At 34.2% G+C, this 52120-nt stretch overlaps 1 long non-coding RNA gene and 1 other non-coding gene across 2 annotated transcripts; both read right to left on the bottom strand.

The window, feature by feature from the left end:
• Window positions 1-269: 269 nt before the first annotated feature.
• On the bottom strand, window positions 270-343 carry TRNAI-GAU. The gene has a single exon. It is a non-coding gene; the product is annotated as a tRNA-Ile (tRNA).
• A 6653-nt stretch (window positions 344-6996) lies between these two features.
• On the bottom strand, window positions 6997-37546 carry LOC103609288. Its single transcript, XR_552117.1, has 3 exons — window positions 37472-37546; window positions 25372-25433; window positions 6997-7081 (listed from the first exon to the last, which is right to left on the bottom strand). It is a non-coding gene; the product is annotated as an uncharacterized LOC103609288 (long non-coding RNA).
• Window positions 37547-52120: the final 14574 nt, after the last annotated feature.

Below are 52120 nucleotides of genomic sequence, written 5' to 3'. Positions count from 1 at the left end.
TTCTCTGGCGAACTGTTAGCCCGGGTCTTGCGTGATTCCTTCGTCCGTGCACCCCTTCAATTATAATAATTTGATTTTATTACTGTCACACTAAAGCAATAATATATTTTGGTTGTATTTTTGCTTTAGGACAATTAAGAAGTCTTCCATTCACATTAGAGAACCAAAATTATAATCACTGTATTTCTTTTTCATTAAAAGTTTAGTAGTATATATTGATACTTTTCCTAAATATTTGTTTTTGTTTGTTTGTTTTAGTTTTTGGCAGCTGGCCGGTACAGGGATTGAACCCTGGACCTTGGTGTTATCAGCACCATGCTCTAACCAACTGAGCTACCTGGCCAGCCCCTGAATATTTTAGAGATATATTAAATAAGAAATTAATTGTTAAATAAAACAATTCTATGTTAAGCCATATCAGAAAAAAACAAATAGTAAAAATTAACTCCAGATTATAATATTACTGTGATTTCAGAGTAAAATAAAAAAATACACTAATGGGGAGAAAATGAAATCTAGTCCAATAAACTTTACAAGTCAGTAGGTATTATTTTTAACCACTTTATATGATGGTTTGGTTTTTAATAGTAATAATATATAATAATAATTTTATAATTCAAATGAACCTGGTTTTAACGCAGGATAAAAATAACAGGGCCAAGCTAGAGCTCTCCCAGCCATGTGGCAATATAACTATTCTACAGTAAAATCTCTATATTTTCTTAAAAAATAAATTCCTAATTATTAAATTTTTCTCCAACATTTCTGATCTTATTCTTCATTCTCCTTTAGAAAACCAACAGGAAGACATATTTCTTAATATTTGTCATAGCTGAAAGAAAAAAAACACAGATTTGTTTGGAGATTATCCCTAAATTTTCTACCAGTTCTCAAAGATGAACTACCATAGGGGCCGGCCCGGTGGCGCACTGCTACAGTGCGCCGCTTGCGAGCGCAGCGGCGCTCCTGCCGAGGGTTCATATCCCACATACAGACCGGTTCCCGCTCACTGGCTGAGCGAGGTGCGGGCGCAGCACCAAGGGTTGCGATCCCGTTGCCGGTCCCGGTCCGGTACGGGCATGACACTGAGGGTTGTGATCCGTTGCCGGACACAAAAAAAGACAAAAAGGAAAAAAAAAAAAAAAAAGAAGATGAACTACCATAATGCCTGGAAACACATTAAAAACTACTGCATATATTATTTTTCTAAAACTAATTACCTTAGTCATGTTTTTAAAATCTTCTCATTTTAAAATAAAAAACAAACACAGAAAGCTACACAAAGTAAACTTATGACATTATGAAATATTATAAAGCAAACACACTTGTAACTCTGAGTACTACCCTGGTCAAGAAAAATAGAACTTTGCTACCCATCTCAGAAGTCCCTTCCATGAGGTCATCCCAATCATAATTTCTTCCTACCTGCCAAAGTAACCATTATCCCGACTTCTACAGTAATCATTTCCTTGTGTATTCTATAGCTTTGCTACTCAAAGGACATCCCTACATATTATTAACTATTGATTTCTAAATGTATTCTTATTTTACGTTTAGTATTGCATACAGATGCTAAATATTAAGTTCCTATATTTTAAAATATAAATGCAAGAATATCAAAGTTGTATTCATCTTAAATGTTTGCTTTTTTCTCCTCCTTTTCTCACAATAAGTGTGGACAAGGTGATTTTTCCAGGAAAAAAATATTAATCAACACTGCACATACAAGTATAACCATTTGGCAAATAAAATAATAAAGTTACAAAAATTCATACTTTATAGTCAGAAAACAGACCAAAAAAATTAAAAAAACAAATGCCAAAAATGTTTCTTGGATAATAATTACCAAAAGAAAAAATATAGGTGATTAAAAATGACAGAATGAAAGACAACACATTTTGGCGAGGATGTAGAGAAAAGGGAACACTTTTACACTGTTGGTGGGAATGTGAATTGGTACAATCACTATAAAAAACAGTACGGAGGTTTCTCAAAACATTAAAAATAGAATTAACATTTGATACAGCAACCCCACTTCTGGGTAGATATCCAAGGAAATTGAATCTCCAAGAAATATCTGCACTCCCATGTTTATTGCAGCATTATTCACAATAGCCAAGATGTGGAATCAATCTAAGAGTCCATCAATGGACAAATGGATAAAGAAAATGTGGTATACATACACTGTGGAATACTATTTAGTCTTATAAAAGGAAGAAATCCTGCCATTTGTGACAACATAGATAAACTAGAGGACATTTTGCTAAGTGAAATAAACCAGTCACAAAGAACAAATACTACATGACCTCACCTATATGGAGAAACTAAAGTAGTCAAACTCATAAAAGTATAAAGTAGGGCCGGTCCTGTGGCGCACTCGGGAGAGTGCAGCACTGGGAGCGCAGCGATGCTCCTGCCATGGGTTCGGATCCTAAATAGGACTGGCTGGTGCGCTCACTGGCTGAGCACGGTGCGGGTGACACCAAGCCAAGAGTTGCGATCCCCTTACCGGTCATGAAAAAGACAACAACAACAAAAAAAAAAAAGTATAAAGTAGAATGGTGTTTGCCAGTGGCTGAGGGGAGAGAGAATGGTAAGCTGTTGGTCAAAGGGTACAAAGTTTCAATCATGCAAGATAAATAAGTTCTGGAGACCTACTGTACAACAGAGGGCATCTGACTAACACTACTGTATTGTATACTTAACATTTTGGTAAAAGGGTATATCTTATGTTAAGTACTCTTACAACAAAAGGAAACAAAATAAAACAAAACAAAGAAAACCAAAAAATAAATAAAAAGGGGGCAGGAAGAAACTTTTGGAAGTGACGGATAAATTTGTGGCATTGATTGTGATCATGGTTTCTTGAGTGTACACTTATTTCCAAAGACACAAGCTGTACACTTTAAATATATACAGCTATTTGTGAATCTTCGTTTTTGGTCCTCTTTGCTAAGAAGAGCTATTGAAAAGGTTATAATACTACAGTTCAGAAGAAAGGAACATAGCTAAGTAATCAAGAAAATGCCTCCTCTTGAAATGGATGTAGCACTGGAAATAGAAGCTATAGAAAGGTTTATATAAGGAATTGTATAATATACAAGGAATTGTATAACACGGGAGTTTAACAAACTATTCACAGTGTTAGAGAAGGGATGGGCAGAGAGCTGGAAACATATCATGGAGTTGAGAGAGTTAACAGTGAGACGATACAAGCTGGACTGTTCACAAAATCAAATTACTGAAGTAAATGCAAAACAAGAGAAAGTCTCACAGAATGCAGAGAAAAAGGGAAAAGAAATCAAGATAAGAAAAGAGGAGAAAAGAGAGACCTAGATGGCATGTCCAGGAGACACAATCTATGCATAATTAGGAATACCTGAAACAGAGGACAGAGCAAATGGAGCTGAAACAGTAATTAAGGACCTAATTGAAGAAAATTTTCCAAAGTTGAACACACTAGATCTACAAATGGAAAAAGTGCACAGGGTACCTTTAAAACTCAATAAAAAGAAAGCAACACCTAGACATATTCTGGAGACATTTTTAAATTTCAAGGATATAGAAAAAATTCTACAAGTATCCAGAGAGAGAATGCACATTACCTTTAAGGGGACAAAAGTCAGGCTGACCTCAGATTTTTCTCTTGCAACTCTAAATGCCAGAAGACAATGGAAAAATATCTACACAATTTTAAGGAAAAATAATTTTGAGCTAAGAATTATATACCCTGCCAAGTTATCACTTCTGTACAAGGGCAACTGGAAGACATTCTCAAATATGCAGAGGTTAAGAGAGTATGTCAATCAAGAACCTTCCCTGAAAAGTTTGCTGAATGGTTTGCTGCAGCAAACAGAATATGAACTGAAGTAACTCAAGAGTAGGGAGGTAATTGTATGAAAGAATTAATGTTGTTTTTCAGTCAGCCTGGAATTATAAACTTGCCACGAGACATATACTATCCAGGTCCCAGGAAACTAAAGAAGATATCAATAAAGCTATACAGATTCCCCCTTGAAGCTCATCAAAATCCGAGAGGACCCTAAGATAACATCAAGAATAGGAAAAGAAACCAGATGGAGCCTTGGTGAGACCTTGCATCTGGCTCCTTGCTCAGAGCCCTCACAGCTCTCATCCCCCTCCTTTTCATTTCCCACATTCCATTCCCTCAATTCCCTCTTTAACAAGCCCTCGGTAAATCTGAATCTTTGAGATGGTTTTAGTCTGGCCATTCTCCTTCAGGTTTACTGGAAAGATGGATTTGCCTAACATCTCTCCTCGGGTTACTGGTATTCCTGAGTAAAAGCTGACTTCCTATTCCACCACCACCAACAACTAAAAAATAAATATCTACACCTATTTGTATGTCAATACTATCTTAGTAAAGTGGTTAAAAGTAAATCGTAGAATGACTCAAAATTACAACTATTGATTTTATAGATGTCTCTCACTATGTGCACATACAAAAAACAGATGTTTTTCATGAGAACTGCTAAACACCTATATACATAACATGGCTTTATGAAAATATATGGCTACCTTCAAACATAAATTTTATTTTACTAAGATTTTTATTTTTCATTTCCAGAAAAGACAGCAGAATTCACTGAAAGGTGAAATTTAATCTGTTTTAAAGTAACTTTCCTGAATATAAATAATCCCAGTATCAAAAGAGAGTCACTTTAACTTTTTAGCTATTTTTGAAATAAAGATTAGATTATTCATTATTTACCTCATTGTGCTTCCATTATTTCTTTTAAAAAGTAGTTTATCTGTTATTACCCATTCAACCTTATAACAAGAGTAATTTTTAAACATATTAACAGAATTTACACATGTATTTTTTTATTCCAAAGATGCAGATATTCAAGAAAACATTTGTCAGAATGCATCCTTGAGAGCTACCTTAAAATTCAGTAAAGAAATTAATTACCATTATAGAAATAATTATGTAATGGACTCTAATGCAAAAATATAATATTGCAAAATTTTACTGGAATCTCATTATTTGTTCCCATGTTTCCTGTTTTCTTTCCCCCCAAAACTTTATATTTGCACATTAGACATAAGTTATGTTGGTCATTTTCAGAAATTGTCTCCTATTAAAAACTCAGGAAATCCTACTCATGAAAAATTACCAGAAAAGTGTGATACAGAAAGCAAATGTATTTCTAAAAATCCAATTATAATATAAAATTATGTAAGTTGAACTCTGTCTTTTCACCAGTCTTCAATGAAAAAATCCCCAACATTTGGAGATGCATTACCACTGAAAAGAAATTGGCTTGAAAATTTGTAAGAAAATATCATCTAAGAATAAATCAAATCTCTCAAAATGAATATTTAAGGTAAAATTAAACATCTTATAAAATGTGATAATATTTATAAATATAAGTGAAATATAAATTTAATTTCATAATTATAAACTGTAAAATTATGAATTATGAAATCCAAATACTGAATTTTTTCTCAACTACAATTTCTTAGGACCAAAATGCATGGTAAGAGGTTGTTCTTCCTTCATAATCTACTCTAATTTCACTCCTATCTCTGGCCAAAGCTCATTTTCAAAAATCTTGAAATATTTAAGTGGATTTCTAAAGTTAATAAGTATGAATACTCCTTGAAATTTTTAAAGTGCGCTATGATTGCAAGAAGAAGAAGATGATGATGATGATGAAAGTGACTATGACGACAATGATAATTTATCCAATGCTTCTAGAAAGAATTGTTAAATTAGTTCAGTATTCCCCATAAGATCTCCCTGGTGAACAGCAGGATGCATCTTTCTATACAATGGAATTTTGAAAAAGTATTTATATGATCAAGTTTTTAAGATGTAGAACACCAAATATCATATCTCCTTTAAGAGTAGAACACTAGCACTATCTAATGTCACACAGTTCTCAAAACTAGTAGGTATGTTAAAAAACTTCTCCCACGACTGACAGGCCAAATCTAGGTATGTCTCTTTTGGTACAAGGGATAAATGCGTTTTTATCCTTACACTCTCAATGGTAGGGTCTCTGCTTTACTTTCTGCCATCACCCAATGGTAAACGAGTAAAAGGAGTAAATACTGTGTCTTGTGCCCTGCCTTACCTCTGCCTTTCTCTACTTTTTCTTTATGTGCAATAGCATCACTGTCACTCGCCTTGTCCCAAGAGCTACTGTTTAGAACATTTCAAACTTTATGAGTACAATGATTACCAGATGAGGTAATCATAAGCAGCCTCACTTTATTCAGGTCAGTACACATTTAAAGAATTACATGGTCCTTGACAGGTACTCAAGATTTTCACTTGTCTTGAGCCTAGCATCATCTTCCCATTCTCATATACTATTTTTCCCTAAAGAAAATCTTCCTTGCTTTTTTTTAATGTATTTTTTCAAAGTTCTACTTTCTGATGCTATCAGCTCTCTAAAATCAGATTTGAAGTTCTTCTATGAAATGCTCAAGTCAAGCATAACCCACTGCCTTTCCTGAAGAATATTTTTTTAAAATTTACATTTTCATTTTTGCACAGAATCTTTTGCTCTCTTGTCCAGTATTTCCTTTAATCCACAATAAATCTTATTTGAGGAACTGAATTTGGTGGAGGGGATACTTATCATTATGATAAATAATCAAAAGTTGTGAAAAGAGAATAGAATATTTCTATATTTAAAAAAATCTTAGGTACAAAAGAGTAGCTTATCAACAGAAATCTTATGATGAATCTTACTGCAGAATAAATAATTACTAGTTAATTTTTATAATTTAAAATGTCGCAAATCAGACATTCTAAAAGATAGGAAATACATTTAATAGCTTGGAGTTAGGCCTATTCTCCATCCTAATCTTCAACAAGACTCAGACACCCCTTTATATTTCACTTCTAAAATATTTTTCAAGAAAAAAAGATCAATTTCTTAACTACCTAACAAAAGAATTAGATGACCCAATGTGTTTTTCAAGAGCAGTAATATAACTTTGTAATATTATATTTTAACTTACATAATCATGGAAGGCTTTTGCTTCACTTGAGTGTTCACATGTTTCTCGTCTTTCTGGAGCTGCACAGTAGAGATCCCAAAATACACTAAAAAAGTAATTATGGTAATATTTAGAAAATCATATAACACCAATATGAGGAATCACAGTTGTAAAAGTAGAAGACATATATTACTCTTTTTACAAAATTTTTCTTCAGAACAGTATTTCTTTGAAAGATTTAAATTCAAACAAGGTTCTTCATGCAACAATAGGGTGTCACCTAGCCATCTTTCAGAAATGCTAAATAAGATTTTTCTAAAAGGATAAAGTTATTTTATTTTTTTCCATAAAAAAAGAGGTAGAGTTTTACTTTATTACATATGGCATAATATTGTATATAAAATATATAAGAAGTTTACTAAAAACCTACTTGAACTAATAAACAAATTCATTGATGCCACACAATACAACATCAACATACAAAATTAAATTGCATTTTTATAAACTATCAATAACATGTTAATTGATGTTAACATTTAATGTTAACATCAATTAACATTAAATTTTTAAATTAAAATTAAATTAAAAAAATTATTTCATTAATAGCATCAAGAAGAAACACCCAGTAATAAACTTAACAAAGTTCAAAGACTTTACACTGAAAAAGAATACTAAAAGAAAAGAAACCAAAAAAAACTCAATATATTAAAGACATTCAATATCCAAAAATAATACATAATACTATTAAGATAAAAATTGACCACAAATTGACCTACAGATTGAATGTAATGTCTTTACACTCCCAAGTATCATTTTCAAAAGAAATTGATAAACTCTGGCCTAAAGTCTATGTGGATTATGCAAAGTAAACTGAATACCCACAACAATAATGAAAAAGAATAAAGATATTCAGTGATTTATGTTTCTCAATATCAATTCTTACTACAATGTTACAGTATTCAAACAGTATGGTACCAAAATAAAAATTGATTCATGTAGACCAACAGAATATAATTGAAGGCTTATTAATTAAACATATTCATCTACTATAAATTGAATTTGTTGAAGTGCCAAAAAATTTCAATAGCCAAAAAAAAAAAAGGTCTTTTCAACAAATCATGCTGGGAAAATTGAACATCCACATCCACTTGCAAACATCCACTTGCAAAAAGATAAAGTTGGACTTCTAACTCAAATTGCACACACAGAAATAGATAAGAAATGTTAAAAGAGAAAACCAAAAAAAATTTAGAAGAGCCATTAGGTTACATTTTTGTGATTTTTGGATTAGACAAAAATTTCTTAGATATTAGACCAAAATCATAATGAGGAAAAGAATAAATGATGATCTACATTTCAAATTTAATAAAAATAGTTTAACAAACTTTTGTTTTTCAAAGAACACTACACAATACAAAAAGATAAGTCACAGAACAAAAACAAATATATTATATTTTATTGGGTTCTAGTATCCAGAGTATATACAAGGAAAATTTAGATGTCAATAATAAAACAACAGCTGACCAATTAAAAAACAAAAAGAACTGAAATAGACATTTTTTTTACAAATTAAATATACATATTAATAATAAACACATAAAATGTGCTCAACATCATTAGAGAAATACAGATCAAACAATGAGATAATAATTAACATCCACTAGAATGGCTATACCAAAGAGGCAATATCAACTGTTAAAAAAAGATGTGAATATAAAACCCACATACATTGCACATGGGAATGTAAAACAGTGCAGCCATTTATTACTTTTTTATTTTTATTTTTTGAGGGTAGAAAAAGATTTTTATTTTTAAATTTTTATTAATCATACATACTCATGAGGCACAGAACTGTCACCACCTGTGCCCAAGATGTGATCATCAGATCAATACTAACAGCATGCCCACCACCTCAAATTGCAATTATTCCCTGTGTCCCCCACCCAACCTCTCCCTAATACCTCCCCTTCACCTCCCCTCCAGCCCCCTAGGCAACCCTAGATCTGTTCTCTCCCTCTGCAAGTCCAGTGACCACTGTGGTCTTTCTTTCTTTCCTTCTTTCTTAGCTCCCACTTATGAGAGAGGACATGTGGTATTTTTCCCTCTGCACCTGGCTTATTTAATTTAACATAATTTTCTCTCAAAGCTCATCCATGTTGCTGTGAATGGCAGAATTTCATTCTTTTTCATGGCTGAGTAGTATTCCATGGTGTATATATACCACATTTTCCTTATTCAGTCATCCGTTGATGGACATTTAGGTTGGTTCCATATCTTGGCTACTGTAAATAGAGCTGCAATGAACATGGGAGTGTATGCATCCCTTCAATATCATGATTTCCATTCCTTTGGGTATATACCCAGAGTGGGATTGCTGGATTGTACGGTAGATCTATCTGTAGTTGTTTGAGAAACCTCCATACTGTTTTCCTTAGTGGAAACTAATTTATAAACCCACCAACAGCATAGAAGAGCTCCCCTTTCTCTACTTCCTCACCAGCATTTGTTATTGTCAAGTCTTTTTTATTATAGCCAGTGTAACTGGGGTGAGATGATATCTCGATGTGGTTTTAATTTGCATTTCCCTGATAATTAGTGATGTGTAATGTTTGAGCATTTTTTCAAGTATCTGTTGGCCATTTGCATGTCTTCCTTCAAAAAATGTCTGTTCAGCTTCTTTGCCCATTTTTTAACTGGGTTTTTTTTTTTACTGGGTTGTTGTTTGAGTTCCTTGTATATTCTGGATATTAATCCCTTGTTGGATGTACAGTTTACAAATACTTTCTCCCATTCTGTAGGTTCTCTTTTCACTCTGTTGACTGTTTTCCTTGCTCTGCAGAAGCTTTTTAGTTTGATATAATCCATTTATTTTTTTCTTTTGTTGCTTGTGCTTTTGGGGTCTTAGTCATAAAGTCTTAGCCCAGTGCTACTTCCTCAGTGTTTCCCCTAGGTTTTCCTTTAGTAGTTTTATAGTTTCAGGTTTTATACTTAAGTCTTCAATCCATTTTGAGTTGGTTTTGGTACATAGCAAGAGGTGCAAATCTAGTTTCATTCTTCTGCATATGGATGTCCAATTTTCCCAGCACCACTTTTTTGAAGTGGCAGTCTTTTCCTCAACGTTATGTTATTGTTGCCTTTGTCAAAGATCAGTTGGCTACAATATGTGAATTGATTTCTGGGTTCTCTATTCTGTTTTTGGTTTAAAGTCTATTGTATCCAAAACAACAATTGCTACTCCTGCTCATTTTTGGTTTCTACCTTGTATATCTTTTTTCCTCACTTCGCTATTAATCTGTGTGTGTCTTTATAAATGAGATAAGTCTCTTGAAGACAGCATACAGTTTGGGTCTAGCTTTTTAATCCAATCAGTCAGTCTGTGTCTTCTGAGTGGGAAGTTTAATCTATTTACATTTAGGGATGTTACTGAAAGATATTCTCTTAATCCTGGCATTTTATCGATTTTCATTTGGATGTTTTAAATGTCTTTTGTTTCTTTCCTCCCCTTTTATTGTCTTCAATGTTTGTTGGTTTTTTGAGGTGGTAAGGTTTAGTTTCCTTCTCTTTCTCATTTGCATTTTTGTTCTACAGAGGGTTCTTTCTTGTGTATTCATGGTGATGATTATCATTTTTTGGAGTCCAGATGCAGGACTCCCTTGAGGATTTCTTGGAGGGCTGGTCGTGAACTCCTGCAGTTTTTATTTGTCTGGGAAATACACTTTTCTCCATCATTTTTGAATGATAATTTTGCTGGGTATAATATCTTGGCTAGTAGTTTCTTCTTTTAGTATTTTGAATACATCATCTCATTTTCTTCTTGTCTGTAGAGTTTCTGTTGAGAAATCTGATTTTAGTCTGATGGAGCTCCCTTATAGGTGGACTTGACACTTTTCTCTTGCTGCTTTTAGGATTCTCTGTCTGTCATTGACCTTTATCAGTTTGACTATAATGTGTCTCAGAAAGGATCATTTTGAATTGAATGTATTTGGGGATCTTTGAGCTTCCTGGATCTGAAGGTCTGCATTTCTCCCTATACCTGGCAGGTTTTCCATTATTATTCCATTGAATAGATTTTCAATGCCTTTACCTTTCTTCCCCCCTTCTGGAACACCCATGATTCGGATGTTTGTGCACTTAAGGTGTCTGCTAGCTCTCTTAGACTTTCTTCATTTTTTAAAATTCCTTTTTCCTTTTTAAAATTTTTTTTGTCTGCCTGGGTTATTTCATAAAGACCATCTTTGAGAGGAGAAATTCTTTGTTCTGTTTGCTCTAATCTGCTGCTTAAGCTCATAGTTGTGTTTTTTGTTTCACTGAATGAATCCTTCAGTTCCAGTAGTTCTGCTACATTCTTATTCTTTGCAAATTTCCTCCTTCATATTCTGTATATTTTTTCTTTCATTGTGTTGCTTAATTGAGTCTTCTCTTATCTCATTGAATTCCATTAAGATTGTTACTCAGAATTCCTTTTCAGTCATTTCAAACGTTTCCTGTTCTGTAGGATCTGGTACTTGAGAAGTACTATATTCCTTTGGTGGTATCACATTATCTGTTTTTTCATGTTTCTAATATCTCTACATTGGTTTCGGGTCATTTGCTAAATCAGTTGCTTCTTCTATGGAGTGGACTTTGAGGAGAAAGACTTCCTCCTCTTTTTCCAGGCTCCTCTGGTGACTCTCCTTGTGTCAATACAGTCAAATATGTGGCAAGCCACTTGCATGGTGGTTGTGGCTCCTACTGTGGAGGCAAGCCATCTTTGCAGGAGTAGAAGCTGTGGTGGTGGCTGTTGTGGACTATCTCTACAGAAGTGGTGGAAGACCTCCCCAGTCGTGGTAGTGCTGGCTACTGCCTTCTGCGTAGGTGGGTGGAGGGCTGCCCAGCACTTTTCCCTGCCTGGGCCTAGTTTTGGTAGTAGGGTAATGTTGATCTCACAGTATGAATTAGAAAGTGTTTACTCTGCTTCTATTTTCTCTAGGTGCTGCCAAGTTTGTCCCATAGCATTTAGCATAGATATACCAAGACTATATGTAAGGACACAGAACAGTTATCCACTGCCACAAATTAGCAACTTATTTTGCCAGTTTCCAGGGTGTCCGCATGTTCTCCCTGTGGATCTCCCAATATCTGCAGGTCACAGCGTGACAGAGGCTGCAGCAGAGCTACCTTCGCCTCTGGAGAAGAGGACACAGAGCTGTGGAGATGGCACCATGCTAGGCCATGACCAAAGACCAGGATAAAATAATTTTAAAACATAATTTAAAAACTATCATTCTTATAATTGGCTGTTTATTCTACATGACTTAAAACACTTAGCTGAAGTAATTATAATACAATATTTTTCACAACTTTCTCATAAGGAATAGAAACAATAAATAATATCCTAATTTAATCATTAAGGAATAAAGTGGTTCATTGATTTTTTTAGAAAATGTTGTTGTCCAACTCTCAGGCCAATACTCTAATCATCAAATTACATTGGTCAAACAAATGTAATTTCTTAACATATCCTCCTGTTTTCCCCTGCAATTACCAAAGTCATTTAGTAATTAACATAAAATAATCTAGTCTACCTCCTTCTTTTTCCCTCCCATTCAAGAACAATGGGAAGCTAAAGCCAAGTAGACTGATCGGTGGGCGGGGGGGAAGTTATGCTTCTTACAAAACATATGGCTCTGGTCATCCATCTATCAAAGTAACAACGAGCATGAGGAAAGGATTCAAAAATCAGGAAAGCAAATGTCTAACAGTATTGGCTATAAATAAAAGCAATTATAATGATTGACTATAAGACATATCTGAGACAGAAGCCAGCCCTGCTGATTACTAGCTATGACAACTGTTGAGCAAGTTGCTTAAACTGATCAGAAACATAACTGATCTGAAACAAAATGAGGTTGTCCAGAAGATTAAATTATATAACGTAAGCAGTGTCTCATATAGTAAACATATTATTAATAATATGATATAATGAACACTATAGTTAGCATGCATAAAAGCTTAAAATGCATATATATTTTAAGGCAGGTCACTGGGGTGAGGGCACAGGTAATGAGAGTACAATAAGATTTCGTAAACTGAATCCAGACTCTTTGTTTTGACCTTCATTGACTCAATTAGTCTGGATCTTTTCTCTCCTCAGCTAGGAAAAAAAATTTTGTAGGCCTTACAAAACAAGATAATTTCGCAATTAATTCAGTGAAATAAGATTACTCTTAGAGGTGAAGAACATGAAAGATTGAGTATTGGTACTATTTCCTTTTCAATTTCAATAATAAACAGGAAATACAAAGAAAATAATAAAGACAAAAATAATTTAAGTAAAGTTCAATATTTTTAGGAGAGTGAAGGCAGCTGAAGTTGTACTTTGCCTCCCCTACAGCTCTACTGGGATAAAAAGTATAAGATTTGTAGACATACAAGGATGCAGCTAAAAGTTTTTTACCTGGAGTAAGTGTGTTATGAATTATAGTATATTGCACTTACTCTGATTTTCATGTTCTTAAGGAACTTCAAAGCTCTTAAAATCTTAAAGATTTAAAAATTTTAAATTTCTTAAAATTTTGTAATATAATCTTCAAATTGTACTTATTTCAGTCATAGAATATTATATACAATATTATAACAAAAACTTAATGTCTCTTCTTGCTCCCTAATTTCTCTAATTTCCTAGCTAGTGCCATTAAGACCTCTCTTGAGAATTATTCCAATATATTACTTACATAATGTACTGGGGGAAAACAACTTATTGTTTGCTTATGTCCTTAAAGTTACCAAATAAATATTAGAATGATTATTTATATATAATTAAATTAAAAAGTTATCTTGGAATATAAATATTGTGCTGCTTCTATTTTTAAGTTTTCTTTTATGGATTTAGTGGGAGGTCAAAAGCTTACAAGATCAAGCTTAAAGATAATAAAACAAGTTACTAAAATAAGATAATTTTATGTGTTATTTCTGAGAATCCTATATTACTTATACATGGTCTCCTTTAATAGAGGTAAAGAAATATAGCCTTATAAAAAGGTTAACCCACGTTTGCCCTAGTAATATGAGCCATACAGAATTGTGACTGCTACAAAACCATCCTAATAAATGAGAACAGTTGGCTATGTCTTAATAAAAACCACCAACAAAAGCTGCAATAAGACCAATATACATTATTTTAGTCCACATTCTGCAATTAATTCATGCTTGGCTTTGTGGGATAGTAAACAAATCACATTTTAGCCTTCTTTTATAACTAGAAAATAATGAGGTTAAAACCAAAAGAACTCAATAAACCCTTCATAAATTAAAAAAATTAAGAGATATTACTTTTTTCTAGTAATATTTTAAATATGCATTAAATGCCTAGTATATGCTTTGTCATATACTTCCCAAGGTAAAAAAGATACATAATCCACGGCATATTATGTGACTGTGGATCCAAAACTAACTATGAGTGGAACTGAAAATTGCTCAATTGTCTAAAGCACCTAAATGCAGAAGTTACATCTTGTACATTATTAAAATTTCACAAACACTCTTGACAAATCTTTCTGGCTAACATTATGACAATGCGACCATATGAAAATGTGGGCTTATCTCCGAGAGGAAGAATTAGGATTTTTGGCAGGTAAGGTTCACAGAAATACTTGATTTGTCCTCAGTTGAAGGCATTTTATTGATGTGCTTTGGTAAGCTATTCTGATGACCCACTGAACTTGTTCCTTGATTCCCAACAGGACCAAGGGCAGAAAATTCCGGACCTCCATAGACAGACTTCTCTCTACAATCTGAGATGCTAGAGGCTAGGGAGCTTCTCAATTCCTCTAATCCCTACGTCTATTAAACTTGAAAGCAAAATATTACCCTTGGATAATCACAAATAATGCTTTAGATTTATAGTCTCTAAGGAGAGATAAGTGGAAAATCTGTATTTTACCAATGAAGAAGGCAGAGACTAAACAAAGAAGCAAAACTTACAGAGTATTAACATCTTTGGTCTTGTATCATTTATTATTATTCAAATCTTCCCTACATAAATCAAGGCAAACCATGGCATTTCAAGCTGAGGATTCTCACCCAAATACTGTTTTCCCTTCTATTCCTGAGGACGTGACTTGAAATGACTTAGTTAGCTGTTAATATCTCAAGGGAACACAAAAAGCAAAATGGTTGTCAGTGAAGTCTATAATGGTGAATAAACACGCCAGATGTGACCGAGATGAGATGCTAACATAATTGTATAACCTTTAAGCCACTAGCCAGATCTAGAACTACCTGAAAATAAAAATTAAAAAACAAAAGGCAAAATAAAACAATAAAACCCTGTGGAAAACAATTTTCTGAGGAGCAAGCCATGTAATTGTAAGTTCAAATCTTTTTTTTTTTTTTTTCAAAAGATGATGGGTAAGGGGATCTTAACCCTTGACTTAGTGTTGTCAGCACCACACTCTCCCAGGTAAGCTAACCGGCCATCCCTATATAGGGATCCGAACCCGTGGCATTGGTGTTAGCAGCACCACACTCTCCCAAGTGAGCCACCGGCTGGCCCCTTATAAGTTCAAATCTTAATAGCTAAGGAAATCATTTCCCTTTGGCCCAAAAATATATCAATGAATGCTAGTTACTTATAATCCCTACTGAAGAAAACTACTCAATCATAAGAACAGAACAGTTTTAAATGAAATGTACATGTACTTAGTCTTCACCTTAGAACTTTCACATAGTGTACTTATATTATTCCTGAGTATTACTTAATTACTTTTCTAAATGCAAGCATTAAATTTTGCCCCACTTTCAGAATATTCTCAAAATACTTCTGGATTAGTAATAAATTCATTTTTTAAAGTATCACTAAAAATAGTTAAAATTTATTAAATACATACTAAATTCAAGCATCATTTACTAAGCATCATACATTTAACATTTAATCTTCCTAATTATTACCTCCATTTTATAGATGAGGAAACTGAGGCTTAGAGAGTTTAAATAATTTGCTTAAAGTCATACAATTAGTGACAGCTGGGTTTAAACTTTTTGATTATTACATTATGTTGCTTCTAATGTGAATATGCTATTAAGAGTTCACATTTCAAGACTTTTTATTCTGATTATGGGCAGATTTATACAGCTCTGGCAGTCTGAGCAGCATCAGCTCTTATAAGAGTGTGTTAGATACCTGTCCCAGATAAGACAGCAAGCACTTTGTTATCCTACCTCTGATCCTCATACTCCCACTTACTCCTGAGTATCCTATGGCAACTACCACCTCCCCTACACACAGCTGCTAGTGATCCATGGATGCTTCAATATAAACAGGACTCCGAAGAGAAAACTTTTCTTTCACACTGCCTGGAATTAGCCACTCATGATGCTCAAAGGGGAAATGTAATTAATGTCTTATTAATGGCAGAACACCGAGTTCAGCTCTGTGACTAAGAAATATTATCCATTACTAAGATGAGCACTGGTTACAATTCAGGAAACTTCAATTCTAATTGTAAATTTGACCTTCAGAAAATAATTTTGTTTCTTAATTTCTTCATGTAAAAAGAGAAAATAACATCTATTTTTTAGGGTTTTATACAGATACAAGGAGATAATATATGCAAAAGTAATTTTAGAGAAGTTTAAATGTACAAAAAAGTATTCTACAAAAGTCTCATACAGCTAGTACAGCCAGGAAAAAAAAAGTTTTCTTATTAACTGAGTAAAATTTGCCTCTTTCCTTTTCAACCCTTCTCGTTTAATGGAAAATTCCATCAGTTTTTTACAAAGTTTTCTCCCCACCAAATTTCCTCTATTCCACATAGCTTTCTTCCTCTCTACCAGACTAAATTTTCTAAATTTTGCTTCTTTTCTATAGCCTAACCATCTCTGTTATTTATTTTCTCTCTTACTAATACTTTTCTTCCCTTCTCACCTTGATTATCTCCTTCTATCCTAGTTGTTGCCTACGTTGTCTTATGTGATGCTTAGTTGAACTCAATGGAAATAAGGAATTAGTTAGACAATACCTATTTCAGGCAAGACATACAAAAAGAGTAAGAACCAATTAGCCTATCACAAACATTCTAGTGAGCAATCTGACTAACTCCAATGCTATTGTTTTCATATGGTATTTGGTTATTTTTAGTTATACCTAATATCATCCATTTGATTCTAAAATCAGTAGAGTGCTAGCACACTGCAAGATTTGACTTCCCACTGTCAGGTGAAAGAAACTGAATTTCCATGATAATCTTACTTATTAGTTTACTTTCTCTGAAATGTTATATATATATATATATATATATATATATATATATATATTACTTTCAGGATATAAACACATTGGCCCGAGGTTATTTTAAAATGTGTTTTATATTTTATATTTTATTCTTTCATTTTATTAAATAAAAATGAGGCATAGTTCCTGCAATAAAAACTTTAAATAGGAAGTTTTTAAAAGCCTATATTTTAAAATTACAAGCTGAAAATTACATTAACCTAAGAGGAAAGAAGTTCCTTGGCATTTTTATTTCTGAAATTAATAGAAGAGTTGAAAACATTTATTAAAGAGTACAAACAGGAAGTTAAGTTTCCAAAGGAGATTTGATCCAGCTAAAGGTAATAAATTGAGGCACAGGAGATTCTATAGCAGTTGATATGGTGCAGCCTGGGAAAGAAAGAAAGAAGCCATTAAGGAAATCACATCAGAAACAAGGGAGAAAATCTCCAGAAAGTAAAATCATACACTTACTTGTACCCTATACTAAGGGCAGAATTCCCCTCCTCCTCTACAGGACCTTTGCCTCTCATCTCTCCTGTACTTTATTCTGCTTATTTGTGCATGTGTATCTTTCTTTCACACATCTTCAATCTCTCCCACTCTTCTCACCAACTTTTCACCTCAGTCTATATACAAGGGGTCTTCAAAAAGTTCATGGAAGGATTCTAATCATCTTAATTCCATTTTCCATGAACTTTTTGAAGTACCCTTGTACATGCTCAAATCTATTCTATTAAAAAAAAAACTGTTTGGTCTTGTTCTGTGTCAATCCTGAAACAACTACATGTGCCAGCACACATGTCAAATACTCTTAGTAACTCTTGAGCTGGAAAAATGAATTATAGTAGCCTTCTAAGTTTCACTTCCACCACTCCACTGAAACTGTTCTCCCCAGTACCACCAAAGTTTGCCTTACTTCCCAATTCAGGAAAATCTTTGGTCTTTTTTTTTTTTTTTTAATTTACACTTGCTGGAGAATTTGAATTTAACTGTTGAATGCTCTCTCCTGTGAATGCCCTTCCTGCTTCCCACACAATTATTCTCTCCTCTCCTGATTACTCTTCTTCCTCTCCATTTACTTTTCTTTAAGGCTCCTGTTTATCCACCCATGCTTAAAGCTGATTTTTCCCAGGGTTCCAACCCCAGTCCCTGCTCTTACTTGTTAAACTGAGCAGTTTTATCTATGGACACTCTTTACCTACATTATGGTCTATGCTAAGTCCCAAACCATTATGTGCTTATCTCAGAGCTACAGATCCAGATCTCTGACTCTCTACAGGGCATCTTTAGGCACCTCAAAATTTAACCTGTTCAATCTAAATCATGGTCTTTTCTCCACAGGCAGCTCCTCACTTACCTCCAAATTACTTGACACATGATCTCTCTCACCTTGTAAACTAGTCTCTGCCTCTATTCTNATATATATATATATATATATATATATATATATATATATATATTACTTTCAGGATATAAACACATTGGCCCGAGGTTATTTTAAAATGTGTTTTATATTTTATATTTTATTCTTTCATTTTATTAAATAAAAATGAGGCATAGTTCCTGCAATAAAAACTTTAAATAGGAAGTTTTTAAAAGCCTATATTTTAAAATTACAAGCTGAAAATTACATTAACCTAAGAGGAAAGAAGTTCCTTGGCATTTTTATTTCTGAAATTAATAGAAGAGTTGAAAACATTTATTAAAGAGTACAAACAGGAAGTTAAGTTTCCAAAGGAGATTTGATCCAGCTAAAGGTAATAAATTGAGGCACAGGAGATTCTATAGCAGTTGATATGGTGCAGCCTGGGAAAGAAAGAAAGAAGCCATTAAGGAAATCACATCAGAAACAAGGGAGAAAATCTCCAGAAAGTAAAATCATACACTTACTTGTACCCTATACTAAGGGCAGAATTCCCCTCCTCCTCTACAGGACCTTTGCCTCTCATCTCTCCTGTACTTTATTCTGCTTATTTGTGCATGTGTATCTTTCTTTCACACATCTTCAATCTCTCCCACTCTTCTCACCAACTTTTCACCTCAGTCTATATACAAGGGGTCTTCAAAAAGTTCATGGAAGGATTCTAATCATCTTAATTCCATTTTCCATGAACTTTTTGAAGTACCCTTGTACATGCTCAAATCTATTCTATTAAAAAAAAAACTGTTTGGTCTTGTTCTGTGTCAATCCTGAAACAACTACATGTGCCAGCACACATGTCAAATACTCTTAGTAACTCTTGAGCTGGAAAAATGAATTATAGTAGCCTTCTAAGTTTCACTTCCACCACTCCACTGAAACTGTTCTCCCCAGTACCACCAAAGTTTGCCTTACTTCCCAATTCAGGAAAATCTTTGGTCTTTTTTTTTTTTTTTTTTAATTTACACTTGCTGGAGAATTTGAATTTAACTGTTGAATGCTCTCTCCTGTGAATGCCCTTCCTGCTTCCCACACAATTATTCTCTCCTCTCCTGATTACTCTTCTTCCTCTCCATTTACTTTTCTTTAAGGCTCCTGTTTATCCACCCATGCTTAAAGCTGATTTTTCCCAGGGTTCCAACCCCAGTCCCTGCTCTTACTTGTTAAACTGAGCAGTTTTATCTATGGACACTCTTTACCTACATTATGGTCTATGCTAAGTCCCAAACCATTATGTGCTTATCTCAGAGCTACAGATCCAGATCTCTGACTCTCTACAGGGCATCTTTAGGCACCTCAAAATTTAACCTGTTCAATCTAAATCATGGTCTTTTCTCCACAGCAAGTTGCTCTCTCTATACTCCTTCACTGAGTCAATGGCATCAGTGTCCACCGCATCACCCAAATCTAAAACTTGGCAGCTCCTCACTCGGCATCTTTAGGCACCTCAAAATTTAACCTGTTCAATCTAAATCATGGTCTTTTCTCCACAGGCAGCTCCTCACTTTATACTCCTTCACTGAGTCAATGGCATCAGTGTCCACCGCATCACCCAAATCTAAAACTTGGCAGCTCCTCACTCACCTCCAAATTACTTGACACATGATCTCTCTCACCTTGTAAACTAGTCTCTGCCTCTATTCTCAATCCTCTTTAATCTATCTCTATGTTGATTCCAACTGAGTGTCTAAAAGTACAAATCTAATCATGTCATGCACTTTGTTTAAAATTTGGGGCCTGCAATACAAAATCCTTGATGTACTTCAGGACTTTATAATCTGGCCCCTACTTTTGTCTGTAGCCTTATATTCTATTACTTCACAGTACCACAACTATAGATCAACTGGTCCAAACTACCTGTTATTCTTTGAGTGCACAATCATTCCCTTAGAGATTATATACTAATTATTTCTTGCCCAAAATACCATTCCCTCACCCAACTTTTAGCTCAGTTCAGATTCATTTTTTTCTGTGAAGCTTTTTTTCTAACTCCCTCAAGCTAAATTGAGTACTGCTCCTGTGTTGCTATTATAACTAATATACATCTCTGTTACAATACTTTCAATTGTTTATCTCTCCTACTACTGATTTTCTTGAGGGCAGCATAGTTTTGCACTTTGTAAACACTTGAAGAGTCTTAAACAACAGTACAATTCCAATTTCAAAAATTCTATCAAAATGATAAGTGACAAGTCATAAAATTACAACTGATACATTCAACAGGGACTTTTGGTTTGACCAAATTAGCAAACAGTAAGTTCATGAAGAATACATGTTATCCTAATCATCTGGACCTCAACAGCAGCAACAGCTTCCCTGGTCAGTGTAAAAAGACAGGCAATTATTGCACTCCTGAATCCCTAACTTAGAGTACAGATTATGAAGCCCAGTTTTAAGGTCAGACATCTGCTGGATTTAAAGCCCATGGTAATGGCTGGCTATACAAATGATAAAGAAAGCTTAGGACCTGGGCATTTTTCTGGAAGAGGGGATCCATAGCTTTTATCAGTTCTCAGAGGGCCGTGTGACTTGAAAACTGCTAAGAATCATCGATTTATATAGATGAAGTAGGCACCTCAAAGAGTATGTTAGTAGTTTTAGGGGAAAAAATTTAAAACATTAAAAATAGTGTACCTATATATTTTCATGTGCTAGATTTAAACTGAACAAACACAGTCTAAATATATTTATGTACCCATTAGTTATAATTTATTTGATATCTCCAACTAAGTACAAATTCAGTTATTTAAAATACCAAAGCCACAGAGGAAGGGCTCTCCTTAATCTAAGAGCCATAGAAAAAGGAAAAGCAATGACAGATTTAAGAGTTTCACCTTCTGATGGCTGAGAGCAAATAAAGCTAAAGTCTAGCAGAAGCAGAGGCCAAAGAATTCAGTAAGTTATTATCAACCATCTACAATATAAAAACTAATTAAATTCATGAGAAAGAGAGTAAAAGAACAGGTGAAAGGAAAAAAATTAATGCCATTATGGAAAACTCTTAAAATCCTCACTTTGTTAACCCACTGATTTAAAAATGATTTCTTATGCCACTTTGTAGACCTAATTGGAAATCTACACAATGTAAGGGTGTCAACAGGTAAGGAGACAATCACATTCAGAAAACAGTTAAGGATTTACAGTCTAGATCTATATATCATAAATACATACTATATAAAATGAGAATTTTAGTTTTATAATATCATACAAGATATCAGTCTTAAACCCCAAGAAAAAAGCATAATGATGGTGCTTAACTGTAATGAACCGTTGTTCCAAATACAGGAACAACTCTAAACCAAAGGAACAACTCTGCATCTGTTTCTGCCATTTATATGTGAGACAAACAAGGGAAACCCACAACCACAACTGACCAAGTGTGGTTCCATTCACCACAAGACTTCTAGGAAAGCATGCTTTCAGGAGAGAGATTAAAAAAGTGACGGCATTACTTAATGTATCAAGCAAACCATGTGCATGACACTAAAAGAGATCTTTTGTTTTTTCTTTTAAAGAAGATGCTGAGAGATGAGTGGATATAGCACTGAACAGGAAATGCTTCTAATAGAAGAAATGAAAAAAAAAAGGCCTAGCTTGGCTTGTCCATGCAAACACTTGGACTAGCAACTGCTGCTGCAGAAAAATAACATACCTAAGCATACTGGTGCCACAATGAATCTATAAACACCAAAATTAACTAGGACTTAAACACTGCCTGGCCATTTTTGTGTGTGTGTTCCTAATCAGTTCTTTCTCTGGATCTATATAGATTTATTTCAAATTTTTTCTTAAGACTATTCTTCACTCTTCTAAAAATTCACCATTATCACCCCCCCACAGCCCCTCAGAACCCTCAGCAGAAGACCACATACACTTTGCAGAGAAAACAAAAGCCATCAGAATAAGAACTGAATTTCTTGCCATAAAACCTATAAACGTCCCTCCATCTCCTCTCACCACAATGGTGGAAATGGTCCTCTCCTCTCTCACTCCTAAAACTTATGCTTTAGATCCTCTTCTTCCTGGCCAACTTGGGGTGAGGGGTTGGGGGGGTGTTACACTGCTAATTATCCCTTCTCCCTGTATCTTTGGTCTCTGTCTCTCTACTGTCTCCTTCTTGTAAACACTAAACATGCTAATGTCTCTCCCATCTAAAATGATAGTGAACAATTCATACTCCTCCAGGTATTACTCCTTTATTCCTCCTCACATCTGAACCTTTTGAAAGAATTAGTTATATCTACTATTTCTTGCTTTCTAACTTCCTAGTCACTTCTGAGTCCAAAACACTCTGGCTTCATAGCCCATAACAGCTCACATAAGTCATCAATGGCCTTTTCACTAAATCCTAAAAGCGTACATTCACTCCTATTATTTTACCTTTCAGCCATAGTTGACACTACTCATCTCTCTTCCTCCTTCTCAAAACCCTCCCTTATTCTTGGTTTCTGTGATGTTATACTTTTCTGTTTTTCCTCCTATCTCTTTACCTAGGCCTTCTGTCTCCTTTGTAGCCTCTTCCTCCTGCTCATCCCTTAAATGTTAATGTTGCAAGGGTTCTATAGGAGGCCCACTTTTTTCCTCACTCACGGGCAATACCATTCATGCTCTTTTGAACATCAGACCCATATAACCAACTGCCTGCTCAACATCTCCATTTGGATGGCTTATATTTCAATTTCAACATGCCTAAAAAGTTAAACTCATTACCAAATCCTGCCAGTTCTACTTCAAGACTTACTTCACTCAAACCCCTCCACCTGTCTTCCTCTCCATTATTATACACTAGTTCAAACAATCATTATCTTCCCCTACTAAAAAGTTAAACTCATTACCAAATCCTGCCAGTTCTACTTCAAGACTTACTTCACTCAAATCCCTCCACCTGTCTTCCTCTCCATTATTATACACTAGTTCAAACAATCATTATCTTCCCCTTATTGCAACAGCCTTCTCTGTTTCTTGACTTATTCCTGTTCCATCCATTATTTACTCTATAGAACCAGACTGATATTGCTAAGGTATGAATTGACATTATTACTTTATTATTCTTCTGCTTAAAAATTTAACTGCATTGTACTGTCTTTATAACTAAATTCAAACTCCCAGTTCACTAATCCATCTTCATCCCTAGTCACTCTATCACCACAATTTCTAACATATTGAAATTCTTTCTATTCTTCCTACATAGTACACTGTCTCTGCCTTTCACCTTTAGATCCTCACACATGGTATGAACTATCCAGAACATTCCATTTCTCTGTCTCTCCATGTCTATCTCTGGCCCACTCTTACACATACTTATAATACCTTGATTTAGATACCAGCTCCTCCAGGTGAAATGTTTTTGGTATGTGCCTACATAGTACTCTGCCTGTCCCCTATAAAACATTTCTTTCTCTCTGCTATTTAGTTGTTTTCCCTAATAGACTGCCATCACAAGAGGGTTGGGATGTGTGCCTGTTTCATTTACTGGTGTGTCCATAATATCTAGAATAGCATCTGGCACATACAAGGCACTCAATAAGTATTTGTTGACAGTATGCAATAAATAGACTTTACTGGATTTGCATGGAGAAATACATTCAAATCTCATGAGCAAATAAAACTTAAAAAGCTACCACCATAATATGGCAGAAATACAAAGAAATATAAAGGTATAAAAGGTACTTCTTAAAGGCAGAAAAAAATCTGATTAGTTAAGTATCTGCTGAGCACCGTATTAGGCAACTGTTTCTCATAAATATGCCTCTCCATCTTAAGAAAATAAAGATAAACCTAGTTCAGTACCTGCCTGTAACTTATTCCCCTCCGGTTCTTGAGAATTTTTTGTTTAATGAATAGCTGTTATTTTGGAACCTGATTGGCCTATTACAGATGACAATCAAATTATTCTCTCTCATTCCCAATCATCCCAAGAGAAGTGAGTGTTAAAAGAAGGAACTGGAATGGCATGCCAAATCTTATAATCACCTATATAGTGGTCTAGCATTGACAACTTGACAGCCCACTTTACAAAAAGCAATCTTATAGCTAGCTCAGCAATCTGAGAACAAAGAAAAAGGGCCATCTTCATTTGCCACTGCAAGATGAGAAAGGAATCTACTATAGACTAAATTGTACCCCTGCCCCAAATATGTTGAAGCCTTAACCCCCAATGTAAGGGTATTTGAAGATGAGGCCTTTGGGACATAATTAAGTTTAGATGAGGTTACGAGGGTGAGGCCTTCATGATGGGATTAATGCCCTTATAAAAAGCGACACAGACAGCTTGCTCTCTTCCTCTCTCCCCCTGCCATGTAAGGACACAGTGAGAAGGTGGCTGTCTACAAGATAGGAAGAGAGCTCTCACCAGAAACCAAACATGCTGGCAACTTGATCTTGGACTTCTAGCTTCCAGAACTGTGAGAAAATAAGTTTCTGTTGTTTAAGTCACCCATTCTATGGTATTTTGTTATGGCAGCGCAAGCTGACTAATGCAGAATCATACTGTTGGAGATTCCACATATCGGTTCCAATTCCAGTTTGATTCAACAGTAGTATCTTTGAGTTAAATAACACTAATGCTGGTTTTAAGTTTTATTTTTTTTAAAGTGCTACCTTTCAGAAAGAAATTTTAGGAAATAAAAAAGAATAAAAGGGAAGCATGAAATTATAAACAGGTTTAGTGTAGGCTTACTGGAATCATCATTGAGCTAGTAAAAATAGAATAAAAGATACTTACCACCACCAAGAATGTAAGAATCCTGGTGGTTCCCCCAATGTGATGTTTTTTTCCCATCTTATCTAAAATGAATAAAAGAGATATTAAATACTTTCCTCATAACACTTTTTAAAAATACATATTACAAAGCAATATTTTTCCTATTTTAAATGCTACAGTAATATTCCAGTTTTCCATCATTTTCATATTACTCTTAAGTTTTACAAGTACTCATTTTACACAGTAATTTGTGGACTGGATTAGTCTATGAAAGAAGATGTTGCCACTACTTTCCTGAATTTGCTTCCCACTGTGCCAGTTATTATACTCTTATCTCTCAGCTCCAAATCTGCCTTTCTATGCTCTTTGAGATGCTAAGGATGGGGATCTGTACACTACCTTTGTCCTTCATTAAATGGCTTCCTGTTAGGTTCCATACACTGAGAGGTGGTTCTAGAAGGAGACTGGAAGTAGGAGTGGAGAAGGGGCTTTCTTCCTGTTAGCTTGTTGTTGCCGTCAGGGTCACCCCAGCAGCAGCAGTTCATACCAGTGATAATAGCTGGTTCCACTCTAGATTTTTCCAGCAAAACCAGAACCAGTCTCTTCATGACCCCTCAGAAGTACCAGCACGGTTGGGCAACACCTCTCTTCTCAGAGGTCTGAAGCCCAGTTCTACAAGGCTCCTCTGAGCCCTTGAAGTACCAGCACCCAGACAGCTCCCTCTCCTTAGAGATGGAGGATTTCTCCTCCAATTTTTTGTTTGTTTGCTTTATTTGTTTTGTTTTGTTTTGGTGGCTGGCTGGTACAGGTATCAAACCCTGGTGTTAACAGCACCAAGCTCTAACCAACTGAGCTAACTGGCCAGCCCTCTCCTCCAATTTTTTGATAACCACAACCTCTTCATTTTGGTACCCTAGCTCTAGTGATTGTTTACTGCAATGATTGGTTTTGTTTAACTTCAGTGTTCCTTTTTTTAAAAAATTCTGTTTAGATATTTCCCTACATTACATTCTTTCTGTTGAAAAACTTTTTTTTTTCCTTTTTGTCTTTTTTCGTGACCGGTAACGGGATCGCAACCCTCAGTGTCGTGCCCGTACCGCGACCGGCAACAGGATCACAACCCTCGGTGTCGCACCCGCACCGCGCTCAACCAGTGAGCGGACCAGTCTCTATATGGGATCCAAACCCTTTGGCAGGAGCGCCGCGGCGCTCCCAAGCGCCACACTCTACCGAGTGCGCCACTGGGCCGGCCCTTTTGTTGAAAAACTTAATGTGCTTTTAATTAGTGCATCTGGATCCTGATTAGTACACCATTCCCCATGTCCCCTCATAAAGTAAGAATATTAAAAATGCATTCCTTTTAAGCAGAATGAGTTATGGGCATAAACTTTAGCTTCACTACATACTACATGAACTTGGGAAAGTTATCTATGCATGTGCATACATGTGCCTTAGTTTCTTCAAAAATGCATTCCTTTTAAGCAGAATGAGTTATGGGCATAAACTTTAGCTTCACTACATACTGCATGAACTTGGGAAAGTTATCTATGCATGTGCATACATGTGCCTTAGTTTCTTTATCAACAAAACGGGGCTAATAACAGTTCCTACCTCATAGGGTTATTGTGAGGAATCAACTGGTTAGTACATTAAAATTACTTAAAAGGGTGACTAGCATACAGTAAGTGCTTGATAATTGTTAGCTGTTGTTACTATTTTTCTTTTATCTAGAAAAACATCCAAAAATGTATCCCATCATCATTGATGATTCCATCAACACCCATGAAATTTCAGTAATGTTCCATATAAAAACATTCAAGTATTTAGGAATGTACCAAACAATTTTAGCTTACTAATCGGAATAGTGTAAAACACCTTTGTAAATACCACGCTCATGCCTAGGAAAAAGAGCAATCCGAATTAAGACTAAGGAAGAAAAATGTCTATGCTCTTGGTATAAAGGGAGAAGTAAAAGTTAATCATTTAAACAGAAAATTAAGCTTCTATTTATTTAAAATAACTAGGGAATTAGTGTTCTGTTTAATTGAGTTATCATGTATCCCAAATTCAGATGACCACTAAAAATCATCCTAAAGAGAACTCAACTTTTGAAGTTTTTCTTTCTTTTTTTTTAATGGTGAATCAGAAGGTATTTCAGGATCTTAAGGCACATCAAAACCACCATTATTAACATCAATATGACCATCAGTTATCAGAAATCTGACCCAGAAATCTGTAAGAGATTGGGCTTAATATGTAGACTCTAAATTATACCTTAAAAATTGAGATTTTTAATAAATTACAATTTGAGGGAGCCCGAATAAAAAGGCATATGTCTTTCATAAAATAAGAGTTAAAAAAGATGGTGATATTAACTTTCCAGTTGTTTATATTTCAGATGAGTTGGAATTCTACTATGATAAAAATTTAAAACAAGGTCAATATCTTTCAAAAGTTAAAAGTTCTAAGTACTTTTTAGAAAGTAAATTTAGAAATTGGAAATATGAACAGGTATTATAAAGTGCCTTTTCTAAGCATTTGATAGCAGTAAACACAAAAGATTAAAAAAAGAAAAAAAAAATCCCTTCCTTTAGGGAGATTACACCTTAGTAGGGAAGGCAGGAAAAAAAATAAATCAAAAAAAAAAAAATAGTGAATTGTGTTTATATTAGAAGGTGATAAATGCAATAGAGGAAAACAAAACAGTGAAAGGGGATAGAGAGAGCAGGAAAACAGTGAGTTACAATTTTAAATAAGGTGATCCAGAAAGACCTCAAAAATGAACAATTCTCTTTATAAGTAAATTAGTTTTTTAGTTTACATAATAAAAATTACTTAACAATGCTCCAATAGGTCCTTAACACTACTAAGTAAGCAACTGTAATTATAGATTTCATAAAAACTCAAGGAGTTCTTTCCATCATCTACTATAAAAGAGGTTAGGAATTTTTATCCAAAAAGGACTTAAAAAAAGTTTTAAAACAGGAACTCACAAAGTGGCCCTAAATGTGAAAATAAACCAACAAGCTAACAAACAGATGGAAAAGCCCTGAAGCTGGTTACATTTTTTACAGTCAAGTACATAAAATGTAAACCAATAAGAATCTTAAAGTACGCAAGTAACTTGCTCTCAAAAGACAAAGAAAAATTTTCTAGATTAGAAATGTGATAGCCATTTTTAAAAACAGCTAAAAGGAGAAATTCTGGGAATTAATGAACTTAAAGTTAGAAAGACTAAATATGAACAATAAACACATTACATAACTGTTAGCCAGATCCTAATTTAGATTCTCCTAAGTAGTAACAAAAATAATTTATATATCTATGCCACCTTTTTCCTAATAATTTCAGTTGATCAATACTATATCATCTTGGGTCATAAAAAATAAGGAACAATACTTTTTTTTTTTCTGAGAACTTGTTATCATTTTTTGGTCTAAGAAATAGTACTTAATGAGACTTATAAGAAATAAAACTCTGATGTTCTGCTAAAATAATAGTTTAGTCAAAAACCTGTGTCTCATCTTCTCTCAATCTTTTCTCTTATCATTTTTTCACTAGCTGGTGCCTTCTTGAAAGGGAGGATCTCACAGATGTGCCCTAGACACACTAATATTCCAAATCACTAGTATCATCTTCATCATATGAAGAGCAAGTTTTTCATAGTTTCTCGTATTTCATCTCAGTTCATCTTGACTTTACACAATATGACTGTGGCATGACTAGGTCTCAATACCAGTGTGCTGAAGATAGGATTAGAATCACAGTCTAATGAGTCCCACTACACCATGTCAGTCACTAAGCAGTCTCCTTCTTACACGCCACAATCACCAGCTATTTCAGGAAACAACGTGCTCTAGGAAGCTCTAGAAAACTACCTATTTGATATGGTCTTTTATGAGGAAGATTGAAGGTAATCCATTTGTATTTTAAATAGTGTTACATCAATTATTCCTCAGAGAAACTCAAAATGCTTCACATACATCATCACTTTCATCTTCATAATATTCTTTTACTATACGGTGAGTAGAGTTCACCTTTCTCACTTTAAATTGCAAGTCTGTGCCAAAACCTTGATCCACCATACTGAAGTTAACACATTAAGTTAACACATAATGAACAACACTTAAAGCTATGCTTTACGTATTTCCAAAGAAGAGACGGTTCTACACAGGAGAATATGTTTTCATAGTGAAGGATATTGCTGCCTCCAAACTAATCACTATTCTAGATACTACTTGTTTACATAAAGCAAAACAGAACCCTGGCCTATAGAAAACTAAACCACATTCATTGCAGCATTATTAGAAAAAATGAATATGTGGCTTAATTTTTTTTTAGGAAATGTGTTAATGATGGGCAGTGTTGAGGAATGGCCAGAAAATACTCCTAAATGTCAACAGTCATTTTAGAAACGACTTTCTGCTATTTATGAGGAGGTATTTTCTGTTGTACTGAGTTGCATGGCCTTCAGTCTTACTTAAGCATTTGGGTGACATCTAAGTCAATAATTTCTTTCTCTTTGTTCTGTTTTTCCTTCTTTCGTTATCCCAGCCCCACTGTGTATTTCTCTAGTGCTAAGGCTTTTTTGCTGTTTAATTATCCACCTCTCTTCCTTCGATCATTTGACCAGCTAAAGACTGTATTCTCCTGTAACTTTTGTGTAAATCTTGAGGCCCATTTTTACTGCCATATTCCACACTTGAGTGTCTCGTCTATCAGTACGCTTTCTCTATCATATGATGTAGGATTTTCAGCATTTCTAAAATTCAGAACCAATCATTGAATCATGAACAAAAGGCATAGAGACAGCAGTAACTTGAGTGTCTCGTCTATCAGTACGCTTTCTCTATCATATGATGTAGGATTTTCAGCATTTCAAAAATTCAGAACCAATCATTGAATCATGAACAAAAGGCATAGAGACAGCAGTATGATATGCCTTGTGGTGTAATTATAAATTACACACAATCTGATGCAGCAACTCTTCTAGAAATTTATCCTATAAATATAATCACATGAGCAAAATTTTATATATATGAGGGTACTTCAAGAAGTTTGTGGAAAAATGAAATTAAAAGATAATATGAATCTTTTCATGAGCATCTTGAAGACTCCTCATGTGTATATGTATATGTGTGTATATAAAATCATTTTTTTTGAAGCATTGTTTGTAATTGCAAAAGACTGAAACAACCTAAATGTCCAGCAGTAGAGGGGCTGGTGAAATATATCATGGCACATCTCATAGGATGAAATATGCCACAACCATAAAAAGGGAATTATGACATTTCATAAACCAATATAACACAATTATTTTCCAAAATCTATCAAGTGAAACAAAAATCAAAGCACAGAGTGTGTAATAAACTAACATTTGTGCAAAAAAAAATGGTACACACATACACATACATGAACATATACAGGTACACACACATGCACACACACATTTGCTTAACTTTTCACTCTTATTTGTCTCTGGAAAGGTATACTGGTTCATTTACCTATTATCTCACAGCCCTACACCCACCATTCTATAGTCCATTCTATACTTGGGGCTGGGATTCTGAAAATTACATTTCCTAGCCTCCTTGCCATCTGGCTTCCTGTCAAGTTCTGCCATCAGGATACACTAGCAGGAGATCAAAAGGTAGGAAGAAGAGAAGAAGCTTCCTACCTCTGGCTCCAAAAGTGAAGTTGCTGGCTGCTGCAGAAGCAGCAACAGCAACAGCAGGCTGGGGCAATTCTGGATATCAGCAGCAACTTTTTGGAGGTTCTAGACTTGTCAATGTGAGACCTCTTCAGCAGATTCAAACCCATTTCAATAGCATCTACAACAGCACAGCAACAGGTTTGAAGCTCATGTGCTCCAAACTTTTCAGGATATTCCTAAATCCTTTCACAGTTTTGAGTTTGAACCAATATTTTTTTAAAAAACTTTTTTAATTCCATAAAAGGATAAAACCATTTCCTGTGTTAAGAAAAGAGCCTGTATACCTATATATAAGTTTGTTCCCTGACAAAATTCCTGAGACTTCTAATTTAGTTAACCTACTACTCCCACTAATATTCTAAAATCTTCCATGTATAGAAGTATGGGTGCATCTATACATTAAATGTACAAAAATAGAAAAATGTTTTACTCTGCATTTTAATTCAAAAAATTAAAGCTAACAGATATTTAACACTAAAAAATCTGACTGCACTTTGAAGCAGATAATCCAAAATTGTGCTGTTCAACATGGCACCCACTAGTCACATGCATCTATTTAAATTTAAAATTAATTGAATGTTCCTCAGTTGCACTAGCCACATTTCAAGTGCTCAGTAGTCACATGTGTCTAGTAGCAATCTTACTAGACAGCACAGATTAGAGATCATTTCCATAATCACAGGAAGTTTTATTAGACAGTGCCATCTTGCTTTTAAGGAAGAAAGAAGTCCTCTTAAAGACGACTACCTTTCGGCCGGCCCGGTGGTGCACTGCTACAGTGCGCCGCTTGGGAAGCGCTTAGCGCTCCCACCGAGGGTTCGGATCCCACATACAGACCGGCCGCTCACTGGCTGAGCGAGGGGCGGGAGCAACACCGAGGATTGCGATCCCGTTGCCGGTCCCGGTCTGGTACGGGCGCGACACTTCGGGTTGCGATCTGTTGCCGGTCACGAAAAAAAAAAAAGAAAAAAAGGAAAAAAAAAAAAAAAAAGACGACTACCTTTTATTGGTTAAAATTCTTAATAATCCTTTCTATTTTTGTTTTTTGTTTTTGTTCTTATTTTTTAACACAGAGGCCCCTGGGAATGGTGTGCAAGGAAAAGATTATATAAAGGAAAACAAATATTTAATATTCTATAAAACAAGAATTCAGGAGATTGCTAATGATCTCTCAGGAAGAAGTTTGGGGAGTTTAGGATTCAGAAAAGAAGAAAATGGGAATGGAGTCAATAAACGAAAGGCAAACGGCATCCTCAAGAAAACAGCTTTGAGAAATTCCCTGTGAAAAGGAGCCCAAAGAACTTAAGGTTAGATTTGTCTAATATTCAAGTTAGTGTTGTTGCCCATACTGTACAATACTCTTTTTAGTTATGCCTCAGACTTCAGTAAGGCTTATACACAAGAGAAATGAGTGAGTACAGCTTTGAAGCTTTGGGAAAAACAGAAAACTTGAGGCACAGAGAAAGGATCAGTCATGAGAGGAAGAAGCAGAGTGGGGCTGTAATACTCAATAGGAGCAAGAAATTACAGAAAGAGAACCATAAGCACCCCAAATAAGGCTCAGAGATACTGGAGAGGACTTGAGACAACCTACAATATCAGGGATTAGAGCTGGAGACATTCTGATAGAAAAGGTAACACCAAAAAGTAGAAGGAATGTGGGCCATACAAGTGACAGACACTTGAAGCATATATGTACACATAGGATATATATTTAAACCCATACTCTAAAAAAAGAAACTACACAAGATAGTAAAATTTGTCAAGAATTTTTAAAATAATATTTCTGAGCATTTACTACATGCCAGGTAATATTGTCAGCAATTTCTGTGTACTAACTCATTTAAACCTTAGCACAACTCTAAGGTATTATTTTGATTATCTTTTTTATAATTAAGAAAACTGAGTAAGTAAATAAGATGTGGAACATAATTCAAACATTATCCAGGGGGTCTGGCCCAAAGCAATTGCTCTTACCTATTATTCTATACTGCCTCCAAATTAAAGTTCAAAAAACTGGTTAGGAAATAATAATCATTTTCTCTCTTCATATAGGTGAAAGACAAACAAAGAGAATAGAATTTTGAAGTCCATGGTGTTCAATAACTCAGCATTCCTAATAAAATCTGAGGAAGCAATCCATTAGATGTTTCTAAGCTTCTAGCTAACTGATAACAAAAAAGGGCTAGTAATACAGCATAAACAATGTAAAAGTTTTAAGAAGGGAAAAAAATCTAGAATCTCTGCAACACTCCAATTCTTAATTTTATTAGTTAAATTTTATTTGCATGAATACCATGCAAAATTTCAGGAATGACTAGGGATTACCTTTGTCTAATGAAACAATATAACCAGGAAAAGGATAGCTTCTAATGAATCCAAAGTAATAAAAATTGATAAGAATTAGAAAGATTTCTTAGCATTCTGTTTGTAATTATTGAATGTTGAAGGATAATAAAGATAAAGCAGAGGAAGGGCTCTATAATGAGAATAATTTCTAAAGAATATTCAATTTTTTCCCCCTTGCAGGTATAAGAAAATGAAAAGTCATACAAACTATATTTAGAATTCATGTAGTGGTTTAAAATCTATCATAAATCAGAGTTGGCATTGAGCTAGTTAGTACAATTTAGTCAGGGAAATGTTTTAATTTCTACTGTCACTCCAATGTTACCTCTTTTAATTAAGAAAAAATAGCTGTGCTAATAATAATTATGTCTCCACTCTTCTGACTGATAACAAAAGCCATCAGGTCCAATTTCTGATGGCCCAGGTCTTCAGGAGCACTTTTAGAAAGGCTAAGCCTAAGTGAGGATTGGGCTGCTGAGATACACATTTTGCTATTCAGATGATGCCTGGAGTTCCAATGTGACCTTCTCACTACTTTGCCCAAAAGAACAAGCTCATACAAATGAAAAAAGTGGCCCAGCACAGTAAATCCTGATTCAGAAGAGCTGATTAACATTACAGTCATTCATATCTTCATTCATCCTGAGGGAGAAAGTCAAAATAGAAAGAAGTATTCTACTTTGCCTTGAACCAGGCTGAGAACACTGGACATCTGAATAATTGGTGCCACTTCAATCATTTCCATTTTATCACAATAACCAACCCAAGTAAGTAGGCCTCGCTATTTTAAGTTCTTTATTTAACAGTTGATTTAGATAAAAGCCTGGGAATAGACTAGGGAAGAATTTAGGTAAGACAGTCCCTTACCACTCATACTAGTTAAGAACTCTTTCTACAACAAGCAGTCTTAAATTTTCCACATGATCCAAGTGAAACTGAGAAAGAAAGCAACCTTACATAGGGTACAGAACTCTAAAATATTACATTCTTTTTTTAACTGTCCATAGTTAGGGGGGTAGGTCACTTAGACACCAGACTACAAACCTCATGATGTTATTCTTGTACTTTAAAACCTTCAAAGGCTCCCTTTTGCCAAACTTGCTGGCATAGTATGCAAAGGTCTTCATGGCCCCTTGCAGAATGTACTATCAGCTTGGAGAGATGAAACCCTCAGAAACCCTTCCTAGGAAAAGCTACTTTTTAAGCTAGTCAGGTAGAGAAGAGGAGTAAAGTTTAGGCAGCAGGAATATACCACTGAGTAAAGCCTAGATAAGAGAAGCCTTATGGTATACATAAGCAAACACAGCAGCTGGATATTGTAGAAACTTAAAATGTAAGAAAGGATATTTCAAGCTATTGAAATTTAACCAATTGAAATTATCAAGAATTCTAGGGTGTACTCAACAATGGCCTATCATAAATCTGCTTCCAGGCTTCCATCTTTAAATTCAGATAATTTAAGAGGATGTATTTTCTATTATTTTTATTTTTAAATAATTATACAAATAACATATGCATTTCTTGTTTAAAAAATCCTACTAAGGATAAAATTACCTTTGATACTTATAACACCCCTACTCCCAGAAACAACCATATATAATTCTTCCAGAAATTTTACTATACTTTGCATTCAAAATATATAGCCAACAAAATATACAGTATTGCTTTATATTCAAGGGTTTCCATATGAATGGCATACTTCAGCTTCCTTCTTTTACTGAACAATGTTATGAAAATCTATCCATGAAAGTCCAAATAGACCTAACTTATTCTTTTACATCACAGAAAACTTACACCTCAATTAATTTAGTCAAGCCCCTATACTGGTTATTTAGGTAACAAGAATGTATTTTTCCCAGTGCCACTCAGAGTCTGGCAATCTAGGAAGTGAAGAATAGTTCTGAGAATCACACTCTCATTTCCAAAATCCAGAAACATTATGTCTTCTTAATGACAATAGTTTGTTTTCAGTTTAATTTGATTCCTCTTGTGAAATTGAGCCAGACTAATAATTCAGAGAAATCCTCAATTTTGTATTCCAAATGCAGCCAGAGGAAATAAAATCATGGTAAATACTTGTCAAAAGGTGTGAAACTCTTCTGAAATTCTAATTTTATTTCTACCAAATAGCCTTAGAAATTTTGTATATCCATTTCCCATTGAGCTTAGGGCCTATGAGTAAAGTATCTAGTTATCTGCTCAATCCACATAACCCGCTTCAGTCCAAATACGTGAACCTCCTTAAATAAGTTAGCAACATTTTTCTTTTTTGATGAATTTTAATAACTACTATATCTGATATGTTATAATGTTAGTAAGAAAATATAGTCTTAGGAACCCCTGAGGATTCAGCAAGTTGAACAAATTCAAAGTGGTCCTTGATAAAAGAAAGGATATCAATAAATCCTTTCATTAAATTTCATCAAGTTCTTAACTGTACTAGAATAAAAATTTTAAATCTCCATAGCTGGCTTTAGTTTCTTTTAAATACACTGTGCGTTGGCAGTGATTAATAATACAAATATTAAGGACATCCTTTTTGCAATCTCAATCACTTCCACTGTAATATCAATCAGTGTTTGTGACTTAAAAAGGTCATAGCCCAAAGTGTTCTAATTACTGACTCAATGAAATATAGATACACCAAACTTCTATTTTGATTTGAATGAACTTTTGAAATCAAATTTTCATTACACTGCATATGTTCTTTCTATGGTAAAACAATTGAGCTTTGACATGTTCTGATCAAACCTTTAAAATTCCTTATTTGCAAACAGGTCCTACTAGTTTACAGACACTAATTAATTAGAAATATGAGTAGGGAGCTGTGTGTGTTTGTTTACTTATGTGTTTGTTTGGGGAGCAGATGAATCTCAAGAAGATGAATCTCAGGCAGGACACTATGCACAATGGGTTGCCTGTTGTGTCCCTGATCTGATGGGGGCCAAACTTGTGAGATCACTAAAGACAGCATGATTTTGAGCACCATTGTCCAACAGAAATATAAACATGGGCCACTAACAAGAGCCACGTAAATAACTTCACATTTTCTAACAGCCACGTTAAAAAAGAAAAAGTAAAATTATTTTTAGTAATACTTTTTATTTTACCAAATATATAATTTCAGAGTGATCAAAATTTAAAAATTATTGATATTTTATATTCTTTTGTTCACACTAAGTCTTCAAAATCCAGTTTGTATGTCACACATACAGCACTTCTCAATTGGATTAGTCATATATCGAGTGCTTAAAAGTCTGCATATGGCTAGTGGCTACCACATTGGATAACACAGATGTAGAGGAAAAAGCAGGAGCTTTGGCATTAACATGAGCCTAGGTCTGACTTCTAGTTCCATAACTCACTAAGCTGTGTAACCATAAGCCAGTTATGTAAACTCTCTGAACCCTGTTATTTTCATCAGTAAAACAGGAATAATACGACCTGCCTTGCAAATTTCTTGCAAGAATTAGAAATAATATATGGAAAGTACCTTGGCACATTATGTGCCTAGCACATAGTAGAACTAACTAAAATCTTCATTATCCTCCTCATCATTATTTAGATTGGAGAAGAAAAACTACCATTGTAAGAAAGCTCAAACTCAAAATTTTAAAAAGTGGAGGAGAATAGAAAGAGAAACAGGAACTTGAAATAAGATTATCAGAATGTTTTCTAACTGAAAGCAACCATTATCCATACAAAATAAAAACAAACAAAACCCACACTTTCCAGAATTGTGAATAATGCCAAAATAAGATTAGAACTAGAGATAGAGCAAATTTGTTTTCTTGACTATTGCTGCCATACTAGTATTACTTTCCATTTCTAAGAGGGGGGAAATGGCTGGAAAGTTGACTAGAAGGTTATGGAATGCCACAGAAATGGCATTTTGGGATACAAAAAATGCTTATACATAATCTACAAAGACTATATTATGCATACTGATAACTGAGCATTCACTATATAACAATCGATTTTTCCAAATAACTGTTATAGTATTTTTCACTTATTTATATAAGATATCACAATGCAATGCAGAAAATATATAAAACATACCTCTGATAAAAATGTTTGAGCTGATTTCTGAGCTCCTACATGGAGCAGATATTCATATACGTAGAGTGCTAACCTGGAAAATGAAGAAAACATTTATTGAGAAGAGGAATATTTAAAATTCATTCTTTCAATAATGCACATATCTTTCCACTGCAAAAATATTTTAAACACTAACAGTGACAGAAAATAAGCCTTTCCCATACCTTTTCAATGGAAATTTATACATGTATGTTTGGAAAGAACTTAAACTAATTAAAATAGCACACAGAGAAAGAAAAATCTTTTCTTGGGAAAATATATCTAAATATGGATTTTTTTTTCTTGAATCATTGCACTTGTCATAATCTCATTCCCTTTGTTATATCTAATATAATAATTTATAACCAAACATTAATAATTATCTTTTATTAGTAAAATAATTGGATTAAGTTATTGAACTATTCCAACAACTTTATGTCCTGTAATCTCTTTGGTGAATGTTAATGTAAACTCTAGTTGTTTGCAGAACCATATGTCAAAACTTGTATTGAAGATTGATTTTAATATTTGTTTAGAAACCTCTCCTTATTCGTTAGGTTTATTAATCCAACTAATATTTTAGTTTATAAGACATTCAGATTCACAGCAAACCACAGCATTATGTAAACTTTAAAGACGGTAGATCACACGAATAAATTTATCACTCAAATATACAATATTGAGTGTACAGTATACATTTATACTACTCTCATTATCTTGTTGATTCAGAATTTTTAAGCCACACCATGTGGCTCAATTTCAGTTGAGCTGTTAACAAAATATTATTCATAAACTCAAATTAGTCTGAGGCAGTATTTTTAATGATATCTTGGACCAATGCCCAGATAGCTCACAACAGTTCAGTTTCTGCTACACTGTATTTACCAATATTGAACAAGGTTTACAGTAAATAATACATGTAACAATAACCACAATTCTGTATAGCTGCACTGCTATTGCCAAGCAAATTTTGATTGTTAGCAATAGACAGCATTTGCAAAAATGAGTATTTTCTTCATTTTCATGAAAACATTTCATGCATCTGTCATGAAAAGAGAAAATCTGTACAAATTTACTTGTTCTGTCCATTTAATTCTTCCCTATTCCAAAATTGCCAAATACTTAAAATGAGAATTATTCTGTAATTACTAAGCACCTTCAGAGAGTAGACATCTGTTAAAGTTACTCACAGATTAAAAAGTATGTTATTGACAGTGAGTACATGAATATAATTTAGAAACATGCCCTAACCTCTTCAACTTGAATGACATTCCCTACATCAGTGCTTCTTAACTCTTTTTTCTACCCTAACAAATGTGAGGGATATGGCATGCTCCTTTCAGGAGCAGCATCTCCCTGTGGAAGTATAGCTCATCCCCAAAGTATATCATAAGGGATACAGGATTGGAATATGCCTGTAGTTTCAAACAAACAATCCTGCTGGTGATTCTTAGCACCCATTCTTCAAACACACATATCCCACTCATCTTGTCCCTCTACTAACCACTCCCAACCCTCTCACATAACTTATTGATCATGATGGCAAATTTTACCTTGAAAAAGGAGAATATTAGTGAAATCTTCCTGGATTGACTGTGAAGCTTCAAAATTGCCTTCCAGTGGCAGGGCCACCCTACTGCCTAACTGACAAGAAACACAGCCTCAGAGTTTGTAAAACCTTGGGCCTAGAGCCAAACCAGTGGTGTAGGATAGGCAAGAAATCTAGGCCTACGTCTAAGTATGAACAATAAGGATGTTCCACCAAGCTTGGGGAATTTGGAAGTGAGAGGTACAAAGTGAAGCAGAGGCAACATGATGGCCCTGGGAGGAAGAGAACGACCTCAAAACAGTCAAGGCAGAGCACAATTGTTGCTGTGTCCTTTCAATAAACCCCATTCCTTAAAGTTAAGTGAGTTACCTCCCTGTAATCTTGTAATCTCTTCTTTGTAATATTAAAGGGGCTAATATATTTCTCTATTTTCCTAACTAATTAAATAACAAAAAAGATACCTCTTTACAAATAGAATTAAAAGCAATAATTTTCACTTTCTCTCTCTATAGGTCCAGGACAGTGATTCTAAAAAATGTATTGGAAGGGGCTCAGAATCAATGTGGAAAGGAGTTTCAAACTACATAACAGGAGAGGGTGAAGCATCTTTCAATGGTGTGTGCTCATCCTCCTACCCTTAGAACCTGGGCTGTAGCAGCTCATCATTACAAATAGGGTGACGAAATGAAATGAGGCTGAGAAAACCCGTCTATAACGTTACCTCGTATATCCAGGTTCTGCAACCTCATTTGAACAAAATCAATGCTTGCTTTCTGGGGAGTCAGGACTTATCTTCCAAAAAGGGTGGCAGGGAGCAACTTCACATGGGTGAAGAACTAATTAACTCTACTGCCATGATGACTCCATAATACATGATCAACAAATCTCTAATACTTTATTTATTTTTACTTAAAAAAATTTTTTTTTCAAATCTCTAATATTTTAATTATCACCTCTGTGTGTAGGATTTTCAAAACCTATCCCTTTAGCCCTATCCTCTGTCTCAAGCCCCAAACTTGACTCTAAATTACTGTTTTAAGTTTCTAACAACAGATTGCTTTCTTGAATTGACCATGTGTAAAGTTAAATTCACCTCAATCTGTTTTTATAATACCTGTGCTTACCTTGAATGAAACGCAATTTCTCTGAATCTGTTTCCTCATTAGTCAAATGGAAAAAATAATACTTTCCTTGTATTGTTGAAAGAATCAGAAAGCAAATAGTAACAGTAGTAACAACATAGTAAATAATAACAATTATTGTTATAATTTCAGCTAATTCTATCATATCCAGCAATATATTACCAGGTTACATACTGGATTCTAATGCCACAATCTCTCCCACATTCGCCATCCCTTTTCTATCCGCCTTCCTGCTCCTGAGGAACCCCTAGGATCCACAGCAATAGCAGGAGCTATCTGCTCTAGCTTCAGATACAGATACTGCGTATTTCCCATTAGCTCCCCACAATAAAAGCATTGGGGCCACCAGAAATAAGAATGTCCAGAAAGTTCTAGGGGAGAAGTCCTGCAATAAAAGATAGTTTGAACACAAATGATTCCAGGGGAGTGTTGTCCATCCTTATAGAAGCTCCCCACAATAAAAGCATTGGGGCCACCAGAAATAAGAATGTCCAGAAAGTTCTAGGGGAAAAGTCCTGCAATAAAAGATAGTTTGAACACAAATGATTCCAGGGGAGTGTTGTCCATCCTTATAGATAAATCACAGCATGGTCCCTTCCCCAGTGACATGAGATCACCAAATACAAGAAAGAAACATTTTATTTGGATTCAATTTCTAATGAACAGTGAAAATTTAAAGATAAATATTGAATATATTAATATTTAAATAGTGCATACTTTTGAATCAACGTTTTCTTTATGCTTTTTACAATTTTTAAGAAATTTAAGTACTTTTGATAAAGTACAGAATGGCTAATAGCTTATAATATGATCTAGATACATAGAAAAAAGTGAACAATCATGCAGTAAGAGTCAGTTGCAAAAAGTAACCCGTCTTTTTTTTAACATTGATTAATAAAAAAGCGTATCAATGATTCATGAATCATATATCTTTAAATTATCTTCATTTCATTCTAATTTCTAACTGGATATCAATAGCTAAGTTATTAAAATGATGACCAACAATTCTAGAGAGTGAGACAAAGCCATAAATGCAAGATATGTCTGTACAGATCAATACCCTCTTCACTTCCTAGTTACGAGGGGAGTCTAAGCTTTAAAAGAAAGAACAAAGGTAGAGGTTTAAATGGGAAGAACACAGTGAAGAGCCAAAGCCTGACCCCATTTGGGGCTGCCCTGAAAACAGTAATTATATATCACCTACTCATGCAATGCACACTAAACTCATTGTCTCTCAATTACACATACATGTACTAACTGCCAAAGGAAACAGAATGGAAAAATCAACCAATGATGATAAAATTCCACAATTGAAAAACTATCAATCTCCAGTTCTGACAGAGTCAAATCTCCTGCAACCAAGCTTCATGAATTCAAAATCTATAATAATTTGGATGTGAACAGGTCTGCAGTTTAATCTTTCAACTTGTTTAAAAAAAGGAAGAAATTGGGGGAGATTCCACTTTTTGCTTTGCACACGATTCTAACAAAAGTGTTTTTTTAGTTTCAAAAAAATACAATTAGAAGTGAATTAAAGATTTGAATAATACATATAAATGAAAATACATAAAAATGTTAAACTGTTGCCTTCCCCTCCAAAAATCATATAAAATTAAAAAGCAATACAGGACTGAGAATATATGATACATACTCAATAGAGTGACAAAAGGCTAATATGATTAATAAATAAACAGCATGAATAAAATGACCTGCCAGAATATGAAGGCCTTAATTTTTAAATAACAAGCAACGTATGAAAATGAAAAGTCAAATAAGAAGGATCATTACATACAGCCAGGAAAAAACTGTAAGGAAAAATGTTCAACCTCCTAGTCATAAAAAGTATTTTAAAATTTCAGTAACGAATGTAACAAAGATGTTAAAAACATTAAAGCATTCAATGCCTATAAAAGTATAATATGGAAGTGTAAATGGATAGCTTTTCAGGAATATAGTGTGGCAAGGTGAAGGGTAGATGAGTAAGTGAAAAAGAAAAAGTAGAAAACAGCTTGCACTGTATGCTCCCATCTGTACTACATGTATTTTCTTCCTGAGATACTTTATGCACATACAAGCACTAGAACACAAGTGCCATTCCCACACTTCCCATTCCCATAGAATCATTTGAGTGCAGACATTCTTTTACTGCAGGGCTTATTAGTAGGGACTGAGGCCTGGGACAAGAGGGAAATTTTTTACTGCACAGCTTTTCTTCTGTTTGATTATTTCCCCTGGGCTTACATTATTTATTTAAAAAGAAATAAACAAGCAGATTTTAAAAATTAAATAATAAATGTTTATATCTTTTGACCCAATAACTTTTATTCTAAAATACTATTCTAAAGAATTAATCAGAAATCCAAAAAATTTAAAAAAAATTTAAAAAAAAAAGAAATCCAAAAAATTTATAATGAGGCTTGTGGCAAAATTACAGCAGTGAAAAACTGGCAACCTAAATATCTGATAAAAGAGGAATAATGAAATTGTGATATATAGATGTAACAGGAAAATATGTTTTTGAAAAATGTTTAATGAAGAAATTGCTCATAATTCAATGTTAAAATTTAAAAGTCCCAAAATACATACAATGTGCACGGTAAAAAAAAAAAAAATAGAAGGAAATATAAGTTACTGCTACTTGTAGAAACGTTAATAAAAATGAGCAGTGACAGATGAAGACCAACAAGTATGGACAGGGTAGAAAAACTAAGTACAGCAGTAAAACCAGTATGGCTTACTTAAAGCAGGGGCAAACATCCCCCTGCCTCCCTCAGAAGACCTGAAGGCAACTCTTATTCTAGCCCTGTCCTCTAATTTATAATCATAATGGTAGCTTTGTGTCTTCAGTAAAAAAATTGAACTTCATGCCATTTATACTAAACAAAAATATAATGTATTTAGCTATATAAAATCATTAAAGCTCTGATATATTTTCTTCAAATATATTTTCCTAGTTTGTTATCTGACTTAATTTTGGTCAAGTTTGGGGAGTGGGGGGTGGGGTGGATTTAGATATTTTTTCTACAATAAAATGACAACTTTACATTTTTTAATTGACAAAATGTATATAAACTTAAGTATACAACATGATGTTCTGACATACATACACTGCAAAATGACTAAATGAAGCTTATTAATATATCTATTACCTCACATTGTGTGTGTGTGTGTGTGTGTGGTAAGAACACTTAAAATCTACTCTCAGCAATTTTCAGTTATACAATACATTGTTATTAACTATAGTCACCATATTGTACAACAGATCTCTTGAACTTATTCCTCCTATCTAACTGAACTTTTGAATCCTTTGATCAACATCCTCCAATCTCTCTCCATTCCTCCCCAATGTCCCCATCCCCAGCCCCTGGTGATCACCATTCTATTCTCTATGTCCATGAGTTTTGACTTTTTTAGATTCCATGCATGAGTAAGATCATGTGGGGTTTTGTGCCTGGCTTATTTCACTTAACATGATGTCGTCCAGGTTCATCCATGTTGTCACAAATGACAGGATTTCCTTCTTTTTTAAGGCTAAATAGTAGTCCATTGTATATATACCACATTTCCTTTATTTATCTCCTGATGGACACTTAGGTTGATTCCATATCTTGGCTATTGTGAATAACGCTGCAACAAACATGGGAATGCAGGTGTCTCTTTGACACACTGACTTAATTTCCTTTGGATATATACCCAGTAGAAGAACTGCTGGATCATATGGTAGTCCTATTTTCAATCTTTTGAGCAACTCCCATATTATTTCCCATAATGGCTGTACTAATTTATATTCCCACCGACAGAGTACATGGGTTCCTTTTTCTCCACATCCTTACCTACACTTATTTCTTGTCTTTTTGGCAATAGCCATTGTAACAGATGTGGGGTGATACATCATGTGGTTTTAACTGGCATTTTCCAGATTAGTGATGTTGAACAATTTTTCATACACCTACTGGCCATTCGTACATCTTCTTTTGATAAATGCTTATTCAGGACATTTCCCCTCCACCCCCATGCCTTTTTTTTTGGTGGCTGGCCGGGATCTGAACCCTTGACCTCGGTGTTATAATACTGTGCTGTAACCAACTGAGCTAACTGGTCAGCCCCCCCATATTTTAATCAGGTTATTTGTTTTTTTGCTACTGAATTGAGTTCCATATATATTTTGGATATTAACCTCTTATAAGATGTTCAGTTTGCAAATATTTTCTCACGTTCTATAGGCTGCCTCTTCACTGTGTTGATTGTTTCCGTTGCTGTACAGAAGTTTCTGTTTAATATAATTCCATTTGTCTTTTAAGCTTGATATAATCCCATTTTGCTTTTTTCTCTGTGTTTTTGGGGTCATATCCATGAAATTATTGCTAAAACCAGTATCATAATCTTTCCCCCTATGTTTTCTTCTAGTAGTTCTACAATTTGAGGTCTTATGTTTTAGTCTAATGTATTTTGAGTTGATTTTTGTACAGGGTAAATGCTAATTTTCACAGCACCATGTATTGAAGAGACTGTCCTATCCCCACTGTGTGTTCTTGGCATCATTGCTGAAAATAAACTGAGTGTAAATGCGTGTATTTATTTCAGAGCTCACTATTTTGTTCCATTGGTCTATGTGTTTGTCTTTATGCCAATACCATGCTGTATTGATTACTACAGATTTGTAACAGACTTTGAAATCAGGTAGTGTGATGTCTCCAGCTTTCTTCTTTTTTCTCAATACTGCTTTAGCTATTCTGGATCTATTGTGGTTCCATATGAATTTTAGGATTTTTTTTTCTATTTCTGTAAAAAATGTCAGTGGAATTTTGATGGAAATTGTGCTAAATCTGTAGATCACTTTGGGTATTATGGACATTTTAACAGTATTTAGTTATTCCAATTCATGAACACAGAATATCTTTCCATTTATTTATGTCTTCTTCAATTTCTTTTACCAATGTTTTATAGTTAAAAGTCCAAGGTATCTGGCACCATAAAAATATTAAACTTCTGATATATTTTATTTTTCCCAGTTTGTCATCTGACTTAGTTTCGGTCAGGTGTTTTTTTCTTTCTTTTTCTGGGGGGGGGTGGGGGGAGGGGGCAGACATTGAGATATTTTTTATTTTTAAATGTAGAAATAACTAATATGAAAAGAAATATGCTAAGTCCTTACAGATAAATGGACAGAGACAATAATAAACATCATAAGTAATTTTAAAATGTTAAATATTACTGGTAATCAAATATATACTAAAGGAACAATGTGATTTAAATTCTTACTTAAATGCATAAATTTAAGAAAATGGATGTTCAAACACTGCTGATGGCAATAAACTGATACAGCTCTTTACAAAATCAATTTGGCAATAAGCAAATCAAGAAATTTTCAAAAACAAGTTCACACAATTTGACCCAATAATTTTATTACTCAGAATCTAGCCTAAAGAAATTATCCTAAATGTAGAAAACCTTTATGCATAAAGATTCTTAACCAAAAATATATAGAACAATCAAAAAATAAATGAAAAGAAAACGGTTTGTTTTACAGTAAATATTTTCCATTAGTTAATGTCATGTTTAGGAAAAAGTCAGGATTTAGATACATTCATTCAATAAGCACTTAAGAGACCTCTCTCTACTTAATTCATGAACTTTAAAATCTGAGAAAATGTCATTGCCATACAACCAAATAAAATTATTTCAAGTTTATGAAAATAATTATTTTTCAATTCCAATTTAATAAATGCTTAATCATAAAAAAATAGGAATTACAAATTCTAATACAGAAACTTGAATTTTTACCATTCACAGAAACAAAATCCATTACATGTTTGCCAATAGGTATCATTTAACAGTACTAGGATAGATTAACTATTTAACTAATTAGGCATCTACAACAGAGACTGTCACTTAAGAATCTAATTACAGCAAATTCTCAACTATCCTTGTAAGTGAATGAATGTACAGTCTGGGAAAGGAGTAAAGACCTTATTTCACACAATTCTTTCTATAATTTAGATATCTAATTTGAGGTTAAATTTCTTCCTGTGAAGGAAGTAGTAGAAAATAAGGAACTAGGGGCAAGATATTTTTCTAAGACAGTATCGTTAAACTCCAAACAGGTTTACCAAGGCACACATAAAGAAAAGGTAAATACTACCTATAGTTCAGAGCTAATACCTAATTCTCTCTTTCTACATGCATACATATGTATGTATGCCAATATGTATGTAGTACGTATGCGTGTATAATACAGTTATATAAAACGAATTATTATTTCACAAAAGTCAGCTAATAAAAATGGTCTAATTTTTTAAATCTGAATTTATAAAATAGTTAAAATGGATATGACTTTATATCATAGAAAGGATTTTTTTATCCTTGTGAACAAGATTCAAGAGTTTCCTTTGCACCACACGTGCTAGTTTAATAATATATGATTTATTATTTATAAAACTTTACAACATGTGACACTTGTAGATAACATTTAATTATGCCTTGCAATATTTCTGTGATGTACACAGAGTTATGAACTATGCATAAATATCATTATGTAAGTGCTTACACAATGAAGAGTCCAACTACCAGTAAATGGCTATGTCTGTCAACCTCACCATATTTTATATAGGCTTTTCATTTAGGTCCACCTATTACCTATTAATGAACCTGTCTTTTGCAAGCTATCCTTTTAATATTCCAAAAAGATGTAGTGTTGAAACTGAAAAGCAAAAGTGAGTAGCCATAAAATATGGGAAAACATCCATCCATCCAAAACTTCAGTGATGACAACTGATTTTGTTAGCATTTTGCTATCTTCTTAAATTTAGCAAATAAAAAGACAAAGATTAAAATAAACATAGAGGCTGCAAATTAGTGAATATCCATTTGTAATTTAAAAATTATTTTGGTTAAGTCACTATATGTGCAAATGTAGAGAAAGACAGGGTAGAATAATTGCTTCAAAAATCAGCTGTACCTAATTTCTCTTGAAATTAAACTACTATAATACACTTTGTCTTGTTTATCTCTGTATCTCTAGCACCTAAAATAGTAGGTACCCAATAAATATTTTTGAATGAATGAATGACTCTCTTAGACCAGGCATAAGGCACTTATAGAATTATTTGGTTTCTTGCATTCAAGGGAGAAGTGTAAGATCTCCCTTAGATACCTAATTTAACATAACATCCCCTCAATATTTTTAATATTCACCCTCTCAATAAAATATTATCCTGTTCAACATGGATATTTCTAAAAGAAGTCTTTCACACTGACTCCTAACCCCTATATACAAAGAGTACTTTTTTAAAAAAGAAATAAATTGGCCCATTTAACTGTGGGTGATAAATTTTTGGTATTTTAGCTGTTATTTTTAAAAAAACAGATCCTCAAAAAGCACTAGCCTCCCCTCTCTCCTCTTTATTTCCCTTTAAAAGGAAATAAAGCAAGGTTAGGGAATAAAAAATAAAAGAATGGTAGAGGGTATGGGAGCGGTATTTTAGAAAGAATGGTCTAGCCGTTGCCATTTAGCACTTATGAATAATATGTGATGGAGTTTGGATGTGTTGTCCCCTCCAAAACTCATGTGGAAATTTGATCTCCAATGTGGCAGTGTTGGAAACTGATTGAGTCATGTGGGCGGATCCCTCATGAATGGATTAATGCTCTCCCTGGGTGATTAATTGCATTTCCCGGGGGAGATTAATGAGTGAATTCTTGCTCTATTAGTTCCCGCGAGAACTGTTTAAAAAACCTTGCTACCTCGGGGGAGATTAATGAGTGAATTCTTGCTCTATTAGTTCCCGCGAGAACTGTTTAAAAAACCCTGCTACCTTCTCTCTCTCTCTCTCTCTCTCTCTCTCTCTCACATGACAAAAATTTTGTAGCAATGTTTTCATATCAGGCATTTTTATTCTGTGTTATTCTGAAGAGTTCACAGTTTTCTAGCAGGTTATCACTCTAAATTTGAAATGAGATCAATGGAAGGGGAAAGGGTTCACTTGAATAAATCAATTGATGGCAAAATGTCCTACAACAGTTATTTTATCAAAGTATTACTGTAGTTACAGTATATTTACAGCCAATGAGACAGACGTAATTTTTTCCACCTGAGAAAATAATACTATAACTGGTAATGAATTACATTTCTCAAATTAAGAAAATGAGCACTGCTTTGTGCTGTGAAGACACACTGGGTATCAAAATTTAACTAAGATACAATTACTATTGATAGAAATTTCCTTGGAGCTAAATGCAAACCAATAAACACAATGCATCAATTCAGCTCTACCTAATAGACTCAGACCATAAAGTTATATGGAAGTTTTAAAAAAAAGAGAGAAATTTCTTCAAATAAATTTGCATGTATCAATTGTCCAACAAAATTAATATTTCTTCATACATTCAATTATGAATAGCCAAAGCACAATAACTCTAACCAAATATTCTTAAGTACATTAAAAATGATAAGGCTGTGAAATTTTACCCACCCTAATTACCTTAATCCAAAGTAAATTTTCCTTAAAAAAAAAAAAAAGGAAGGAAGAGAGAGACAGGCAAAGACGGAGAGAGAAAGGGAGGAAATTAAGTGTGATGGTAAAGTTTCATTCTTACTTTTGAAATTAACCATGTTACATTTATGTTCTAATTCATAAACAACTGAGCTTGTATTTCTTAATACTCAAATTTGGTTATTTTTAACCAGTTCAACTATTACTCAAATGTTTTTTCCTCAACTTCATTGTATAACAGCACTTCCACCAGAAAAATAGTTAAATAAAGCACAAAAGTTTGCTAAAATCAAATAATATTAAATGTTTTTATGGAAAATTATTGGGATACTCATTTGAAATTAGTGTTTTCAATGAAGATCTTATTAAACTTTACATTATATTTCTTCAAGGTTCTCACCATTTGTACAGAAAATTTAAGGACAAAAAAGAAAATGATACTTGCAAATTATTTCCGAAAGAAATAATTCTAGCTAAGTCAAAATGACCTTAATAAAAATTTTGAAACTTTGTTTGAAAGCTATACAGATATTCATTCTGATGATACAACTCTACCTCTGGGATTTATTCTAAAGATAAAAGTAGAAAAAAAGATTTATATAAAGGATTTTCATGACAGTTTCACTAATAGCAAATATAACAGACATAATCTATATGTCCAGCTCAATGGAAATCATGAAATTATGGTACACCATTTGTACATGTGCATACAGTAGTGGCAATATACAGAATAAAATGTTACATAATAATTACAACAAACACTGACAACACCAAACGCTAGCTAGAATATGGAGCAACAGGGACTTCAATTCATTGCTGGTGGGAATGCAAAATGGTAGGACTACCTTGGCAGAAAGTTTGGTGATTTCTTACCAAGCAAAACATACTCTTACCAGGAACTGAGCTCTTTGGTATTTACCCAAATGAATTAAAAAATTATGTTCACACAAAAACCTGCTCACAGATGTTTATAGCAGATTTATTCATAATTGCCAACAAGTGGAAGTCACCAAGATGATCTTCAGTAGGTGAATGGAGAAATAAACTATGGTGCATCCACACTGGAATATTACTCAGCACTAAAAAGAAATGAGCTATCAAACCATGAAAAGACACGATGGAAGCTTGAATGCATATTATTGAGTGACAGAATTGCCAATTAGAAAAGGCATACGTTCTGTATGATTCCAACTTATAAGACATTCTGGAAAAGGCAAAACTATGGATACAGTAAAAAGATAAGTGATTGCCAGGAATTAGGTGGGAGGGAGGGATAAATAGAGGACAGATGATTTTTAAGGCAGTGAAACTACTCTGTATGCTACTACAATAGTGAATATATGTCATTACACATTTGTCCAAACCCATAAGTGTATACCACCAACAGTGAACCCTAAACTGTGGACTTTAGGTGATAATGGTACTCGCTTTGGCAGCACATATACTAAAATTGGGTGATAATGATGTGTCAGTGTAGGTTCATCAATTGTAATAAATGCACCACTCTGGTGGGGATGTTGATAATGGAGGAGGCAATGCATGTGTGTGTACAGGGAAATACGGGCAATCTCTGTAACTGCCACTCAATTTGCTATGAACCTAGATAGAAAATAAAATCTATTTTAAAAGTAGTTACTGAAGTGGGTAATGGAGCTTTTTACTTCTCTGTACTTTTCTGTATTTTTCAAATTTTCTATAATCAAGAAAATTATTTTACAACTTAGTCACGAGTTCATATTGCCATCTCCAACTTTACTGTAAACTATGTACATATTACATTTTCCTCAAGTACAGAGGAACAATAATAGTTTACTGTAAAAATAAGTTATGTCAATACTGTAACCAAGAAGACATCCTTCTAAGTAATGCAAATTACACAGCCCAAGAAAATAAAATGAGTGGAACATGTTTTAAAGCATTCTAATGTTTTTCCTCTGGCAACTAAGCACTGAAAATAACTTGCTCAGAATTTCTTCCTGGCTTTACCATTCTTATTTTTCTTAATTCCTCGGGTTAATTCTCTTCAAATCTTTGCATATGCCATTTTGGCATTTAGATCTACTGTGCTTTACATCTCCTTTCTTTTCCTACTAACTTTATGTTCCTTACTTCTTGCGCCTTCTTTTTTAAAGTTTCCACTGTTCCTTCCTTAACCTTAGCCAAATCCCAATGCTCATCTAGCTATGATACATTTGGTGATGTCTTTAGCTGTATCTACTTCATCACTGTCATATTTTAAGTATCCATGTCAATATGTTCCATTAAGTGAGGCTAGTGCTTATAATCCATTTTCCACTTTCCGTAAAGGAATTTTGGAAGAGTTCTTCTTATAGCAAATTCCTTCAATGTCTCTGACCTGTACTCCTTAGGGCATAGGCAGAAGAGGAAAGAAATGATTCAGAAGAATATATCTGTAGATACATAATCCAGAATTCTACCACCACAAAAGGAAATGTGCAGGTTTTCAAAGGAAAACCGCAGCTCACAAAAAACACTGGATAATTTTTCCCTCTGATTTTCAAAAGATATAAATGTATGGTAATTGTTTTTTTAAAACCATCTGCCTTGGGTTGAATATCCCCCCAAAACTTAATCCCCACTGTAACTGTTGGGAGGGTGGGAAATCCTATTATGGCAATTGAAAGGCAGGGCCTTCAGGGAGGTGATTAGACTGTAGGATCATACAACAGTGAATGGATTAATAATGGTGGTCAGGGGAGCAGTTCTGACGATTTTAAAAGGAAAGGAGAGTGCATGAGGAACTATCCTGTCTGTGCTCAACCATTTTCTGCTACGGGAGACCCCTGGGTTACTGTTGCCACCACCAACGCCTTCAACAGCTGTGTTCCCAGGAATTTGGACTTCCCAGCCTCTGAAACTGTAAGCAATAAATTTAATTTTCTTTATAAATCTCCCAGTTTCAGGTATTTATAAGAAACAGAATCAGACTAATACACCATCATTTGGAGCTATTTTTAAAAAGCTCCCAGTAAAATAATCAGAATCACAGAGTTTTTTCCCCACCATGGCTTAAACCATTTCCTAGCCTTAGTTCAATATATTTAGACATCAACAGCATTTGTGTTATTTTTGGTTTTCTTTTTTATTTTGTCAATATACAATGTGGTTGATTATTGTGGCCCATTACTGAAACCTCCCTCCCTCCTCCCTCTCCCCCTTCCCTCCCAACAATGTCCTTTCTGTTTGGTTGTGGTATCAACTTCAAGGAATTATAGTTGTTATGACTTCTTCCCTCCCACCCCAGTTATTTGTGTATTTATTTATTTTTAGCTCCCACAGATAAGTGAGAACATGTGATATTTCTCTTTCTGTGCCTGACTTGTTTCACTTAATATAATTCTCTAAAGGTCCATCCATGTTGTTGGAAATAGCAGTATTTCATTCGTTTTTATAGCTGAGTAGTATTCCATTGTGTAGATATACCACA

This window comes from Galeopterus variegatus, unplaced genomic scaffold, assembly GCF_000696425.1.
Source record: "Galeopterus variegatus unplaced genomic scaffold, G_variegatus-3.0.2 Scaffold9427, whole genome shotgun sequence".
In the NCBI taxonomy this organism is placed as follows: Eukaryota; Metazoa; Chordata; class Mammalia; order Dermoptera; family Cynocephalidae; genus Galeopterus; species Galeopterus variegatus.
This window is presented reverse-complemented; position numbering and strand designations above follow the sequence as displayed.